The following is a 69,060-nucleotide window of genomic DNA, read 5'->3' as shown; positions in this document are numbered from 1 at the left end:
TGGGAGATCCTTTGAAACTGGAATTGGAAATGGACTGAAATGTACAGGAGCAGCATCATTCCATAAGAATGTTTGAGTTCAGAAGCAGGAACACTAACAACCGCCAAAACATAAGAAATCTCTATCGCCCACCAGTATCAACAAAACAGACAAATCTCATCAACCATATGGCAACAGGTAAAGGCCAATAGTAGGACTAAGTAGAGGTGAGTAATCAGTACTTGTCTGAAAAATATTAATTCAACTGACAACGGTCATGGCTTCAGCAAAATCAAATCAACACTCAAAAACAAAATGGACCTATGGACCATCCAACAATGTTTTTCCAGTTCCTACCTAGCAGGCCTCACTCTCACTCTACAGCTAACTTTGAAGTCCTAAAATCCCAAAACAAGTCAAAATCACACAACAATCAAGCTCACCAGAGAGAGAGAGAGAGACTGCAACCATTTATTATGAAATTTTATGGCTGTTGCACATGGTAAAATACCACAAGAAATTAACAAATACGCGAAGGAAGTAAAACGTTCCCGCATTCATGTCAGTGTATATACATAGGACATATCTAATTTTGAAGTAAAAGAACCCACAACAATCATATTCACAACACAGAGAGAGAGAGAGAGAGAGAGAGAGAGAGAGAGCAACTACAAGCCATTTATTATGATATTTTTATGTCTGTTGCAGATGTTTATAACAGCTAACAGAATTGACCATAAGTACTAACAGGTCAACCTTCTCGGGTAGAAATTAAGCTAATGTATTTACACATATAAGAGCAGCAACACTGAACAAACACATTGGCTTCAAAGTTTAAAACGGCAAATCATTTTACCAACAAATCAGCGCAAGGATCACAAAGACACCAATTAACAAAAAAAGATTCTTCAAAACATTGTCAACCTGCTGCCTTTGACTTGCCGGCTGAGGGAATCCGTGAGCATGGCCCCCGTGAAATGAACTGAACCCATAAGGGAAACCAGAAGTTGTTCCATACACAGTAGCATCCGGGAACCCATGATAATGAATGTTAAGCAATGACGGTATCAGACCACCAAATGCAGTGGCCAATGTGAAGTTACCAATCCTCGCAGTTGCCATTGGTACAAATCCCCCCATGAATCCAAAGCCATAATTGGTAAACTGATTGGTCTCCGGAGGAGGGGCAGTTTGAGGCCTCTGCCCAGCTGGGCGATTTGGAATATTGATGCCTGGATATGACTTTGATCTTGGATCAGTTTGCGTCTTGCCCCTACCATAAAGAGGAACCAACTTCTCCTCTTGTACGAGGGCCTTGCAAACCGGGCATTCTTGGGAATGCGAGTGATGGTGGAGCCATCTGTACAGGCAAGGCCAGCAGAAGAGGTGACCACAAAGGGTTATGATTGGGTCTTGGGCTAAGTCAAAGCAGATATTGCATTCAAAATCGCCCACTTCATTGGCATTATTGCCCGAGCAAGACGGGCTTTGGGGTGGCACGCTTGTTGATTCCCCAAAACCACTTGCCATCTCAGTACCCACAAAACTTCGAACAGCAAATACCTGTAGTTTATGGAAATATTACTTTTTTTTTTCATTAATCATAGAAATCGATTATTATTATTACAAGAAAACAGATTCAGATACAGATGGAGCACATAAAATACATACAGATACAGAGCATATTCAGATTGTTCAGAGAGATGCTCAAACTATCACAAACCAATAAATAAATTAAGCACAAACATATGAACTATTCAATTTCCAAGAAGAAAAAAAAAGGGAAAAACACAAAATATTTATCATTTAGAATGAAATCGATGAAAACCCTAAACTGAATCCCTGAGCAAGATTAGATCTCCCAGAAACAATTCACATAAAATAAACATACAAAATCTGGAGAAATATAAGATCATAAAAATATTCAGAACCCAAACAGACTCACTAAATTATAACCGGTCAGATCAGAGAAAAGAACAAAAACTTAAGCAAAAGGACCACACAGATCAGAAAAGTTGAGCAAATTTATTCAGTATATAAAATCCAACAAACAAAGAAACAAATAAAAACCCTAGAAATCATTCAAACCCAAACAAGAAAAGGGAAGAATAATAATCAAATAAAGGTAATAAAACAACTGGTCGAATATAAATTACAGAAAGAAAAAAAACTAAAATTTACCTTTTCGTGTGTAAAATTTGATTGGGTCTCGTTACGAGAGAGAGAGAGAGAGAGAGAGAGGCAAAAGATGAAGTGTTTACTGGAAAGGAAAAGTCTAGTTCTAATATTAGGAGGAGGCAACCGAGAAACTCTCTATTGTGGCAAGAAGAAGATTCCAGGTCTTTTTCCAATTTTGCCTTTATCTCGTCTTCCACGCTGGCGGGCTGCCCTGCCCCTATTAAACTTACGTGCGTCTATTCTATTTCCCACCAAACTGCGGATTTCATCCGACGGTTCTATTGCGTTTTCGGGCCGGAATCGGACGCTTTATGGTGTTTGATGGTGATTGGGTTTCCTATGATATTTTGTCCTCGACGGGGCTACCGGTATTTCTAAAGGGTTTTACAAGCCCGGCCCGTTAGCAGTTGAGACCAATGTCCAAATCAACAAAATAATAAATCTTGCAAGGGGTTTGTAGTTTACACCTTGTATCCGAGGTTCTGTGTTCGAATTTTCCTTTTTAATTTTGATTGTGAAAAAAATAAAAATAAAATAATATTTCTTACAGGAAAAAATAATAAATAAAAAAATTCTTGTGGAAAAATAGAAGGACAATTAAATATTGCTTCTTCTTTTTTTGTTCAGTTCATAAACATTAGTATTGGAAGTGTTTTTATTAGAAGCAGGTTGAACTTTTTAAATTGAAATTGAAATATTTTTTTTAGAAAATAAATACTTGGAAGTGGTTCCATTTAGACATTGAAAAAATGACTTCTCCAATTCCAAAAATTTGAAAACTCAACAAGACACCCGCCATGTTAAATTAAAATATTATACTATTATATTAGTGTTGATTTGTTTATTACTTTTTAGGCACAATAATTGAAAATGATAAAAAAAAAATCACAAATGGAGAATGTTATTCCACTTAGAATTTAACATTTCGACTGGAGCAAGTTTCAACTATATTTTCTACATGCTAAAAATGACAGGTTGAATTTAATATATCCATAAAAAATGCTCTTAATACCTCAAAAAGAAAAAAAGGCCTCTCTCTTCTTTTTTGGGCCGACACTAGACCAGTTTGGTTTGGGGCCAAATTTTGATCGTCAACATGCAACAGTGCTAACCCAATGAGTCCCCTCCTTCCACCTCTTTAACTGAGCAGGCCTAACCTTAGCACCTCTTGCAGCCGAAAGAACTTTGTCTCATTTTAACAGAAGCTGAAAGCCTGAAACTACTAAAGAAAACCGACTGACTGAATCAAAATCTGTCGTCCCAAATACCAACTATCAATTAGCAAGACGCAGCCATTATGGACGTTTGAAATTTGGTTAGTCCAAGACCCAAGACCTACCTTTTTCCTTACTTTTTGAATCCAACTTGACATCTTTATACAAACCAAATTTGTGGCTGTCACAATCTGATCAACTTTACCATTTTTTATTTACTGGCAGTTTTCATCAGGAATTTGAGTGGTACTTACTCAAAGTATATGGTTTGGCATGAAAGCAACATTTTGTTAGTATTGATCTTTTGCCTAACTTAGATTGAGGAGTGGTTCTTCTGTGCATTTGTCGTATACGACATCACACTGGTAAGAGTGGGACTATTAATGAAGTTGTGTATGATCAAAATATAAGGTCATCTCCAGCTATGGGCCATAGGCCATTTTTAGCTCTCAAAAACACGTAAATTGAGGGATCTCATTCTAGAAAAGATGCATTGCAAAGTTGCAATAGTTAAGTGTCATTTTACAGTTACTTTCAGACATCAAAAAGAAAATTGCATAGACAAACAAATGCAATATTAATATGGGTGGGTGGGTTGACCCAAATTTCCACATCAAGGAATCCACATCTTGTGCAATGTTAAACGTGATGGAACTTGCTACAATTTTGGCATCTCCTTTTCACCTTCATTGCCTCCACATGATGCCCCAGAATGATCAGTCACGGCTGCAGAGAGTATCCCTGAGCAGTGCATTCAAAGAATATTGGTTTTTTTTCTCTTTCTAGAATGTAACATTTTTGATATAATTGTATTTGATTAACGGTCTTGATCAATAGTATTAAATCATAGAATAAGTTACTATGATGCATATAAGAAGGGATGAGTAATAGCCGAACCAAACCACTCGGAGCGATTTGATTCAGTTTTACATGCAAACAGAAAAATCATTATGTTATCAGACTATAAATCACAACCTCAACCGAAATGTATGTAATTTACCAAATAATAATGCCTTTGAAGCACCTTCTTCTTCTTTTTACATTAGCCAGACTACAAAATATCAACGATCATATACATTTTCTTAATTCATGAAAGCATGGATATGGCCTTAGAGCCATTATCTGATTACGACCACGTCACTTATTACAAGAGAGTAGAGGACCCCATGCCATTCGTCACGTTCAAACTTTTGAGTGACAAACAAATTGATTGCAACTTAGGAAAGTAGGCAATATGCAATTTATTTATTTAAAGTATCTATCTACTGCTCTCCATGCGGGGTATCTTCAGCAAAGATGCTCTTCTTTCCAACTCCCCAAATCCATACATATCCTCCACTCCACCTGCCAATTTGTCATATAAATCCAACAAATTAAGAAACGGAAAAAAGGCACGCATTAACTTCTCCACCCACAAAATTGTGCAATCCAAGCAACGTAACATTGCTTCCACGAATTTTATCCGTTCCTGCATTGTAAGTATCGCATATAATGGATATAAGCGATTTTTGCGAATTCTATCTGTTGATGCATTGTAAGTACCGCATATAACAGACATAAGCGGCTGATATAGCACTTCTCGTATGACCTTGAGGATAAAAAAGTTAGTAACATCATATATAATATGTGCACATCTTTCAGTGTCTAATCGGATCATTTTTCCGAATGCTGCCACACCAACAAAATGTGGTGGATGACTTTTCTTCTGCTGGATGGGGTCTATGCAGTAGTGATGACCAAAACGTGTCCCATAAACTAGTATGCTTTTAATAGATGCTTTAGTTGCCCGAACTTTTGACATGTCCGTTGAACCAAGAAAGACAAAAGGAAAAAATCAAAAATCAAAATCACGGCGGTGATGAACATCAATCAATAAAATCACCCCTGACGACTACTCTCTCTCATAAATATATGAACCATAAAAGTAAAAATGGTCCCCATAACCCCCCCAACACCAATCTCAAAAATATCTTCCCAATTATAAATACATGTACACATACTCCTTATCATTTTTACTTGGGGGTTTAAAATTCGAGTCCCCCCTCATTTATTAATCAAAAGAAAAATATGTGTATCTATTTCCTCGTACATCACCGAAGAAATGTGCTATGCTAGGGTAAATTGTGCGTGAATGCATAACTGATTTGTAGTTGTTGATGTGTATCATGCTTACTATAGGACGCATAAACTTCTATGGAAAGAAATATGCTATGCTAGGGTAAGTTGTGCGTGAATGCATAACTGATTTGTAGGTGTTGATGTATATCATGCTTACTGTAAGACACATAAACCTCTATGGTTAGAAATTACTTGCGCGTGTGGACGACTGATTGAGTGTATCACCGAAATGAAGATTTAGTTTAGTCCTTCGCACACGTTGGAGCCCTGTACCCACCACAACACGTCTACACACGTCCAACCAAACCCGTCCACGTGTCTTCCAAAACTGCAATATTTCCAACACTACATCTTGGCTTCATGCCCGCCAGTCATTTGATTCATTTCCATCCCTTAATTTAATAACCCTACACTACTGCCTCTCGTTTCTCTCTCTCTCTCTCAAGAAACTAAAACAACCCCTAAAATTCCCCACCCAAAATTTCCAAAATAAAAAATAAATAAAAAACCAGAAAAATGTGAGTGAACGAATGAATGAATGACTCCATGTGAGACAGAGCCTCCAGACCCACCCGCCATAGCGTGAAGGGCCGTTTCCCGTCGTTTCCAGTCCCAAAAAACGACGTGACACGTCACCTCCACCGTCTGCTCCGTCCCCAACCCGGCAGAACCAATGTCGGGTCAACCCGTGATCCAGACACTAACATTCTGGCTCTCGGAGCACCCATCCATCGTCGGCTTCCGCTGGAGCCACGCCCACTCCTGGGGTTCTACGTGGTCCTTCCTCTTCACCGCCATCGCCGTCTACCTCACCCTCTCCCTCTTCCTCCACTTCTCCCTCCTCGTCGTAAACCGGTCGGGTCGACCCGTCCCCCTCGGGCCCATACCCGCCGTCCACAGCCTCGCCATGGCCCTAATCTCCTTCACCATCTTCGCCGGCATCACCCTTTCCTCCGCCGCCGAAATCCGGGAGACCCGGTGGTTCTGGCGCCGCTCCAAAACTCCTTTCCAGTGGCTCCTATGCTTCCCGCTGGGGACCCGCCCGTCGGGTCGGGTCTTCTTCTGGTCGTACATGTACTACCTCTCCAGATTCCCCCACATGCTCCGCACATTCTTCACGATCCTACGACGTCGTAAGCTCGTCCCTTTCCAGCTCTTCAACCACTCGATCTTGACCGTGATATCGTTCCTGTGGCTGGAGTTCTCTCAGTCGATCCAGGTTCTGGCGATACTGTTGACGACGCTCGTGTACTCGGTGGTGTACGGCTACAGGTTCTGGACGGCGGTGGGTCTGCCGAGCGCCTGCTTCCCGGTGGTCGTGAACTGCCAGATTGCGCTGCTGGGCTGCAACGTCGCGTGCCACGTCGGTGTTCTGATGCTACATTTCATGAGAGGCGGGTGCAATGGGATCGGGGTATGGGTGTTCAATTCGGTGTTGAATGGGGTGATTCTCTTGGCCTTTTTGAATTTTTACGTCAGAATTCATCTGGGTTTTGATAAAAAGGGAAGGACCCGCGGCGGCGAGATTAAATCTGTGGCTGGTGGCCGGTCTTGTTCTTCTGGGTTGGGAGGGAAGGACAAGGAGGGCAAGGAGCTTTGATAGTGTGGGTTAGAGTGTATGATAGTTTTGGTGGGGTGGGGTTGGGGCTTGCCTTTTTAGATTTTCTGTAAAAGGGTCTATAAAGTTGAGTTAATTATGTATACATTTCTTTTGATAAATCAAAAAAAATAAAAAATAATGTATACATTTACAATGGAGGTAAAAGTAAAAGATGAGAGTTCTCTCATTAGATTTTCCTTTTTCTTTTTTGATACCTGATATGATTATGTTTCTCATGATTGATCAGTAAAATCTTTTGATGGAAATTCATAAGAGTAGTGGCCTCTTAATATTACTTTTTGGTATTTTGATTGTTTGTGATATGCAAGTAGGATGTGTAACTAAATAGAATGCTGAGGTTATATATATGATCATATCATTTGCCAGGTTGTTAGATGAATCTTTGCTGCAATTGTGTCTAAAATGGTTCAGTTTATAAATGGTAAGAAAGGATTCTACTCTCGTATCGGAAAGCATCGATGCTAGAATAATGCGTCATGAAGTCTCAAATAACCATTTGATTTGATTTAGCGGCTCTCAGTTTTCACTTTGTTAAAGTCTTGCGAGCAGACGACAATTGTTTAGAAAAATAAATAAGGCCGGAGAGAGAAAATACTTTAGATTGGTGTTGTGTGATTATTTTGTTTTGTAAAGTAGTGAAAGGATCTTAATTTACCAGTCTCCAGTCCAAGACGGATGATGTCCTACGTCGTTCTATCAACTTATTACAATAATATTGGTTCAATGGTTTGGCTGCTTTGGCATCTACAAAGGAATATCTGAGTCAATCAAAAGCAAATGTAGTTGTAATTGAATGCATTTCTTTTTCGCCTTTTGTTTTGTTTTTGGTCCCATTAATACAATTGATAGCTTTGGTTTGGATTGATTATAGGATTAATAGACATGGGTTTAGTCAAGTTTGTTAGAATAGATGTGCTCCGCATTCTGCACCGAGTTCAAATTCCCCTATGCATAGTTTAAATTAGATTAAGTAGAATATTGCTTTTATACCATAAATTTCAATTGATTGCATTGTAGCACTACACAAGTTTAGGTTATTTTTTTGACGAGGACGTTGGGGATTTGGTACCTCATAAGAGGCAGCACTACACAAGTTTAAGTTATTTTTTTGACGAGGACGTTAGGGATTTGGTACCTCATAAGAGGCATGTCTTGAAATTCCATATGGACCCATCCAACAATTTGTCATCGATTTTGAGCAAGAGAAATTGCCCTAATTCTGTTTTTCCGTGGGCTTTGTGGTAAGTTGAGTCATATTTGTTGTATAAGCTTTTGTAAATGAATGATAATCATGAGAGCATATCGCGTTCATGTAGCAAACGTGTGGTTGGATCATAACAAATCGTCTCAAAGCTTACCATGCTATTCGGCCTTTAACGGGTATTAATGCAATACCCTAGCTACTTCTCTTTACGTGTGAATTATGCAAGCATTTGATCAAATTCTAAATCAATTTTTATTCAAGTTCAGTTTGGACTTCGGACTTGATCAGGACTTTTAAGGTTTATTTTTTCTTCTTCAACTAAAGTATTGTTAGTTAGAGCATTCACGGTAGGGAAATGTAAATTCAGGGATGTAAAATCATTTATATATATTTTTTACATATATGGGAGATGTAAATGCGATTTTTGCTTCAATGAGAAACATGTAAATCCAAAGACGTATATTGAGTTTTTTGTGCTTTTTTTTTCGTGTTAAAATTTTAAAATTAATTTTGTGTGTGTTAGGTTTATTTTATTTTTCCAAAGAAAAGATGTGAAAAAATGTAATTGTGCATATCCGGTGGAAAATTTAAATGTGCAGCCATATACATACCACCATTGCAGCACTTTCAGGACGTGATGGGTGTAAATCTGATATACACCCCTTTTTATATATGATCACTGTGGACAGTGGCGGAGCCAGAATCGAAACACAAGGGGTCTTAGTGTAAAAGTCCCAAAAAAAAATTTAGGATGGAATCAACATATATATTCTACATGTGCAAAAAAATGAAAATAAAAACTCACATTGTTACTGAAAATTAGTGCGATAAACATCTCTAAGAATCTCATACTTCACTTACGCACTAAACACATAAACTTGAGACATCATTTTATTCGAGATCACATAGAAAAGGGAGGGAGGAGAGAGGAGAGAGGAGAAAGGAGTGAGGAGATTATGTAGTTACCCTAAATTCCTTAATCAAACTGCTTTAATTTAAAAAAAAAATTAAAATATTAGAATGACATGCACAGGCTAAGGCGCAAGAGTGGCAGAAGTTACTTCGGATAGATATTAAAATGTAAACTTTGTTATTACTGGGGGCAATAATGCTTTGTGATGGTTCAGAGTCCAATAGATAGCAATTTGTCATTTTGCTTTGACTTCAATAGTGTCTCATAGACACTGGCGGACCCATAAATTTTTTAGCGGAGGTGCAATATTGACTAAGTATGAAAAGCGGTTTTTCAGAATAACCATTTTCTCAAGATAATTTGTGACGGCTTTTATTCCTTACACATCAAATAAAAAAACTTGATTTTATGGGATTTTAGTATGAAATATATATTGACTTAATGAGCTATTATTTTTAGACTAAATCGTATTTTGCACTAAAACCGAATTTTCATATTTTGATTTGGTGGGAATTTGATTTTCTAGTATTTTTATTTGAATCCAAATGGGGGGTACTTCCTTATTTACATTGTAAACTTAAATAAATGGAGTAATATAAAAAAAAAAAAAGTAAAAGGACAAAGACAAACTTAAATGTTGAAAATGGAAATAAGGACAGATTCCGCCAGTGCTCACAGGCTGAAGAGCAAAGTCTTTTGTGTGACCAAGAATATGTAAAATACATTTGAACTTTGGCTTAAGGACATATTCCGTCAAGTTGTGTTGTGGAAAAGCAGTGGCTGGAGAGGATACGCTGGTCTTTTTATTATTTTTTCAAACCTTGCTCAAAACGACGTCGTTTTGGCCAGTGTCGTTTAAAAACAAAACTGGCGTGCGCTAGCCTTCTTATTCAGCTCGCAACCCATCGTTCTTTCAGACATTTCGTCGACCACTTGTTGTGCAGCTCCAAGAGGTCGCATCAGCAGCTCCAATGGACTTCTAAGCCTATTTTCATGGCTTCCAAGAGGTCGTGCGACCCCAATGTGGCTCCGCCACTAATTGTGGATGCTCTTGCTATAATATACAGAAGAAGAGGATCAAAATCGGGTTGTAAAATAATGAACACTCGGCTAATTGGCTTAACCCACGTCAATATGTTAAGGGTTTGCTCTTAGACCTTCTACAAAACATCTTCGGTGAATGATGGGCCTAAATGTGACTAGGTTGGACTGGGCATCCATACAACTCTTGGTCATCTTGATTCTTGATGAGGTATTTCAATTTTTGGCACTTTGAAAGGTATCTTGTCTAAGAGTCAATTCACGCCCGCCAACAGGCCAAACCCACGAAAGGGGGCGAAAAACAAAGCCACAGTAATTATCAGAAGAGGAGTGTGGGCACGGAAGACCATTCTCGCACACACAAAACAAGCACCGAAAAGCAGTGCAGAGCTGGGCCGGCACAACCTCTCACAACTGCCAAACAAAGAATGATACAAAAGAGAGACCCCTACGAAAATTATTGTCAACTTGGTACGAAATTGACTCAATGATTTAAGGATACATCACCATTAATTGTGCATCGCGCGGAAACTTTGGTTGGCCCCAACAACAACCACAACCACAATTTCTTACTTCTCTCTTAGCCTCAGGGTTGGCTCAACATAATTTCAATGTGTATAATGTGAAGAAAAAGAATAATAAAAACAAAAGGATCACAATCGTATAGGAAATGACAGACAAATTGCTCTTTGGCTACATTATGCAAAATCGTAGTCTGACTTACATATACAAAAAACAACTCAACAAAAATACAAATATAAAAACTTAGGTACACGTATAAAATTGTGTCTTTAAAGAAGAATAAAACGTCACGTATAATGAACCAAATATTTTAAATCATTACCATCATAAACTAAGGGACTGATTGGAAAAAGAAGACCTAACATAACTTACACACCCAGCCCCTTGCCTATGTCACGACCACTGTGGATAGATCATGTAAAGATAACCACGATTCTATTCCATTATCCCAAAATCCCCATCCCATTTTAAAATCAAACAGAAGGGAATAAACTGAAGAATCATATTATTTCAAATGTTCATTTTCATTTTCATATGGCAGGCAGGCAAGGCAACATTAGGTCGGTGGCAGGCAATGCATCACGATATTAAAATTGGTACAAGGCCAAGAATTGGACAGGATTGAGGATTGAGGTGGTTTCGGATGCATGTTACATCAACAAAGTTAATGTGTCCAAAACTTTGTCACCTACCATACCGACCACTAACAGCATGATCAATAGAGCCCCAGCTTCTTGGAGGTTTCTTGGCGGTCTGCTCATTTCATTTTTCTTCTTCATGAACCTTGACCTGACACGTGTCCTGGGGACTGGATGGGCACGCCAGACAATGCATTCGCATGTGATGCCATCCCATATCAAAGACCTAATAACGAGGCCAAAGTGGGTGTGAAAAGAGATTGAAGACTTGGCCTGTCCAATTGAAACCTGCCATGGTCATGTATGAACCAAGTACCCAAATTTTGGGGGATTTCAAAACCAATTAACTTTTGTTGATGTGGTGCACAAACTGCCCTCCAACTCATTCGTTCATGTCATTAGGAGAAGAAAGATTATTCGAATGTCATTATCCCATCTAAAAGCAATTGGCATTGAGGGTAGAAAGTCTACGTTTTTTACGTCTAATACATGAACAATTCCTACTAGATGACATAGAAACATGTAACATCACTCGACATGACAATAAAAAATTCGCTCTGATATCATATTAGACGGTGAATATTCAATTTAGAATAAATTGAAAAGGGAACTATGTGATTGTGATACATTTAATGGTTTGAAGCCTTGAATTGGGGTGACAGATAATCTTTATTGGTGTGCTGAAATTGCGCAAAGTGAGACTCCAAAATTGGAATTTTGTTTCTGTTTTTTTGTTGAACCCATTTATTAGAAGCACATGCAGCCGATTCATTTGAATGACCTCTCACAATGACTCAGGTAATCTCAGAGGCCACTAACTTGGAAACTACATGATACATAGTTTATTCATATACATTGGATCTTTTTTCGGAAGCCTAATATATAAAGTAATTTTTTTTTTTACCAATAACATTTTTATTATAAAAATCCAAGTGCTTGCAAATTCACCACAGAAAAAGTGACACTTCGGCTTTTTTTTTTTTACACTTTTATTTATGTTAAGTTGTCAGGTGATTTCTAGCTCTTTATCTTTTCGTCTTCAACCTCGCAGGGAAAGACAAATGAAGTAAAAGTTTTTTACAACAATTTCATTGATGAACATAGACTAGTTGTGAATCAGAGTGATTTTTTTTTTGGGGGGTAAATTGATATCATAAAACTACAAACCTACACTCTCCACATGATTGTTTACAGAAAGCCGGAGACTAAATTCTAAAGTTAAATCTTGGGGGTGGGGGGAAGGGGGGGTTAAAACAAAATTGGGATTTCATTTTCAATCATATTGTTATTTTCGTTTTTGTTTGCTTCTTCTGTTGCCTCTGTAATTTTAACTATGTATTGAACCAAACTGCACAACACTCTTTGGCTCATCAAAAGCAGTTGATGCGGGCAGTTCCGAAGAAGACGATGACGAGTAAGGATAACAAGCTTTTCTGAGCTCATTGTACCTTCCCTCATCGAAGTTCTGAAGCTTCATGAGGCGCTTCTGCTTCGCGTGAAACCTGCTCTGGAAAAATCCCTCGAAAGAGGGCTCTTTCGAGGTCCTGAGGAAAAATGCATAGCCAGCCATGAAGTACATTGAAGTAACGTAGAAGCAAATAGGTTCCATGACGTCCCACGAGAGTTCCCAGAAGGTAAGCCTCATGAACCCGGCTGTTTGGACAACAAGATATGCAAGCCCACACCAGAGCTCCCTCCGAACCAGGGATTCGGCTTTCCTGTCGATTTCAAACTTCTGCCTCTCCATGTCCTCCAATTCCCTGATTCTTGGGTCGTTTGGGTTGACTGCTGCAGCTCCTGGAATTGGAATTAGTTCCTGGATGGCTTTAGCTACCTGCAGTAATCAAACAGTTTGAAACGTTTGGGTAAAGCATGCTCAGCCTAACAAGCTAACATCTTCCATCAATCTTTGGACTTCTATGCTCAAACTATACAAGGAAAAACAACTTGGACTGAAAAAATAGCTTAAAACTATAATCAAGAAGATAACACAAAAGCTTTTGCTCTGCTACCTGCCAATTCTTTTTAAAACAACAAAAGAAAAGACTTAATTTTTGTTGAAGAAACAGAGAAAATACAAGTAATGAGTTATGCAAGCTGAGCAAAAGATAGAGATGCCATAGAAGGTGCACGTTAGCAACTAAAACAAATCCAAGAACTATATCTCAGCAAAAACACTATACCACCACCCTAAAAGAGAAAAAGCAAATTTTTACTTCATTTGACTGAAAACATCCACCCCCTCTCTCCTCATTTCTTCCATTTCCTCATCTGGTATATTCATTACTCTTTACTTGGCAAGTAATTAATTATCCTAATCTTTAGGTATTAAATTTACTTCCTTTTTTTTGCCCTTCTAGTTCCTTCAAACACCAACGCCCACCACCCCCTAAAAAAAAGAAAAAAGAAAAGTAATTTTCTGTAAATAAAAATGTCTTCTGCTTTTTTTCTTTGTTTTTTAATTGACTGTAGTCTCCTCAAACAGTGTATGAAAAGGAATTTAAATCCCATGAACATTAAAATCTGCCACGGTAGAAACTGAAACGTGGAACCCTTTTCACGTTTTAGGTTTGGCCTGTTGAAGAAAACAAACAAAATAATCATAAAATAATATCAGTTTTCGGAATTTCCTAAATCACAGAAAAGGAAAAGAAAAGAATCAAACAATCACTAAAATGGGAAAATCTCGTAATTTTATTTCTACCCTCTCGGCCAACAGACCAAGACCATCAATAATTATCTGAAACACCAAAAAAATATAAAACCAACAAGAACAAGAAAATGGTAATTTGAAATTAAGCAAATAACGAAATCAAATTAAGATTAATGAATCAGAAATTAACCTGCTCAGGCCTCAAGCAAACGGCGTTTCCCAACACGATAACGGACCCGTTTTCGTCTAACGACTTGGCGAACCCGAGACCCAGATCCGGATCCGAACAACCCTCCTTGCATATCCGAACAAACTCCGGATACGATACCCAGCTTTTCTGGACTTCTCGAAGCTTCGATTTCACAGCCTCCAACTGGGCCACCCTCAGCAACTTCCTGGTTTCCTCCGCCGTCAATCCTGACCCCACCGCCGGCGACCTCTCCTGCTCGCGCTCCGGCGGAGCCAAACAGTCCAATCGGATTCGGTCAGAGCCAATGGCCATGACCCTGAGCTTCTGCATCAGGTTTTCTCCAGTCGACAAGGACCACATTTCCGGCCTCTGGGATGTCGCCGCCGACGACCTCTTGTGGAGGAAGCGGCGGAAAATGACATTGTCTCCCGGGTCGGGTGCTATGCTTGTTTCCCGTGGCTTGGGAGCCGGTCGGGTATGAACCGCCGACGAAGAAATCCGGCAGTTTCGGAGGGTTTGGGGCGAGATCTTGGAGATGTTGAACAGGCGCTGGGCTAGGGTTTTCTTGAACGCCATCATATAAATCAAAGAGCGAGAATCGCCGAGGCTTTCTGTTTGATTAGGAGAGAGAGAGAGAGAGAGAGAGCTTGAAAGCTTTGTACTGGTTTCGAGCGCATCAACAATGGAGGCCTCTGTTCCTTTATATAGGTGTCCCAATTAACAGGATGACCACGATATTTTGAAAACCCTCGCGATATTTACAAACAGAACGAGGGGAGAAATTCCGCGTTGCACGGTTCTCAACGATCTACAAATGAACGTATGCCTTACGTTCGGGGCATATTCGTTTTATTAGTTCTCGCATTTTCAATTTCTCGTACGCGGGGACGCGGGGCCGGTTTCACGAGAGAAAAGATCATTTAAGTTGGTGACCCCATCACCGTCCACGTGTGCGGTCAAGCTCACCACAACGTAACAATTTCAACTGCCTACTGTATGATTAGATGAAATTGAGTTAGCTGCTTGATGTTGACTTATGTTCAGGTGGACTTCGCGTGCTGGAGTAACGTGATCGACACGTGGCGAGTATAGACCTATCGTTATCCTTGAGCGGCATGAGCTAATAATAGGGTCGGCCGCATGCGATTGTGAACTACTCCTTTCCTCTGCCCGAGAAAGTTGGATGGCACAGCTCATATGTTCTGGAGATATTAGAACAGGTACAAAGAGTATTTACAAAACGTTCACGCTAACGTGGCGCCAAATAGGCGTTTAAGGACCAAGCCTTTTGTTCATATCTTTTTTTTTTTTTTTGGGGATGTCATAGCCTTCATTTAAAAAAAAAAAAAAACAAAAACGTGAGAGATAGAGACAGAGGTTTTTGGCAATGAATTTAAGTTGAGGAAGTTGAGGTGGTTGTTGTGGTCCAAAGGGATACTATGATTGATAAGGTTGGATTAGTTTAAAAGGTGTACTAGGATTAAATTGGTGATTAGTAATGCGATAAGTCGTATTATTTGGTTGATTAAAGATGCTGATTTTAAATCCCAACAACCTTACATTCATTTTTACTTTATTATTCTACTTTTTGGATGATCCTAAATCTTTTTTTTTTCCTCAAATGTAATTGTTATTGTTGGGCCATTCCTTTGCTTGGAGGTGAATGATGATGAAAAATATGTGGTAATATCGTCACACAAAATAATGCATTTCAAATTGTGGAATCTTACCCTTTATCGTTGGGTTCGGTAAATATAACTCAGTCAATTCAAATCCCTAAGTTAAGTTTGACCATATCGTTTTTTGCTCGCTTGGTTTTATCTACAAATGGTGTGGGAGCGAAAATTACTCCTCAAGTAGTAAGCCACTTATCCATGCATCCTAAACTGGGGAGAGTGGAGACAATCAAGCAACCTGTTATCCACTATCTTGGAACATGGAGATAAATGAGGAATATGAGACTCGGAGCCCAAGACTGCAAGGCCTATAAAAGGCCAATTAACCCAACATCTTGAGAGAGGAAAAAGAAAGGATGCATGGATAAGTGGCTTACTCATGCAATTTTTTGAACTTCTACTGACTTAGGCGTCAAAGTGTCTTCTTACAGGTACCTCCTCCTCCACCATTGGTGTCAATTGAAGATAGTGTCCGGCTTCTCAACATTTAATACAAAATTACTTATTGGAAGATCCGAAATTTTCTGCTCCAAACAAAGGTAGCATTCTCAAATTCCTTTCCTTTGGTTTGTTGTAAATTTTTTAACTTTTTTTTGTTTTTTTGTTTGCACATTAATCACATTATCAACATGCGCAAGGCTGCATCCAAATAAACCATTCCAATTTCCATGGTCAAAGCTCGAATGTTTGCATATTAAACTGCAATGCGTCCATCCAAATCCTCGTTAAAATGACTAGGCGTACGGTGCATTATATATTCTGCACGATTTATGAAATCATTTTAATTAATTTTGATAATTAATCTCAATTACACTACTAAATAATACATGTGCCTAATAATCCAAGAAAAACAATGACGTATTTGTATTTGGTCAATACAAATTAAATTACGCAATTGCGTATTATTTAACCACGAGTTGCATAAAAAAGCTGTTTATTTTAATCTTTACATCCTTATCATCATCACTCACTCAAACCATGCAATTGCGTGTGTGACCAAATAAAATGCTGCTAAAATATTTGGTTAGTTTATTCAAAAAAATAAATACTGCTAAAATATTTGGTTAGTTTATTCAAAAAAATAAATAAAGTTTGATTAGCTTCATCAAAGTTCGTAATCCTGTTTGCCCACTAGACCTAACAGCTGTTAATTATTGTCAATACCTAAATTAATGTCAGACCTAATTTTTTCCCAACAAAAAAATTTGTTTGTTATTTTCAGTACGAAATTAGGGTTTTGATTTATTTATAAATTTACGGTGACACAAAGCTATCCACCAATTCTGAGCTGCATATGAGTCATGAGCAGCATAGAACTCTCTCTTCAATCCGGTTTGATCTAGGACAATTCAAATAAGTTTGGATGGATAATGAGATTCTTGGCTTGATATGGACCCAAATGAAAGTCTGAGTACTAGAAGAAACATAGTTGTACATTTTTGCAGCTTTTATTCGATAATAATTTTAGAGGATTTGATGCTCTGTGCTTTAGTTTGTTATCCTTTCTCGAGCAAACCTCACATTGAATTGCCATTTTCTCCTCCACTTGGTACACCAATATCCCTCATTCTCATTGGTCAAAAAAATTTTTTACCCTAAAATGTACCATGTTTTGGTATGATAATGAGATTCCTCTTTAGTCAAATCGTTGGTGCTACGACTCGAATCGTTTGATGAACTAAACTGATTAAATTGAACAACTGTCCAACATATTCGGGACAAATATCCCCTTCCCAAGAGTGAGACACTATTGGACGAAACTGGAGTCGGTTCCAGTCACAGCCACCAAATGGGATGACTAACTAGGAGGATGCCCTTCATCTTGGTAATGGTCAAGCTCCATGTATATCCATGTCTATAAACCTTCCACGTAACTAGAGGATAGAAGAAACACTAGTACTTGGATTATAACAAAAAGGCTCCTCGAATGCTAAAACCAATAGGCTTTTACTGGTTATCACTCTTTTAATTATGCTTCGTTCGTAGTACTTGGATTATAACAAAAAATCTAAATTCCTTGTCATATATTTCATATGTGGATCTCAATCTGATATTTATGAAGAATATAACACGCACCCTTTTACCGAATGAATTGTAGTCATGAAATTGCAGTCATGAAATAGACTGGTGTGGTTGACAAATGCTAAAAAACTTGAGGCAAGGCAAACAACTACACCACATTATTTTAAAAGAATCCAATCTTTGAGTACACAAATGCTTTATTCTTTTCTCTCATTTGCACTTAACCATGTAAGTTGTACATAAAAGTATGCAAGGAACCTCATGAGCCTCCTAAGATTAGTAATAATTGAGCATTGCCTTATCAACTAGGAAAAGCAATGATTGAGAGACCATGCATTTTTCTAAATAGTCTAAGGATAGCATATATTCCCGACAATGCATGTTTATTCTCGCAGGTTTTGCCAAAGTTTAAGCAACCAAAGCCAGCAAGCAATGCTGGTTTTATGGGTCACTTGGCATGATTGACCTCTTGTTCTAAATCTCATTTCTGTCTTTTTCTTTTTTGGCTTTGCCTTCATTCCACCCTACTGATATTCTTTACACACCCATACCACACAGGGAGTGAGAGACAATGCAGCTTCTATCGTGTCTGTCTGTGTAAGCAGTAAACATATAGATCAATCTAGAAAACCTTTAAAGCATAGCATGGCAAAAATGTCGGATGCACAACTGAAAATATTACAGGACAGTGAATTGGGAGGAGTTTTTGTACAAAGGTCTTATAAGCTTGGTCCATTGTACATATCATTAATGGTGTCAGCAATGATAAATTATTTATTTGAGCATGTTTACAACGCCTTAACTCTTCACCTACCTATAAGTTAAGTACCCATCAAGGGAACTCAGAGTGTGTGAACCGCATCACGTCTAAATAACTATAAACCCTAGCCCACGTCAACATCAACAGCATAACCTTCAGCTTGGCATCTGAGCTAATCAGCAGAACTTCCACGCAAATGTATTGAACTTGGTTACAATAAACTGAATACTGAGTCTGCTCTTTCCGAAAATTTCCTTGCATCCTGTTGCAAAGCTTTCTTTCTAAGCATTCGGATAAATGAAGCCCATGTGGTGATGGCTCTTCCAGAGTCTGGATTTTCGATTTACGGCATCTTGCCACCATCATATACAGAGTCATCAGGTTGACAGGAGAAGTGCTTCCCTATCTAGAACATATTATCTTAAGCAGCAATGCATTGCATTTGCAGCACCATCAATGTGGGGAATCTCATGGGTGCCAAATAGCATCAAGATACCACATCCCCAGCAAATAGAAAGTCACAGATCTTCTGATCAATGGGGACAGCATTCTGAGACTGACCATCACTCTGCAGACTCTTCTTTTCCTTCCTATACATTTCACCTTCATGAACTCTACCAAGTTTTTGGAGACCGGCTAAGAGAACATTGTATGTTCCCAAGAAAGGAAGAAACCCTTCCCCTCGCATCATATCAAAAATTTTAAGTCCTCTATCAGCACTACCAGCAGAGAAGTAGACACCCATCAAGGCAGTGTAAGTTGTAGTGCACTTGTGATCATCAGGCAATAAATTAAAGACTTTTGCAGCACAATTGGTCCTTCTAGCACGCCCAAGCCTATATATTAGAAGTGCACTTAGGTATGTTCCAGGAGAATACCCAGCCCTAATCATCTCCACAACAATCTCTACCACCTTTGGAAATGAATTTGATCTGATCAAAGCTCCTATTAAAGAAAGATAGGCATTTCTCTCAACGATGATACCCATTTTCACACTATATTCAAAAGCCAGCAAAGCACCATCTGGTCTGCAAAGTCCACAATTTACCTCAATGATGGTTGAGATGATTGCAGAATTCAATTTTATATTCTTATCTTCATTTCCAGCGAGTAAGTGGTCTATGGCAACAAGATTTTCCTTTTTAAGAGAATCATTACAAGCCATTCATCCATTGTTGAAGGAGCATCAGCAGCAGTTGCCCTAAGCTCACCTGTCTCCTGATTCCCAGATTCAATGGAAAAGTGAGGATGAACTTGCCTGAGGAGGGAATCACTCACCCCAGCAATTTTAAAAGTTCTGAATGCCTCTAGAAATACAGGGTAACGAAGAGCAAGGCGATGTTCTTTCATAAACCAAAGGACTTGGTTCATTGTCCATGTCTCTCCCACTTTGCACAAATTCTCAATTAAAATATTGCAAGCCGCTTTATCAGGTTGTACTCCAGCATCTTGCATTTTGCCAAAAATCTCAAGTGCCTCTTTGCATTTGCCTGAAACCCAACACAAATAGAGTAATTTGATTATCTTAAGTTTTGGAGGCAGGAGAGGAACATGGTAAAAATGAATCAGTTTGCCCAAGATCCCACCAAAAGTGCATTATGCATAGAAATTATACAAGACGAGTCCATTTCAGAACCATTAATATTAATATGCAAGTTAATGAAACATGATATCTTTCCTTAATACGATTAAGCAAAGAAATATGTTTGCACGTTGCTTACACATCATCTGCAACACTGGGAGGGAAAAGGAAAGCAACCACAAAGATTACCGACAGTCAAATCAAAACAACTTCAAATTATAGCAAAAATCATTGAGAGGACACAACCAAAAACAAAAAGTCTTAGGTTCTGTTGATAAAGAACAGCCAGTGGGAAGAGAAATCAGTGCAACCCAATGAACAAAAGTGGTAACTTGCAGTGTATATTTGCTTCAACTAACATATAAAACATGCCCAACATCAAACAATTTAACAATGGCCCATTCAGACATTACAACAAACAAACGGATGGCACTGGGTATGCAAAGTTGAGTTGGGCTCACCTGAACCAATGAGGTATTCCATTAAGACAGTGTAGGTATGACAAGTTGGAGAGCACCCAGATTGAAGCATTTCCTTGTAAACATCAGTGGCCTCCTTCACTCTGTTATCATTAAACAGGACCTTCATATAAGCAGTGTAAGAAACAACAGTAGGAACACAGCCCTGAGCTCTCATCTCCTCCCAAACCTTCACAGCCCCATCAACATCCCCAGCACTAGAAAGCCAATGCATCAGCGAAGTGTAAGTAACAGCATCAATCCTTATGTCCTTCTCTTGCATTTGCTTGAAAACATGGGTCATGGACGAAACCCTCCCCGCCTCTCCAAAAATGTCCAGCATTGTTGTGTACGTGAAGTGGTCGTGCTTAAACCCTCGAATCCCAGCAACCCAGTTGAAAAAAAGCCAGGCTTTTTCCATTGGGGGATGGGTTTTGAGCACCTGGCTCACTGTGTAAGAGTCCCATCTTATGGGCAGCCTCTGTAATTGGTCCTGAGCAGAATCCCATGTTGAATATTTGAGAATTTTGTATATGTTTCCAATGGTTTCTCTCATGTAAATCTTTGGGTCTGCATCTTCTTGCTTTTTACTGGATTTGAAGTGCTTCTTGGTGCTCTTTCTGGTAATTGGCTTACTGGGTTCGTTTTGTTTGATTCGGTTGAGTGAATGGATGGATTTGATGGAACTCTTTGGACATTGATGATCATGGATGCCCGTGAAAGCTGCGAGGTGTTTGAGAAATCCATGGAGGTTATAGAAACCGCGCATAGAAGCTATGCGTTCAGTCCTCGCGCTTTTTTGTAAAGCTGTTAGTCAGATGAGAAGTGATTTCTATTGTAGCAAAATTGTGAAAATGGGTCAAGAATATACTAGTCATTTTCTCGACAACAAAAAAATGCGGAAATTTTTTCAGTAAACAATTCTCTCTCTCTCTCTCTCTCTCTCTCTCTCTCTCTCTCTCTCTTATTTTTTCCTTCTTTTTTTGCAAGTTTTTCAATAAAAACAATGTTACAATTTTTTGGGTAACTTAATCTTTCATACAGTACAAGACTTAATAATAATAAAGTTTGGATACAGGCAATCACTCTCAAACCACAAACCACCACGACACATAACAAATAAACTTAACAATGGAGAGAATTCTAACTCAAGACATTCGTAAGTTTACAGCTCGTTTCATACTCATGGTAAAGCTGATCCACTCAACTTAGTAAATCTTGCTCATGAGTGAGCAGTATCAATCACCGTTTTGATGAGAATCAAGTACCATCTTGACCTGGTACAATCATACAGCATGATGACATTGTGACTTTGGCCTTTGATCAGGATCAAGGCTCCAGTTTTAGGGCTCAAAAAATGTAACGTAGTAAAAGAAGAGTTCTTAATTTCAATATTGCTGCGATAGACTCATAAGCATATATCTAGTGCATGCCTACCAATCCCTCATTTTCTGCACACTCCCAACCCAACAAATCATCATCTCAAGATGTTTCCAAGATAGTAATTAAAGAAATACATTCACGTTTTCATGTTTTTACATCATTTCACCATGTAACAGTTGAGTATCCCCAAAAATTTCATACAACAAACCAGATAAAAAACAACCGAAGCTAAAATCATGAAACAATTTTCTTCCTATCAAGAATGCATGCCTTTCTCGGCCTCTTGACTGAGCCCTTTCATATTCCACACTTCATACTTTGTATGTCTTCAGCCGTTGGATCCATTAGGCCGATAAATATCAGACTGAAGATGAACAATCTCTATATCATAGAGAAGCAAGTAAAAGAAATATATCAAAATATGTAGACACCGATGTGGACAAATATTCTTAAACAGAGAGTGAAGAAAGAGAGCTTCAAAGTCCAAATAGTTCTAGTTCCGAAATGGAGAATGAGGAGGTCAGAAAACTCAAAAGATCTAACACTTGCTGAGATTCCATATAAATGAAAGGAAATTTTCGCGTGCCAGGCACATGCTACCACCCTCTCACAAAACAAGAATGTGGAGGGATCAACTACATAGTGAAGCCACCACTCTTGTGAGAGGGGAGCGCAATGCACTGACACACAAACTATATAATTAGTCTCAAAAGAGATCCTTTAGCAACAATCAAATAAAGAACAGCATAACTTCCACCATCAACAGCTAGCAAACAACATCAAATCATCAAAGAAACAGAATAGCATCAGCAAGAAAAGGTCTGCTATACCCATCCAACAGATTCAGGGGATGCAAAAACCACCTACAATGCATGACTATGGAAACAAAAGCGCCCTTTATTTTTTGCCACTGCATCAGCAAAAATGAAGAGGCCCTTGCCCATATAAAATGAAGAAGAAAAAATGACGTGCCCATTGTTTCCCACTACTTTCTGTTTCAACCCCCAAAAAAAAAAACATGAAAAAAACATTGATTTATCCTTCATTCATGTGCTGGGTACATGTCCATTTTTAGATTAATGGCATTAAATGGATATATGGTCGGAAAGACCAAATTTAAACCATTTCACAACTACAGGGTTAATTTTGTTCAAATTACAAACACAAAGATCAAAATGAAACATTTAGGTAAAAGGCGAACTTTACACCAAAATCTATATCTATTGCATCCTCCTCGCAATGACTATAGATCAGCAATTCACTATTGGAATAGGACACCTTCCTGACTAATTTCCATCCACTGGAATGCTCTTTCTTTTACAGAAATACACAACACTTTTCCTAGACTCGCCCTCCAATGTATGACCAACAACCTACTGGAATGCGGCAGTTCACTTCATTATCATACAATCATGTTTCTCTATAACAGCATTAAGCAGCAAAGAAAGCAAAAAATTCTAGAACATTTTGCAATAAGAAACAAGATGAAACAGTCAAAGTCAAAAGTAAGTAATCCTTTTGATTGAAGCATACTCTGAAAATGTAAACACATTTAGTATAATCCTGCTTAACAATGAACTCTTTCGACCAGTAGAAACAATTAAATCTATCTTTTTTTCCTTCTAACAAAGGCCAAATCAAAGACATTGATCCAAGGTGAAGAGTTGCTTTAGCTGGGTGCTTATGTTTCACTAATAGGCAACCAGCCAGAGAACACTGATCAGAAAAACATACCAAAAGGCTACTCATTTGTTGGGATGCCTAATTATTCTCTGCAAAATCACTGTCCTCGCCTTCCTTATATTCCGGCTACACTTATCAGCATGTTGGCTTAAATTATCAATGGTTTCCACAAACATTTCCAGCTTTTTCTTGATCTCATCTATCACTAGCTTCACAGTGTCCTCTTCTCTAAGAGCAAAACCAGCAGTCTGCAACAGTGACTCAATCTGAATTTCCCATTTGTCAACAAGCACCCGGATGTTGTCCAGGTCCTTCATTGTAACATAAGTCCCAATCTGCATTGAGCTGATTATTTCCCTCTGCCCTTTCAGTGTCCTCTCATAACGATTCCAGAGCAAATTACACCACTTTCCAATTGAACCTATTGGAACAGCCAATGCTCCTGCCAAGGCTGTTACAAGTGGTGGTGCAGCAATAGCAGCTGCCACCACAGAGAAAACCAATACAGAGACGAAACCGGCAACAAAAATAACATTTGACACTCTCCTCCAAGCTTTGACTGATTTCAACTTCTTATCAAGTTTTCTCTTATGAAGTTGCAGTTTCTCAAACATCGATGCCTGTTGCTTATAAACTGACTGAAACAGTATAAAGAATTCGTCTGTGAAAGGGTCCCCAGCTGCCTTAAATGCCCTCAATTCTTGTAAGGTCCTCTCACACCTCTTCCCTTCAGCTCCAGCTTCTACTTCTTCCTGAAACTGTCTAACTGCAGCTTGAATTATCAGCTGGTTATTCAGCGCGCGCTTGAGACATTGCTCAAGGGCAGTACAGAAGTCCATTGTTTGAAGACTGTTCTCAAAGTATTCCTCCACAAGAGAGAACATTTCTTTACTGTTCCATATATCCTTCTTGCATTCTAGAATGACTTTGACCACTTCCTGGTTCATTTCAAGCAAGCAATCAGTAACCTCTTTGAGTGAGTCAAGAGATAGGGACCGAACTTCGAGTCCAGTGGAAAGGGAGGTGATGACACGGCTAGTGCGCTGTCGGAGAGTGGCATCAAATGATTGTAAGGCCGGGTCATGTTTACAGGCTGCCTCGTACGAGCTCAAATCGGCTGTGTCCTGGGAATTGGTATTGATTTCAAGGGATTGTGGTGGTGGTGGTGGTGGTGGTGATGATGATTGTGCCTGGCCATCAACACCCTTGTTTTTACTGGATTTTGCTCCCATCATTTGCGTCCAGATATTTCCCGAAAAACAAACTATGGCTAACTAACAAAAAAAGATAATTCCTTTACCTCTTTCTTATCTTGAATGAATTTGGAAGAAACTCAAAAGATCTTAAATCTAGCAAAGCCTTGGAAATGCAGCTAACCAAGTCCTCTTAATGCAAAGAAATACTGGGAAAGTTACGAAATCCAGTCAAATCCAGTCGATGAGTAGGTTGAAGAACCAAAAATGACCCAAAGACTTGGACTTTGGTTAGATCCTAAGCACCCAAGAGCTATATTTCACTTGGTAATGTAAAACCCACATGAAATTTCTGTAATCAAAATGTGAAACTTTATGATTTTGCTAACTGTAGCACTTAGCTTAATAAGATCAGATTACCTGCAACTCAGCTTGAAGTCGAAGATAAGATGGAACTTTACTCTCACTACAATCGTCCACAAAGAGCAAGATTCCCAGAATCCAAGCAAAACCCAACACAACCAGCCAAAGGCCAAGTCTTGACACAACCCAGAAGTCAATGATCCTGAGCAATACAAAAGATATGATAAAGACGAACACTTACACAACCACCAATAAACTAAAGAAATGGAGATGAGAGACGATATTTGGTTTGGAAATGAAGGGTTTAAGGTGATTTAATGAGATAAATTACAGAGATGGAAAGGGAGAGGAAAGTGAGAGGAAATGGGAAAGCGGTGAGCGCACATGTCGTCAATAACGAAGAATACTAGCTTCCCAACCTACAGTACAAGATTCGACTCCGCTTATAGCTAATGTTGTCTTTAAGGAACAAAACATACACTAAGACTAATACCTGAAAACAAATAAAAGCAAAAGAGAGGAGCTTAAAAGCAAAGGCCGAAAAGTAAGACCGATATTTGTGTACACTTTTTTTATTATTTTTTTCCTTGGCTTGTCAATCAAGTAGCTCACTTGCGATGCAATGGTTACTGGAATTTAATTGAAAATTCCCATATTGAGAGGCTGAGAGGGTCAAATTATTTTCTAAAGTCTATATGTCTAACAAATGCCATTTCACCAAACAATCCTTCCTGACTTCTCTTTCAACACCAATGGGTTCTATTGATCCAGTAATACCATAAAAATAAATAAAGATTCAATTAAACTCGGGGCGTTTCCATCTCACTAATGAAATAGTACGTATAGAGAAAAGTTTTTTTTTTCCTTTTTTTGAGTTCTAGAAAAGAAAGAAAACTAGTTAAAATTTGTTGGATATTTGTTGAAACAAAGTTTGTGAGTTATGGCTTAATGGAAGTGTATATGTGGGAATGACAATGAGAGTGGCAGACATTAACGTTGTTGGAGGTAGCCTTAGGTAGTCTGTGTGATGGAATTTGTAGAAATTAGCATAGAAAAAAAGCTGAGTAGGAAGGAGGAGTTGAAGATTTTATGAATAAAGACGTGTCTTGGGATAAAATAAAAGTGAGAGATATATCAAATTAAATACATGTATGGGGACAAGGCATGTCGACTCTTGATGACTTTGACCATGACTTCTCTGGTCTGCAAGTTCATAAGTCATGAAGGTCGTATTACTTTCTGAAGAGACAACCAAAGCATGTCTTAATCTTAGGTATGTTAGGAACCAAAGTCAATATTATCCAGCATTATAGGCTGTGGAAATAGTTCCTCCCTCCCTCCCCATCAATTATTTCTAGAAAGTATTGTAGGTTATGTTATGTGTGGTATGGTGGCATATGTCATGTCATGTTTGGTGTGTTAGGTGTGTCTCATTATAGACATCGAACTGGATTGTCTAAAATTATTGAATCATTTCATTTAACCATAAATTCTTAAGCAAAAAATTAAACCATGTATCCTATAAAAATATGGCTGAATTATTAGAATTGAATTGGGCAATAATCCAATCACACACTGCATCAAAGGCAGGAAAATGCTTTACTAATCTAGTCTAATCAAAATGCCTTCTCCACACAAAATTATAGGTCATGGTTGGGGCCTAGGATTTGATTCTATAAGATAGCTTACTATATTCAAGGCACATTGAAGACGGAGTAGAGCTCAACTTCTAAATTTTGTCAAAGTTAAAGGTAAAAGATGAATTAGAAACTTATCCCTTTGAATTCTACCATTTTATGGGGATTTGAGGAAATAGTTTTCTTCATGACTAATCCATTTTTTTTAAAGGACCTTTCTTCTTGAGATGGACAATAATATACTAAATTCACACACACTACATGGATACTAGGACTCAAGCCTAAGACTTTTCATGGAAAGAACAATTGTTTCAAACCACTACACTAGTGAGTCATTTGCATGACTAATCCATTTTAATCCTTCAACTTGATCAAATTTGAAAGTTGACATTCGATTCTTATTTCAACAAACTGTGGATAGTGAGTTATGGGCACCAATTGTGATTCATTGCATGGCTTAGACTTAAAGTAAGTTGGCTAAAAAAAAAAAGAATAAAAAAAGAAAAGAAAGAAAGGATGGATGTTCTTATAGAATGTTGCTTCTCCAAAACAATGAATGATACCAATTACATACCATACCAAATTCAGATTCTTCCTATATCTAATCCTCTAATTCTTTCCATGTATTCCATTCTTATTTAGAATCCATTGTCCTCAAACATTCAGTGTACATTTGACCCAAAAAGAAAACATTCAGTGTACTCAATCAAGGTGATGAACCTGCTTAAGCACCTTGGGCAACTCCTGGTTGGACAAATAAAAAGACCCATAGAAAATAATGGAAATTTTATGGTTTATGGATACACCATCAGCGTGGACTGGCCCAAGAATCATAACAATGGAGCCCCAACGTTGAAATCTGCAAACTCTACCAAAAGCGGGTACAATTGAAATTGCAAAATTCAGAAACAGCAGAGTAGCAAGCAACCTTGTACTGAAAGACGGAAACACTACACCAGCGTCTGCAGCAATCATTGCAATTTAATTTGTTGAACCAAGATGATGCCGTCCATCGGCTTCTCATTGCAACTTACCTTGTACCAAGAAGATGCCCAAATATCAATTTCAGATTGAACACAGATAAAAAAAGTACACAGATTCATGCAAAAGAAGTATATAAAAAAAAGTATAATTTGACCCAACCCGGTGGAAGCATGATATGCTAACTGTAACAAATCTCACCTGCTACACTCATCCTTTTTCTCCAACACAACATGAATTAAATGCTAAGCTCTACTCTTTTTTTTTTATAAATTGACCAAATTTCAGAGATTTTAATTCTGAAAAACAAAGGACTCTAAAATTACAACAAAAGGGTTCTTTAGTTTCCCCTGTGAGCAATGTAATTAGCCAGAGCAATTAAAGGCGCAGCCTTTCAAGATCGAAACCAGAGAGCTGTTCCTTGGCGTCTTTAATGAGCTTCTCAGCAAACTCCCTAGATTTCTCAATCCCCAATAGCTTGGGGTACGTGACCTTATCAGCCAACAAGTCCTTCCCTGCCGTTTTGCCCAATTCCTGTGAAGACTTGGTCACATCAAGAATGTCGTCGACGACCTGAAACAGCAACCCAATGTACCTCGCAAAAGTCCGGAGCTTTTCGGTTTCTGAATCCGACCCGCCTCCCAAAATGGAGCCCAGAACCACCGAACACTCGAGCAAAGCTGCGGTTTTGTGGAGGTGGATATATTCGAGCTGCTCCAGCCCCACATCGGCCAAGCCCTCTGAGTTTAAATCCACCACTTGACCCGCCACGAGCCCTTCAGCCCCGATTGACTTCGCCAGTTCCTCAACTGCTCTGATGATTCTCTCAGGCGAGACGCCGACTGTGTTCACGGCGATGTGCTCGAAAGCGAAAGCCAAGAGGGCGTCGCCGGCCAAAACGGCGACGTCCTCCCCGAAAACCTTGTGGTTTGTGGGTTTTCCGCGGCGGAGGTCGTCGTTGTCCATACACGGCAAGTCGTCGTGGATCAACGACATGGTGTGGATCATCTCGACGGCGCACGCAGCGGGCATGGCCTGCGAATGGGACCCGCCGACGAGCTCGCAGGCGGCGAGGCAGAGGACCGGCCGGACCCGCTTGCCTCCGGCCAACAGAGAGTAGCGCATGGCCTCGTGGATCATGGCCGGGTCTCGGAGTGGAACGGCGGCGTCTAAGGCTTGGTTGACCAAGTCGGCAGTTTGGAGCATGTAGGACTTGAAATTAAAACTGGGTTTTGCTGATTCTTCATCTTTGAGGGTCTGTTGCTTGGTGAGAATTGCAGAGACGGAGAAAGGGGAGGTGGACCGACGTCGTTTTGGGGGTGCAAATGAAACGGGCATGTTGGTCTTGAGTGGGTGGACGAGGCTGAAAGTTTGGGATCTGGATCTGCCTGCTTGGTTGAACATTGAGCAGGTTTGGATTTGAACCCATGTGAGATTCAAGCAGCTCATATTTCTGGAATTTTTTTATTTTGGGTTCAATCCAATTTGCTCAAAGATGGTTGCTTTGCTCTGAAATTTCCGCAATGGTGGGGATGGGAGGATGGATTTACAGTGTTATATTGGTGTGGAGGGTGAAGACAGTTTTGAGAGTAATCATAGGTCCTTCCAATTATGCAAAGCTCACATTCCCGTTTTGGAATTGCAAAGAGAGAAAGAAAGAGTGGCAGTCTAGAGAGAAAAAGTGTAAGAAGGGTGGTAGGGGGGAAGTGGTAAGAGCAATACAGAGGCCAACCAATCAAGTTGGGGGAGGAGGCCTAGGTGGCAAGGATAGGGTTTTGGGTTGGGTGGAATTGCAAGGCTCTGTGACAATTGGCATTTTAATGATTCATATACAAACTTTCTATGTACATGTGGTTTTGTTTGTGCAATCCCACCACGTACCAAAACAACACAGATACCTTTTATTTATTTATTATAATTATTATCTGATTAATAAGAGACTCTTTGGAATCTTTTTTTTTTTTGGAAAAAATAATTGGCAAAAAAATTGAAAATGGTTTGCGGCTGAACGGCCAGGGCATCACGTGCATTTCGTTTTACAGGTTCAGTGTCTTTTGGGCCTTAATTCTTATTCAAATGTTTTTTCACTGATCAACCATGCATCAAATCAAATCAAAATATGAACGCGTCTTTTTTGTAGCACAAGAAACAAAATGTGTTTATGTTGTGACATGGATGCGTCAAAGAGCCAAGGTTTTCCAAGAGATGAGGAGACAACTCACTAACAAAATTGACTCTATTTGTTAAGAGACATGGAAATGCTCCAATTACCATTAACTAAATGATGTTCCAGTCTTCATCTTCAATTTGTGTAAGAAATATTATTGTGTTCCCTCAAGTCAAGCCGAAAATGTTTACAAGTGTGAATCTCGATCTCCAAGAAGACTCAAATTTGGTCCCATGTTACAGTGAGTGAGAGGTCACTTTCCCATTTCTTTCCTGCATGCATGCATCCGACCCCATGATTGATAATTCATTCACATAATGAAATTAAAATACCAAGATTTTTTCCTTTTTTAACAGGGACATTTAAAATGAATTTGGGAAAAAGGAAAAAATCTGTGGTTATTAAAATACCAAGATTTTTTCCTTTTTTAACAGGGGCATTTTTCATAATGAAATTAAAATACCAAGATAATTCATTTATAAATTTGGAAAAATGTCCACGTTCAAATCCCCCTCCCCCCTCTCTCATACCATCCCACAAACAACACGAGCAAGCAACCACTTCCTTTAGAATGACCTTTCGAAGTGCAGGATAATGGTTATCAAGAAAAACAAAGGACTAAAAAGTCAGATTTGAGTCGGCACCTGCTAAATTTGTGGATGCTTGTCTATTTTTGGCTTTTGCACCGAACGACCAAGTGGCCGGCCAACACCACCTCTGTGGGCAGGCCAGGCAGCAACTGCAATGCAAACAACATTTTTGGGATAACGCCAATTTGTAGTTACAAGGTCAGTATTATGCCATTAGCTATCAGAAGTCTCTCAAAACAATGTTAACAAGAAAACTAAGGCAAGTGATTTAGAGGCATGGCCAATGCAAAGTTTTCTCGTGCATCGGCATTTTACTTCTTGTACATGAAGACAATGCTGAAGATAAAAAACCCAGCCATCTGCAAAAAGTGAAACCAAACAAACATTTATCGAGAGGTAAGTGCAGATTTATCGACAGATAAGATCACAAGAGGAGAGAGAGAGAGAGAGAGAGAGTACTGTAGTAAACGAAGCTCCATAATACGGGAAAGCTGTGGTTATAAATCGTTCATATTCATTATGCCGGAAAGGCCGTACAGGGATCTGAAATTTGAATTTTCCATAGAAGTAACATGAGAAGAACAATCTTGTTATAACAAGAATAGACTAGTTTTAAAATCTTATAAGGTTTCGCTAATTAGCAGTTGAGCACCATAACTACCCCCACAACAAACAATGGACAGTTTCGAACTGTCATGTTTTTTACATCATATTATCTTATTATATCAGACAATTGCCATTTAACTGCCCAACTATTTGATCCTTCTTTCATGGGAGCTCATAAATTTAGAGTCAATGATTTACTCTTTTTTTTTTTTGGGGTAAACAATTAGTAATGGAAACTAGAGCTCTCATACTACAATATGATCAAGCTAGTAGTGGAAAAACAGATCATAAAATTTATAAAGCCATAACAACAATCAAACTGCTTTGTTAATGAAAGGTGTCTAAACCAAAAGCTGACCTGTTTGGAAAGGGATAAGCTAGTGTACCCAAGCCTGTTATACTCAACCTTAAACTGGAAAACCCCATAAACATCAGGGACCTTGAATGACGTACGGTACAGTCCCTGAAAAATCAAATATGCACGTGAACAAAGATGTTCTAGATTTGGTAAATCAAGTCAAAACATGGTCTTGGGATAAGAATACCATCTGATCAGTTGCCAGAGTTTTTAGCACATAAGGGCTCATCATGAAGAACTGCACTTGAACATCACCAGCCACATATGGTTCCCAGCTCTTTCCAGACCACTCGTATATCTCAATGGAATAAACCTGCAAATACAAAAGACTAAATGATTCCAGTGCATTCCCTCTGTTTAGAAATTCAGCAAATATACATACATATATGTATATAGATGATAGCTGTGTTGAGGCATTACCAGATCATCATTAATTCTATAGACTGCAGGTTCATCAGTTTCTCCAACTTTGTGGTGTCTAACATTGACAGCCTGAAAATAAAGGTCATGAATTAACACAGCAAAGACAATGCACAAGGATAAATGATAAACAAATACCTAAACATATCAAGTATAAATTGGAAGTAAATGCATTGATAACTGTAATATCACAAATTCAAAGCCTCATTTAACTTGTATATCTCAATGTAACAGTTCACGATATATAATGAACCTCACCTTTAGATGTCCCCTTTCATGGAAGATCCATTTGCTAAGTTCAGTCACAAACTGTTCATTACCAGACTTTTCATATCTGTCATCAAAAGTTTCAGGATAATGTGAATTTTTTTGCCTTGATCAAGCCACTTTGGAATTAGTATCAAACCATTTTCAGCACAAACAAAAGGACAGGTTACATATGAGTCCATGAGAATGAAAGAGAGATAACAAAAGTATTCAATGGAAGCTTCCCGGAGTCTTCAGCACTTAAGATTACATAGATTCTGTCTTTCTTGAAAAAAGAATATAAATGCAAGTAGGTTTGCTGTGTGTTCAACTATATGTAGGTAATAAGTATGAAAGCAGCATATAACCAAAAGATAATGGGATAAGTAATGAAAAGCAGCAATTTAAAGATTTTACTCACTTCTTTGAGCTCCCAGCCTTCTGCACAGCTGATTTGAACAATCTGAATCACAAGCAGAAATCAGAAGTAAATCCTATAAATGAAAAACAATTAAAGGACAGAGAAACCACAGTGATAAATGAATTCAGATAAACAATTAGATACATACTGGTTGCTAAACATATCTACAGAGCCTGAGATCAAAATCCGAGCATTGTTTCTAGCCTGCAATTCAAGATTTCAAAATGACTCCATCAAGTTCAACCAATGTGGCAGGTGACGGTGTGAAAAGGAACATGAAGAAAATGTCCCAATTGCTCACAAAAGACTTTCACATTGTGTTTCAGAGATGGAAGCAAGCTTAGGTGGAGGTTCATATAATAGACAAACATTGTTTCCCGAACACAGAAAGAACTTACTTGCAGAACAGAAACTAATGAAATAGCAGATCCAGTGAGTGATGGAGGATAGGACAATTTGGCATTTGGGCTGGCAGAATATGCTGAAGGAGATGCTGAAAGAACTTTTAAAACCTATGATTATACCATAGACCACAGAAAGAAATAATCCGTTATCTCAACGCCATTTAAAACCCACTGAAGAGGTCATAAGCAAAAGAGTTCAGAACTTCAAATGCAGATTGGAGCTTACCAAGCTATTAGAAGCACTTAACGAATGTGCAATCCCTTTGAAAAGTACAGGGGCCTGTCGCATAGAATGATAATATATAAGACATTTTAAAATATGACCATTGAAGTGATCGATACCATTTTTGCGTAATGATATTGAATAATAATCTAAAACACAATGCAAAGTACTGAAATCAGAGAGCAAGGAGTTTATAACCAGCAACACATTTACCACGTTAGATTTAAGCAATGTGGGCATATGTAGCAACAAATTATCTAGTAAGAAAATATGTTCATGAAACTAAACTGACCTCGATCTTATTCTTTCCCAGAATCACATCAGATTGAATAAAGTCATCGCTGGCAATCAATGTATGGTCCCCTTGGGTCCCCAACACGGCGTAATTGGTGTGGTCGATAACCACAGCTGATGGATCCTGCACCAAATCAAAACCATATTCATCAATGACATTACTTTCTACTTTCCATTCTTCTAAATTGACCAAATTATGAACAATACAGCAAACCTCATCGAAATCGACCCCGCATTGCCTTGCAATACTGCGAACCAAATCAGATGCAGAGGCACCAGCTGCCAAGATCAAGTCGTGCCCAGAGTCAACGAAATCAAGCACAGCCTGAAAATCCACAGCTCCTCCAAACTCTTAAAACCCAAACAAAGAAAATCAGATTTCATTGCATATAAAGGAATTAACCAAAATGTGTCATTCTTAGGAGTTTCTGATTGATGAACTTACGGTGGGCGGTAGGAGAGAAGAGAACGAGGCCGTCGTACAAGTACTGGCTATAGCGCTGGAGCGAGAGGGTGGGGTCGTCGGCGAGCTTGAAGTCGAGATCGAAGCCGCGGGAGATGAGAGAGTGGAAGAAGATGGAGTGAGAGGATTGGAGAGAGAGGTCGTCGAGAAGGACTAGGAGGCGCCTATTGGTTGGGGCTTCGGGAGAGAATGAGTGGCAGAGAAAGGGGAGGAGTGAGATTAGGGTGACGAAGACGGAGAGGCTCGGCATTGTTGGTCTCTGTTCTCTGAGCTCTGTGGTGGTTAGGGTTTTGCAGAGTGGGCACTGACCGTTGAAGACGGGTTTTGGCGCAAGGACTTCGTTCGTTGATCTGCGCGTGTTGGGTTCATTTCCAGTGTGGAATGCACACACGTGCGAATTTTACTTCACTACCTACAAAATAATATTTTTGAATATTTTGGAAACCATTTATATATACAAGTACAGGTTTGAAGGAAACGGGATTGATTATATCATAAACAATGGTGATTAGATATAAAAGAAAAGTGTATTAGTATAGTGAAAACTAGTACGTAAAAGGCGGATAGCTCAAATGGTTACGAATAATTACTTTGCATTCGATGTATTGTGAAAACTAATACGAAAGAACTTAATAAAGAGAGATAATTCATCATTCTACCACGAAAGTAACTTCCCTGGTAAGAAAATGTCAATATCTTCACCTAGTGTAAAAGTTACATTTTATCATTGAAGCTACAAACCCAGAACGTTCATACATTTTTTTAATTATGTAATTTTGAGTAGTTTATTTCAAGCATGATTTTTGGAAGACTAATTTTACCAATTGGGCCTTCATCCCTAGCTTCAACAAGTTTGGGCCAACAATTTTCCTTTAAAAAAAACTAAAAACAACAACAAAAAAGAAGTCTAATTCTAAACACGACAAGTAAGCATTGCCGAGTTTGAAACTTGCTTCCTTATCTCTCAGAGAAAATAAATGGGAGTTTCACTAAAACACCCAAAATGAGGGTTGAAATTATAAAAAAACTCAAGCACTATTTAAACATATAAACACACCCAAAACTCATCATTACACACACTCAAAACCCATTTATAAAGACACCCAAAAAGTTGATTTTGGGGTTGATTTTAGGGTGCTTATGTTTAAATAGTGCTTGGGTTTTATAAATACATATCTAGTATTGGGTTTATTTATAAATTTGTAAAAATAAATAGCGTACAAATAAAGCAGCACGACTGAACAGTTTGTCCCCACACCGACGCATCTCTATCCCAATAAATCAAGGCATAAACCCCAGAGACGCTTAATTGGCTAAGTTCTCCAAAACCCCGAAACGACAGGTCGTTCTATTTCCAAATCCGTCTCTCTTTCCTCACTTTCCTACTCATCCACCACACCCTCTCCTTTGCAAGCTTCTTCTCAACCAGGTCAGCATCTACACATCGTAATAATAATATATACATATAAATGTATACGTATCTGTCTCCAAGTCTATTTCTTTCCTTTGCCTTGTTAGATTTTCCAGGAATTCCATTCAGGTGCTTAAAGGACTGAACTTTTTTCTGCCCTAACCCGTATTTTGTTTTTTGTTACTTTTGTATGATTTATTATTGTACCACTTGGGTTTTGGCATCTGATTGGATAATTGTGTTTGTAAACTTGGAGGGTTTATTGGGTTTTAGCTTTTTGAGCAAGATTTGATTTTTTTTGTCTCCCTGTAACTGTTTATGAAATTTGTTATTGGCTTCACTTCTCCTTTTCTTGTTAATATGACTTCATACTTTATTTCTTCTTTTTATGTGATGGACTTGTCTTAATTTGAAAAGGCATTACTATTGTGAGGATTTTGTTACTGTTTGAGATCATTGTTATGGTGATTAGAGATGAGATTGTAATTTGTTGGAGAATATCATCTTTAATTTCATGATTTTGAGTATAAAGCTGTCAGTGAATGGACAATTGTATTGCCATTTAGCCTGATAGGGCCTCAAAAGAAAAAAGAAACGAAAAACAAAAAGAAAAGCAAAGAAGATGAATTAAAGGACCGTTCACCAGTGAATATTGAGGTTTCTTGACTTCTTGTTTTTTGGTTGGTGTGTACTAAATTTTGATTTTCATTTGGTTATTTTTTACTTCATGTTCCACAAGAAAAAATTGGCCTGCTTGGCATATCTTCTATAGTTCTGTTTAGATTGATTCACCCCTTACTTTAGTCTACTTGTGTGTGGAGATTCTATGTCATTGTTTTTCGATGTCACAGATTCTTTGTCTCACGATCTTTTTTTGTTTTCAAGCTACCAGTGTGATTGTTGTTATTAGCACAAAACTATAACACCCCTTTAGGCCATTTAGGATAATTGTTTATTTTTTTATTTTCAGGAGATATGATTAGGCTATTCAAAGTAAAGGAGAAGCAGAGAGAACTTGCTGAAAATGCCAATGGAGCATCGCATGTTAAGAAGCAATCTGCTGGGGAATTACGTCTTCATAAAGGTTTTCCTTCTCTCTAATGATCATATCCTTTGATTTATTTGAAGCTCTTACTTTTCAATATTCTTCTAGCTTTTGCATGCCCTTCATTTCTGATTCCAGAAAGAGTTTGTTGATTGTTTAAAGCAATATGGATCAGTCCAGTTAGATGGTTTCCATAATATTGACAGTTGTATTGCTTTTTGGGTTGAGTGGTTTTTGAATGATGATATAGAACATCCTTCTTGGTCCTCGGTTACGCAATAAGAATTATATAAAGGGTTCTCAGGTTGGTGGTGCTTTGAAGAAAATTTAGAAAATAACAGTTTTTAGAAAATGGATTAACCCCCTGGACTGCTTAATGTGTATCTTTTTGTACATCAAGTTGATATATCAAGTTGAGATAAGTTTATGCTGAGTACAGAGTCATTATCCAATTGAAATTTTTAGCATTCTTGATTGCATATTTAAATGTTGGTGCTACAATAAGTCATTATCCAAAAATGCTATAATTTGGTTAAGGAGGCAGGTTTTATACTGCTTCTCTTGCTGAATTATTTTTACTGGTTTTTTTGGACTATGCGTGCAGTTTTATTGTTTCACTAAATTTGACCATCCATTCATTTTTTAAAAATTACTTCTTGTGGCATCTGATGCAGATATATCTGAGCTGAATCTACCAAAATCTTGTAACATTTCTTTTCCTAATGGCAAGGATGAGCTGATGAACTTTGAGGTTACAATTCGTCCAGATGAAGGCTTTTACTCGTAAGGATTTTTTCTACTCTTTGTGTGCAGAAGTTTCTTCAAACAAAGCTTTTGTCACAACTGCACATACTAATTTTAGACACGTATCCTTTGTCTGAGAAGCTGGGTTAACTTTTTGTTTTCCAAACACACATACACCGCATATCACTCACACAAATATGTCTACAAATATACTTGTGTGCGAGGATTTTCAATTGCAAGACACTGCAGCCATTGTTTTCTATGTAATGAAGTCAACACGAACACAAGCAATGGTGTTGAGGGTTATCATATTGTTGTTTCTTAGCAGAATTTTTTTTTTTTAAACCTCATGTAAAATTAGCATAATGATTAGTTTTCTAAGTTCTCTTCCATTTGTTGTTACAGAGGTGGTACATTTTCGTTTACTTTCCAAGTTGCCCCTATCTATCCACACGAGGCACCAAAAGTCAAGTGTAAGACCAAGGTAGACTTGTGCATCATATATGTTTCACCGTTTCTTGTTTAACTTAAATCATGTCTTCTCTTTTATTTTATCGCTTATATGATCCATTGCCTCTACATCGTACAACCCACTGACAGGTCTACCATCCTAATATTGACTTGGAAGGGAATGTCTGCCTCAACATCCTACGAGAAGATTGGAAACCTGTCCTTAATATAAACACTGTCATCTATGGATTGTATCATCTTTTCACGGTACTATCTTGATAGTCCTCTGTGATTTGTTACTATTTGGTATCTGAATGTTGCTTATTTTTCTCTTTAATTTTGTTTGCAGGAACCAAATTATGAAGATCCCCTAAATCACGATGCAGCTGCAGTGTTGAGAGATAATCCCAAGATGTTCGAGTCTAATGTAAGAAGGGCTATGGCTGGTGGGTATGTGGGGCAAACCCTCTTCCCAAGGTGCATATAGCTATTGTTTGGTAGCACCAAAGTGTCAATTGACATATTATCAATGCTTGAAATGCAAGTGGGGTTGTAATATTTGTTCGCAGATTGCATTTTCTTTGTTCTTTTTTCCCCCTTTTTTTTTCCTTTTAATTAAATCAATGGAGTTGGGCGCTTTAAAATGTATGTCACTGTAACTTTTGGGATGCTTTGTATCTTGATGTGTAATAAGGATAGGTTGGACACAATGCCTCTCTCTCTCTCTCTCTCTCTCTCTCTCTCTCTCTCTTACAAAAGTACGTTTGATTCTTTCCTGATGAGCCTTTCAGATGTGTCATGAACTATTCATGGCATGCTAAACCATTCCAAATATGTAAGACATTGGTTCCATTGAACATAATCACTCCCGAAAGTGGCCTAACCATTAAAGAATCACAAAATCTAGCGTGCAAACAAAATTAGCTTTGGTATCAGATATCTTTTAGTATCGAAATTAAAGCGTGGCTTCTCTAACTAGTCACCGTATTGCAGCTGAAGGCAAGACTAGGAGAAGACTTGGAAGACCAGAATCTCCAGAAATGCCGTAGGCTTGGAGAAGCCACATAATACTTCTCACTTTTCATATCATTGATTGCTCCTTCAAACTAAGAATGACTTCTCACCTCATCTCTTCCTCTTTCACACTGGCCATTCTAGCATTTTCACGGTCCTTCCTGAAAAACAAATACAACGGCGTATAAAACAAGCAACACAAGCCAAATGGAACAGCCATCATTGTAAGAAGCCCTTGAGATAATGCAAAGGCCTCCCGGGTAGACCCGTTAATCGGATCCACTGATTTTGCATCGTAACCAAACATCTTCTCTGAAAGAATTCCGACCAAGGGAGCTGCAAAAGAAGAGAACGATCCTTCGAAAGCACGATCAAAGGCATAAATCATGGTTCGGTGTTTGATGGGGACAACCTCAGCAAACATAGGACCATTTGCAGCAGTAGCATTCCAGCTGATAGTGAGACCCATCAGCAAGAGGGTGACAGCAAAGGTGTAATAGCTGCTTACTGACTGTGGGATGACTTTAAGTAAGAACCATGAAAAGGGGATGCCCATGAAGGCGCTGAACTGAGCACACATGATGCGGCCTGAATGAGGGTAGATTCGTGACATTCGATCTGCTATTAGTCCTCCAAGAAGAGAACCCATAGCACAGCCAACCGCAAAAAGACTAAGGAGGGCTGCTGTGCTGTTGTGATCAAAACCTGCAAAATTGAATTAGAAGACATCATATGTCATGAAAGTAGAAGTTTGAAAATTCGAAGCTCAGAAAACAAAAAGGAGGGCAGAAAGGATAATCAGCAATTGTTTCATTGAAGTATGGAATTTGCGGTAGTGCTTACCGATCAATTCAAACCACATAGTGAAGAACACCATGGCAGTCCATGGTAGCGAACCAACAATACCCTGCAAAACAATTATTTGGAACGTTTGCACTTTAACAACTGCCTTCATGGCCGTCCAAGACTCGAGCCAAACTGATGCTGCACTTGTAGGGCCCTTAATTATCAAATCTTCCCTGCAGCATAAGGTAACCAAATCACCATATATTGATGAACTCTTTCTCCAATCACAAACCAAAGTCACCACATCTATAACTTGTTAAAGAATTTGAAAGCTGATATAATAGACAACAAATTTAAAATGTATGATGAAATAATTGCCCGTACCTATCAGAACTATGGTCGGTACCATGAGTGAAATTAACTGTTTTTCTTGGGTCAACCACAAACAAGAGAACAAGGAACCCAATTAGTGAACTTAGTGATGCCATCAGAATGAAAGCACAGCGCCATCCTGGTACATTCCAGTATTGTTCACCAGCCATAAGTGTGGCCAGAACACCACCTCCAATGCCACCCAAGGAACCAACAAGGCTCACCATCCCAAATCCAGCCCCTCTCACTCCATCCTTATAGCTATCAGCAATAAAAGACTGAAGTGCTGGTATAACAATTGCCAATCCAAAACCATTCACTGCTCTCCAGAACGCCACTTGAGCGAAAAGCCGGCTTGCACCAACTGCAGCGGTTGACAAGGCCCAGCAAAAAGTCCCCATTGCCAGAACTGTAGGGCGATCATAATTAATAACTAGTACACCTGCAAGGGGTGATGCCATTCCCTGCACAAAGTTCCTAATGAAAGTGAGATAGCCCAGGTCAGATGGTCCAGCATTGAAAGCCTCACTCACTTCTTTGTAAACTGAGGGGAGGAGATTTTCATCGGCACGCTCCATTATAGCAGCAAAGTTGATAAGAATGAGGGACAGAGAAATCCCAAATATCTTTCTCGTTCTGTGAAAGAAAGGGATACATATGAAGAAAGGATATAGAAAGCAGCTACATGGAAAGCATAATTCTTGAGTAAACCTTCATCAGCCATACAAGCACATACATCAGAAATTCTATTCAATCCAAATTTCAAAGTGGATCAGAAATATGCAGGATGGTTTTCCGAAACAATCATATTAAGTAATCATCCATATAGAGTATCATGTGTTGACAATCCCTTCAATGGTTTATATTTGGACATGTAACTTTGAAACAATGTACAGTTTGAGAAATTAGTAACACCACAGATAGGACCTTAGCCACATTGTGAGGAAAAACATTATTGCTAGAGATATTTTGATTGCTTTGAAGGTTTTCCTAAAAGGGTACACCAAGTCAGCTGCTTTGAATAGGGAGAGGGACCAATCAATTAATGAACTCTCAATCTGAAAACTCAGCAAAACACATTCCACAACCAATCAATTCAAAGCAACATAGCCATGAGAATGAATCAATTATAGTAAAAAGAAGATAGAAAAAGATGCCAAGTCATATACACGAGAAAATTTCAAACTTTTTAAAACTATCAATAAAAATTGACACTTAAAAGTAAAAAGGGAAAGGCAATTGCTTCAGACATCAAGAACTCAATAGCACAAGCAAATTTTCTACCAAAATAATTTTTTATACAAACAAACACATTGAGCCACTGACAAAACAGACACATATGCATGACCCATGAATCCCAGAAAAGGGAAAAAAAACACTTCCAGAAACTAAGGAACGACAACATGGGAAGAATCAAAGAAACGATGGTGACTGTAACTCACCTCATGGCTTGCAAACTTGTGAAAAAACCAGGTTTCGATCGAGAAGAAGTAGATGGGTATGTGAAGCCCCGTTTAAGGCCCATAAACCAGAACCAAAGAAAGAGTTAAGAACCCACCAGCCCAAAGAAACCGGGAAGGACAAGTCCTCTGCATCTATGGCGGATCTGAGACACAACACAATCTGACTTCCCACGGTCTCGTCACCAAATTGCCAAACGAATATTCAAAGATTGTCGTCATGGTATCGAGTTATTTACAATCGGATTTATCGGATTTGATTTGATTATATCTTTACTTATGGTCGTTTTCAAAACATGCGCGTCTCCAATTGTTATTGTTTATTGACTTTCATGCACAAGGCGGGGTTCGATTTCGTCCGTTGGATACGATGATCCAAGACTGACGTGGAACCTGCACAAACGGCTGCGTCTCTTTTTTTGTCTTTTATTTTGGGTAAACTTCTGACCCTTTTTTTGGGAAAGGAATGCTGCTACGTGTAACCATGATTTCGGGCCTGTTTAGATGGATATCTATTGCCCCATTAAAGATGGGCCGTCCTCTAAAATTTCAGACTGTTATATCACATTTGGGCCAAAATCGAATTGAAACTTAATCAAGATTTTCTTCTGTCTTTTTGACACAAGCGCTAGACTCACGGAGATTTGAACACATGAACTCGGGTGCCGGGTAACTAATCTTGCCCAGACTTTCTTCTGTTTCCCTTTTTTATTTAATTGTAACAAAAAAAAAATAATGAAGGCAATATTCTATTAATAATAGGGACTCTATCACATTATGCTGCACGTAATTGTTATTTTAGAAAAATAAAAACATTGGGTGGTTTGCAATAATACTAAAGGCAAAGAGCACGTGGGGCTCTTGTCCGAAGTCATTGTCGGATTAGCAAAGACCACATCAAAATGATTAAGCTTTGCACTGTATATAGGCAATGCATGAACAATGTTCTTGGAACAATAATTTAAAGAAATTATTATTTTGTTAAAGAAAAAAAAAAGCAAAACTGTCAATAAAAATAATTGATTAATTGAGATTTTTGTTTCAATGTGTGATTAATTTGAAACCATTACAAATTTTTTATTTTTTTTTATTTTAAAAGTTATATGCATACGAACGTATGAATCATGATGACAGAGTACACGTCACCTTGTGCATTGAAGTTAGGGAAAAATTATGGTTATAATTATGAAAGCAGAATTGCACTTTGGAATAATTAAGACTGGATTATAAAAGTGTTTAATTATAATTAATTGGGAAATGGTTGGGCTTAATGGACCCCCACGTGGTCTCTTGGACCAATGAAGAAGACCAATAAGATTACTCACTTTCTAGGAAAACGAAGATACACGGGCATTGGTCCCCGCCAAAACGGCACCGCACGGCTCTCTGTCCCCCGCACGTGTGCCAAGTCCCGTTGCCTTCACGCCTCACGACCTGACTTGGCCAGCTTAGCTTGGCGGTCGGTCGGTCCCTTTCCCTCGCAGAAACCTTAGCTGGATCCGCACGTGCTCCTTGTAATTAATTGAGATTTAAGAGTTAAATGCATATTAAAAGCTTAGTTGTTGTTCTTAATGCATTTCGTGACATCTTCAATTGTTGCACGTATTTCCAAATAGTTGAGCAACAACAATTGGCCATTCGTTGAATGGCCATTCAGTGCTGCTGTCTATTTTGCTTCTTTTAGTTTATGATTCTTCTAATTTGTAGACAATCAAAAATATATATTCAACATTTTCTCCTGTGAAAAGTATAATTGTTGATTGTCTGAAATTGATTCTCAAGTAAATGTTTCTAACTTAGTTAGCATGATCAAACGAGTAGAAATGCTTCAATGACAAATCAATGGAATACACGAAGGTCAAAGAGTGTAGGAGAATGAGAATTCTAATTTGTGAATCATATGTATAGTAGGTGGACGTTAAACCTAAGATTGATATATGACTATAATTTTTTTTAATGGTTACCATGTTGAGTTAATTTGTATCATTCTCTAAGATTACAATTCTACATCATCCTTAAATTCTCTCTTTTTTATATGTCAAACTTTTAGTTAAACATCGATCGAAAATGGTTCACACACATGTACGTGCACCCCTTTATTTCAAATTAGTGGTCAATTCAATCCACTTAAATTCAAACAATCAACACTAAGTCCATACTTGAGATCTTTGTTCTAATTTCACATCTTCCTTAAAGCGGTTGTCAAAATGGACTTAACCCCATACTTATATGAAGCTTGACTCTAGGGCATTTACCCCAACACCACCTAAATTCTTATATAAATTTATAATTAGATTAGGAAAGCCTTGAGAATTTTTGCTAAGCTTTACTTATTACATCCATCCATATATATATATATATACACACACATGTGTTGGACAAAAAATATATATACACATGTGTAACTTAAAAATATGTAGTACCATAAATTTATTAAAGGTTTATTTATGGATATGCCCATTGTACTTTCAAAATAGTCTCCGATGACCACATATTCTTTGAAATGTCTTAATATACCATCTATACTTTCATTAAGTGTCTCACGTAAGCGATTCCGTCATATGTAAAAGAAGCTCCATTAGCTGATGTGGCCCCCCTTCTTTTCAATCCCTTAACAAGAGGAAGGAATTGTTAGTCAGGTTGATAAAAAAAGGGAATCTGGGAGAAGAATATTAGGTTGAGAGAATTTCATATTTGGGAATCTCTAAAAGAAGGGCTCGAATATTTGAATGGGGAGGAATGCTGATTTTTCTTTGTGTGAATATTGATTGAGTGTGTGTGTTGGGTTATCTGGGAAGGGGGTGGGTTGTGTTGTGTTTGCCATATTAATTTCAGGTCTAAAATCTTCACATTTTGGCATTCTATTTGAATCTTGGGTTTGCCATATCAAATTCCTCATTTTCTCAACCTGACTAACCCTTCCTCTTCGTTGTTAAAAGGTTGAAAAGAAGTGGGGGCCACATCAACTAACTGAACTTCTCTCAAATATGACAAAATTACTTACATGAGATACTTAATGATAATATAGATGGTATATTGAGACATTTTAAAGAACATGTAGTAATTTGAGAATATTTTGAACATAGCAATTATTAAAAGATTCACGTCAATCAAATATTGGAGGAAAAATTACCAAAAAAATAAAAATAAAGAAAAATAGGTGGTGGGAGCCACATTCACGTGTAGAGCCAATGGTGGACACGTTAAAGGTCGTAGTGGTCCCTGTAGACGGATGGGGTGGTAGTGGGGTTTTGTGTCGCACGTGTGGAGCCGACTGACACTGCAAAAGTACCATCCAGTCCAACATGATTTGGAGGCTATTAAGAGGCGTGGGCCCTACACTTTTTTTGTTCTGAATTCTGAGCTCTTTGTTTGTCCGTATCTGTACCGTTCAAACTGAACATCACGTCAGAGCAACCCCAAATACCGGAGCGAGAGAGAGAGAGAGAGAGCATCTTCTAATCAATCAATTAGTGAAAAATATAATCCTGTGCGCGCAGTAGCACATATCCATTCTAATTGGTATTGTTGTAATTTTTAGGCCTTGGTTTGATTTTATAGCGATGTACTGTTTGAGGGTTGTAATCATTAGTTTGTTTGGTAATGGAAGGAGTGCTCTATTAGGAGTTATAATTTCTTCTTATCGCTTCATGCAAGGAGAGTCGACTACTTGGTTAAATTAATTAACCCTTGAAAGAGTAAAAATGTTTTTCCATGGATGGAGCTAAAATTATAAAATTATTAGGAAAATAGAGGGGCGAAGGCCACCCTTGTGTGTTCACCTAATCCCCTTAACGTGTGTCTACTTTATGTATTTGGTCCTCCATTCTAATAATATAATATCACTTTTTTCCTATCCAAATTTGAGAAAATTGAGAATTAGCAAAGAGAGGTGATGATAATATTTGAGGAGTGAATTTGAAAGGTGTCGATAATATACTTAATATGGCATTTTCAGTTAGTATTAGTAGACGCTTTTTATTATGCATAAGATCTCAAGGAATTAAATAAAAGAAAAAGAAAAAATAGAGGTGCACAAAACAGTTGGAGAATAGAAACCCTAGTAGTACCTAACTAATCTACCTCAGTTTGCTAATATCATTAAAACCAATGGAGTCGGGCATGATCACTTGCCCGGTTTTAGAAATGGACCTACAGTGTTTTCTGATACAGTAGGAAGGAATACAGTGTTTTTCTAGCCCCGAACGAACACAAACATTTTGACTGGTCTTATTTTTGTGTGGCTGTGATTTGCTGGATCTTAACATGACTCCCCCTTTTTTATGATTTTATAGGAAAATATTTACTTCATTCATGAACTCATACTTTCTTGCAAATCGGAGTTTAACATATGTGTATAAACTCTCCTTTTTGTGTTTTTGAGAAATTATTTTTGTATATGATATATGTCAATTCATATTTTGCACAAGGAGACAAATAGTATCCAGAAAAACTTAAAAATTCACATAATCAAATATTTAGATTAGTTTTGAATACTTGTAGTCATCCACAAATCGAATGTCTTAAGTAAATTTGAATACACCAATTAGCTCTTAGTTTAGTGATACTTCTCTCCCCAATGTTGAAAGATGTCCTAAGTCAAAACCCCCAACACTCATTGATATTTATTAAAAAAAAAAAAAAATTATAGGTCACTCGTGAAAATCTACAAACTTACGGCATTTGAGTTTATCACTTACATTCTTACCCCTTTTTTTTTTCCTGCTTACGTTTGGGCTTATTTCAATCGAGCTCAAAGATTTTCATCTCTTCCATTGACACACCATGTATTTTGAGTGAACATAAATACCAATGTTCGAGCTTAAATTGTTAAGCCTCACAAGTAGTTTTATATTATAGGAGAAATTAATCCCCATTTTCATGTCTAAACTCTAAGAAAGGTGGTAAAACCTAATTGCCCTTATTTGTGTCTCAGAAATCTCATGGGCAGATAGATTGCAACTTGCATGATATGTGTGAATAGGGAGGGAAGAGAACAGATCGCGCAAAGAAAAAAAGAAAAAAAAGAAAAAAAGAAAAAAAGAAGGGGAGTTGCATTTCTCCTCTTCATACAATAATACTCCCTTCGAATAAAGAAAGCACTTTCCTCGTGAGAGAGGCAGAAAAATAGTGCCCTTCTCTTCTCTTCTCTTCTCTTCCCACTGCAACACAACACAACACACCACACCATCTCTCTCTCTCTCTCTCTCTCTCTCACAAGAAAACTGAGAGTCCAGAGAGAGAAAGCTCAAAGGGTAAGCAGGTGGGTGACCTGACCCGGAAAAGCTAAAATGACAGGGGGTGGGTCGTCGGGGAGGTTACCAACATGGAAAGAGAGGGAGAACAACAAGAGGAGGGAGAGGAGGAGAAGAGCCATTGCTGCAAAGATATACTCTGGTCTCAGAGCTCAGGGCAGCTACAAGCTTCCTAAGCACTGCGACAACAACGAGGTCTTGAAAGCTCTCTGTGCTGAAGCTGGCTGGGTCGTTGAAGAAGATGGCACCACATACCGCAAGGTTTGGATTCTTGTCCTTGTTATTCCGATTCAGCTGAATCAGCTCTTTTTTAGATTGGGTTTTGCTTTTCGTGTTCATAGATCTGCATGCACATCATGTTGAATCTGTAAATCCTCGCCTTCTTGCTAATCTCCCTGTTGGGTTTTGATCTTGGATCATCATTGGAGAAGAAGTTGAGCAATTTTTAATTGTTTGAAAGATTTTATATTTTTTCGCAAATTAATCTGTTCCACTAAATGCAAAACCCCCCCTTTGATTTTTGTTTTCTCTGTAATTGAATAATAGCACAGGCATGTTGCATATCTGTTTCTCTGTTCTGGTATTGCTTTGAGCTAGGATCTGGACTATAATGAAACGGTCTTTTCCCCTTTCGTCTCTCACTAGATTTTGTTACTTAAAAAAAAGGGATATGCATTTGTTCTGATTTGTTGATAGTTAAGGATGAAAAGGTTGTGATTTGGTCATGTAATTTTGTTTTTGAATTGTGGGTGAGATCTGTATCCAGCAGGTCATCAATTTGCCCTGATTCATATGCTAATATGTTGAAATCCAATTTTTATTTGAACAAAAGACCCTGATTTTCAAAGCAGACTTTTTGTTATTATTTAGCTTTCTGTTAATCCATTTCTTCATTCATATTGTACTTGTTTAATTATTGAATGTCTATTTTGGATACAGGGATGCAAGCCATCTCCAATGGAAATTGCAGGCACTCCAACAAATATGAGTGCATGTTCCTCTATTCAACAAAGCCCACAATCCTCAGCTTTCCCAAGTCCTGTACCATCCTACCATGCCAGTCCATCCTCCTCTTCCTTCCCAAGCCCAACTCGTTTCGATGGAAACCCCTCCTCTTACCTTCTTCCGTTCCTGCGTAACATAGCTTCCATTCCTGCAAATCTTCCTCCTCTTAGAATATCCAATAGTGCGCCTGTAACTCCACCTCTTTCTTCTCCAACCTCTAGAGGTTCAAAGCGAAAACCTGACTGGGACTCCCTTACTAATGGCTGTCTAAACTCCTTGCGCCACCCTCTTTTCGCAGCTTCTGCCCCTTCAAGCCCTACACGTCGCCACCATCTTACACCTGCCACAATACCAGAATGTGATGAGTCTGATGCTTCCACTGTGGACTCCGGTCGTTGGGTCAGTTTCCAGACAGGGGCACCATCAGTAGCTCCACCTTCACCCACATTTAATCTTATGAAACCAGTGGCTGAGCAGAGTGTTCTTCAGAACACTATTAATGGGCATGGGGGAATGGCGTGGGGGAACACTACAGAGAGGGGACGAGGTTCAGAATTTGAGTTTGAGAGCGGCACACTGAAAGCTTGGGAGGGTGAGAGAATACATGAGGTAGGGGTGGATGATCTGGAGCTTACACTTGGAAATGGGAAGAACCATGTTTAAGCTTCCACAGGAAGGTTTAGCTTGAGAATGTGTATAACCAGGAGGGAAGATCTTAAGATGTTATCTGGATTTCACTGTGCATTTCTCAGTGGTAATTGGTTATCTTTGCAGCTGAGTAGCATTGCTTGGTGTCTACTTTGATTTCTGCTACAATTGGGAGACTTCAAAATCTTATTTGGTGCATCATGTATTTCGTTAAATGTACAGTTTACTCTCTCCTGGGGTTGTTACAGAATCAAATCCTATCGAATTTGTTGGTTAAAGAGCAATGTTTTGGGCACACTTCACAGAAGGCCTTAAATTCTGAAATCTTTCATGTGGAGAGGAAAGACCAAAGCAAGTTAAAATTTCGGGGTGCCATCTTCACTCAGTTATGTGTGAAATATCTTCTTCAGTTCTTCATTGGTCATAGGCCCCTAATTAAGTTGTCATCAGTGGGATAGTCTCTCCAGCTTGAAGCACATAGAATGCATCTTCTCTGGAGCACATACTCATTTGTAGACACTATTGGAGAATCACATTCTCAAATTTGTTGAAGGTAGTTATTTTTAGATCTATCTTGTCAGAAAATAGTCTCTTTCTTTTTACCTTTAAGTACTGTATTAGCAATTCATGACATCGATCTTTCATTCCATGTCTAAAGTTCTTATTAGATCTTCATAACTCGAACCGGGAGTTCGGTGTTTTTAATTAAGCTCGTTTCAGATATTTTTAACCAGGGCTTTTAAAAGCTAGGTGTTTCTAATTAAGCTTCTTTTGGATATTTCTAACTGAGGGTTTTAAAAGCTAGGTGTTTCTTTCAGTCTTTCAGAGAAACAATGAACCATAAATTGGGAGGACAGTGGGGGCTGGTGAGATCTGCAATAAGTTTGAATGTGATTTTCTTCTGTAGGGCCATGTCCTTGTGCCTGAAGGTTTTGATTTCTTATCTATTCAGATGCAAGTCATACTGAGCTTCCCCGTAGCTTGTTGCCTTGTTGTGAGTTGTGTCTGTGTGGGTCAAAAAAGCATCTTAGAACGAAACCTCCTAGCGGGCCCTTTGCCATGTGATATGTGTATCTTATGAATCCCATGTGACCTAAGCCACGCTTGATGTCTCAGTGTACCAACCAATTCAATAACTTTGCTTCCCAATTATTGGTGGATCTGCTTTTGACTGCATTGCTCCCTCAAGCAGCCCTGCAGTTCAATAATCGATATGAATCTGTTCTTTTCCATCTTTTGCACCCAGCGAGTTTTATTCATATAAATATTGACAAAAATAAAAAAAAATTATTCATATAAAGAAAACCCAGTTAGAGGAATAGCAGGACAACACTTTTTGGGTTGGTCACTGACATTGTAGATAAGATAATTGGCATGATAAAGAGGAGAGTTTCTAATTTCTTGCGGGTCAGTTTATGCCAGCCTTTATCAAATAGCCGTGTTCGGGTCAGTCGCTCATGTGGGAGTGAGCGGTTTCCAACCATTTATGCATCTGCGACCCATAATGAGAGCCGGCTATTTACATGTGGGTGACTCTCTAGCAAAATCCTTAAAGTGAATGTATACTATAATGCTAATCCAAGCTGAGCACAAGTCTGCTATAAATGATCCAGCCCTGTGATGTGAGTAAATACTTTGAACCACGCAAAAGCAACTCAAAAGTGTTTCACTCTGCGAATTTGATCGTCCCAAAAGGAGCCTAGAGAATCTTTTACATATTACATGGCTGATGATTTTTTGGATGATATGTGAACCCAAAAGAGAGCCTAGAGAATCTTTTAAATATTTTCACCTGAAGTATCTTCAATGAGCTTGGACCTTTCAGACCAAAAAAAAAAGCTTGGATCTTCTTCCCAATTTAGAATTACTGTCACTTTTAAAAAAAGTTGTTTATGTTGTGCTTTGAAAATAATTAGTTATAAAGTAAAGCAGCTCCTTATTTAGTAAACAATATTTTTAAAGTGCTGTTAGTACAAAAAACAGTGTCAAAACCTTTTGATAAATTTTAATATAAAATTGTTGTAACTGTGAATAATGACTAAAATAGACATGATATTAAAAGTGTTATGTACTAATCATGTGGTGGTAGTGGTAGTGATAGAGTGGAGGTAGTGGCGGTGATGAAGGTGGAGTTGGTGGTTGTGGTAGTGGTGGTGGTGGCGGTGGTGGGGATGGCGATTGTGGAGGTGGTGGTAGTGGCAGTATGGTGGTGGTTGTAGAGGTGGTAGTGGATGTGGAGATTTTGGAGGAGGAGGTGGTTGTGGTGGTGGAGGTGGTGGTGGAGGTGGAGGTGGTGGTTGTGGTGGTGGTGGCGGAGGATGAGGAGGAGAAGGATGTGGTGGTGGTGGTGGAGGTAGTGAATGTGTTGGTACAAGTGGTGGAGTTGGATGTGAAAGTGAATGTTGTGTCATTTTTAAAAATGAATGATGGTATTTGGGAATTAAAAAAATTCATTAAAAGTTCATCTCTACTTCTTTTGAAAGCAACTTTGAAAACAACTTAGAGCGCTTTTAAAAGTCAAAATTGCTTTTAAAATAATCGAGATATTTTATTTTTACCAAACACCTTAAATTCTTAACTTTAAAGTGAAGCAGATTGACCAAAAAAAGCAATTCCAAAATTCCAAATGGCCTTAGGAAGCTGAATAGGCATTCTGCTCCTATGACCAAAGTCGCACTGACCAGTGGATCTCTGTAGCTATTGGAGGCCTTGAAATCATGAAGTCTAGAGCCCATACTGAAGCACTCTTTTGCCAAGCCCAATAAAAACTCATGTGGTCTTATTGGTGCGCACACCACACAATATATATCTATATGGTTAATGCTAACATATTTTTTTTCTAACCTTATGAAATTATTTGTATGATGACTAAAAATGCCTAGAGGGGGGTGAATAGACAAATTTAAAATTATAATCAATGAACAAAAAATAAACTTCGATAGTAGGATTGATATGACTTATCAATCCTAAAATGTGTTAAACATAAAATAAAGGAACACACAGAGAATTATTTTACTTAGTAAAAACCCACCTATGAGGAAAATCCACGAGACTCCTCAATCCAACACAAATCCACTATAAAACAATAATTACAAGAAGTACTCATACACTTATCCTAGACACACTTTCTAAATAATGTTTATCAACTTCTTTGTAACCCAACTTCTGTCACTGAATGATCTTTCGACACTCCTTATGTTGAACGCAATATAAGTCACGATTGCTTCAAGCTCGTTGGAGAAAAATTGCCACTACGGTCTTGGTGCCCTCAACAGTATGAGTCATCAAACATGCAAATAAATGCAATATGCATGATTAAAGTGTTTAATAGATTACAAAGTAAATATGAAACATTTGATGATTTATCTCAAATATATGCACAATAGTATTTGAAACAAGAAAGCACACCATCTTTTTATACGTAACTCATTCTCCTTTTTGCAAGTGAAGTCCACCACGCCACCTGAACAATCTCTTGCAATTGATGAGATTTGATTCTTAGAATCATATTTAATTTTGTCAGCTTATGCATTGTCACAGATGGCTTTGACTCCAAACGATTGTTAAACAAGAAAACAATTTACACATAAATTTATAAAGTGATAGGTATATGTTTAGAAAATAAAAAATATAAAAATTTATATTAGACAAGCCCGTAATAATATAATAGAGGAGAGATAAAAGCCACTCCTCCAGAGCCTAGGAGTGGCTCTGCCTCTGATGCTAGTGTAGATGGTGATGTACTATTGACATAATTTCATTCTAAAAGCTACCATTCAAACCCATTGACCTAACATCACTTACTGTTGTATTGTTGACGTGTGTGGTTTTCTTCGGAATGATTACTTTTTCATAATTTCCATAAAAAGAGCACTGCCATATTCTCTAGAGACTAGTCGCTTTCCTTGCCGTCACCAAATTTGACTCAGAACGTCCTGCAGAAAAATTCTCGCCATCTGCCGAGTTCCAAGTTTTGCAATTTATTTGACACTTTGCTCCCTTTTAATAATTCACATGAATATTATATCAAGATTGCGATCAATTATCCTTTTTAATTAGATTATCATCTAATTCCCCCTACCCAAATAAATAAATAAATAAATAAATTTAGTTCTATTGATTCATCATCTTCATTATTCCATTTTGGCACAGCTAATTCAAATCAGCATGACAATAACTCAAAGTAAGCAACGTACTTCACACGTTTATTAGTTTAATTTAATTACAATATCTGATACTGATATATTGTGGATTTATAAAATAAATTTAAATAAATTGATACCCGAAATTGTAAGTCCCTTCCACTACTTAAAGCCCAGCTACGCACTTTCCCTCAGGAAGCAAAAGTCCAGAACTAAGCCATTGCTCTATTGGTTTGTGGACACATATCTGCCACCTCTTTCAGTGACATATACGATCACCATGATCTCAAAGCCACATGCTGCCATCCTCTGCAGCCCTGGCATGGGCCACCTTATCCCTGTCATTGAGCTCGCAAAACGACTTGTCAACCACCACAACGTCACCGTCACCATCTTCGCCGTCCAGTCCAATACTTCCAAGGCTGAATCCGAGCTCCTCAAGGCAGCCACGAGCCCGAAATTCTGTGACATCATTGAACTCCCACTGCCGGACATTTCCGGCCTCCTTGACCCCGACGCCGGTATCGTCATGAAACTCTCAGTCATGATGCGAGAAATACGACCTGCTTTTCGGTCGGCAATTCTGGCCGAGGACTCTCCTCGTCCCACCATCCTTATCGTGGACCTCTTTGGCACTGAATCTCTCCCCATTGGCGACGAGCTTGGGGTTCCCAAGTACGTTTACATTGCTTGCAATGCATGGTTCTTAGCGTTGACTGTCTACGTGCCAATTCTCGATAAGGAAGTGGAAGGAGAGTACGTGGATCAGACTGAACCGCTGAGGATCCCGGGTTGCAGTCTGGTTCAGCCTGAAGAAGTGTGTGACCCGATGCTGAACCGGGCCGACCAACAGTATTTGGAATACGTACGGATGGGGGTTGAAATACCAAGGAGTGATGGAATTTTGCTCAATATCTGGAAGGATTTGCAGCCCAAAACATTGGATGCATTCAAAGATGAGAGCCTCTTGGGTGGAGTGGTTAAGGTGCCGGTTTATCCTATTGGACCTTTGACGAGATCGGCCAAATCAGCCGGTCCAACAGGTTTAAGGGACGGCGACTTGTTTAACTGGCTGGACAAGCAACCCAGTGAGTCTGTGATATTTGTGTCATTAGGCAGCGGGGGAACTTTGACCTACGAGCAAATGACAGAGATGGCGTGGGGTTTGGAACTGAGCCAGCAAAGATTCATTTGGGTTGTTCGACCACCCACCTCAAAAGGCGCAGATGCTGCTTTTTTCACTTCAGGTCATCTCTAATTTTGTAAATATATCATCAACTATTTTAGATGCTCATATTTTCATGAACATTGACACTCAATACCTTACTTCATCAGGAAAAGGAGATGATGACCCGTCGAGCTATTTGCCCGAAGGGTTCTTGACCCGAACCCGAGAGATTGGGCTGGTTGTGCCTATTTGGGCTCCCCAAGTGGACATCTTAAGCCATCCATCAATAGGAGGGTTTTTCTCACACTGCGGCTGGAATTCAACCCTAGAGAGCATCATCAATGGAGTGCCAATGATCGTGTGGCCTCTCTACGCAGAGCAGAGGATGAACGCCACGTTGTTGAGTGATGAGCTTGGCGTGGCCGTGAGATCTAAAGTTCCTCCATGGAAGGGAGTGGTTGAAAGGGAGGAGATAAAGAGAATGGTGAGAAAGATAATGGTGGAGGAAGATGGGATTGCAATAAGGGGTAAGGTCAACGAGCTAAAACGGAGTGCAGTCAAAGCTTTGAGCCAAGGTGGTTCTTCGTATAATGCACTGTCTCAAGTGGCAAGTACAACTAAATGAGCATTAATTCTGCTTTTGATGTAGGACAAGATATGGGTTAATTCTGATGGGAAATATTAAATAAATAAAGTGGTTTAGAAATGGGAAAGAAATTGTGTTAGAGCGGAAAATTTCGATTAAGTATCAATTATGGTGCTAGGAAAAGAAGGAAGGCATATCGTTGGGATTTTCGGATTGCTTGAGCAAGTTTGTAGCACTATGGATTGTTGTAAGATTTATATTTTATTTTATTTTATATTTCAAGAATAAGTAGTCTATTAGGATTTCAATTTTTTTTTTAATAGTTAAGTTTAAGGAATATTATGGAACTTAGGGTTTCCTATGATTTTAGTGTTTTTTTTTGGTTTTCTATTGAAGCCAACTCTTGTATTTATGAATTTATTCATATTATTAATAAAATTCAAAGACTTTTCTCTATTTGCCGATGGATTCTATATCGTTGATGAATTTCAGCCTTATTGTTTTAGAATTATTGTTCAATTTCCCTTTACACGTCCTTCAGTGATGCGTCACGCTTGTTGTTTTTATTATCTACAGTAATATTAATTTTGATGGGTGTAATGATGTGTCTCTCTTGATTCTACGCAAATTAAGTGAAAAAAACAATTCGTATTGCACAAGTTGATGACTGGTTTGGTTAGCGTAAAGATATTTTCTTTTGTCCCGTGGTCCGAGACAGACAACTGAATAAGTGATGAAGCCTGCAGGCTGGAGCCCTCCACAATTGAACGAGGGATTGAAAACTTTTCACCATATTCGATAAGTCTCTACTTTTCCTGTTAAGCTGCTTTTCTTTGTATCACTGATGCATCATTTTACTGATATTTTCTTTCTCCAGAAAAAAAATAAAATAATAATTACGAAAGTGGATTTGTAGGAAAGGAAGAAGGCAATTTGATCTTCGCAATTTGTCTTGAGTATACCAAGTCAAGTCAAGTGGGATTTGATCATTTGGATAAACGTAAACACATTCAAATTAAGTAAGTTGCTTTTTTTTTTTTTTTACAACCAGTTCATAATAATAGTCATTAATCAGACAAATTAGGTGGTGTAGAAAAGAAGAAAATATGTTCAATTTAATATGGAAAAAGTCAACAAGAGTCAACGGTCCACTTTGATGCCTTTCGTTTCGTTTTACGTTTCTCCAAATTACTTTTAATTAATTAACTAACCTTGCATCACTTATGCTTTTGGTCTCATAATGCATCGAGAAGACATGGGATCTGACGTGATTATTATGCCTCCTCCTCACTTAGGCTCAGAATGGGATTACTTACTATTACTTCTTTTAAAAGTTGATTATACTGTGCTTTGAAAATAATCCACTATAAAGTAAATCATGTCCATATTTGATAAATAATATTTTTAAAGTGTTGATAGTATAAAAAACAATATCAAAATCGTTCGGTAGATTTTAATATAAAACTATTGTAACAGTGAATAATTATTAAAATGGACATGATGTTGAAAGTGTTATAAAGTAACTATGTGTTGATGGTGATGGTGATGGTGAGGTGCCGGGGGAAGGGGGGAAGGTATTGGTGGTGATGGTGATGATACTGATGGATGTTGATGTGGATGTGGATGTTGTGGTGGAGATGGAAGGGGTGGTGGTGATTGTAGATAGTGATAGAGGTGGATGCGATTCTGTGCGAATGTGGTTGGATCCAATAGGGTCAAAAGCCAAGGCGAGCTTTACACAAACCCTAGAATATCCCTGCGAATGTGGTTCGATTCTGTCCTTAGCTTTTTGTTTCTTATATTTATCTTTATTTCTGTTTTCCTATAATATTACCCTTTACAAATTACATCTCCGTGCCGATTTGCTGTCTCTAATTTGATGTCCTCTTGGTGGTTGTCCCTGTCTTTTATATGGCAAAAAAAATTTAAACTAAAAAAAAATCCCCAAACACCAAGGGATCGTACGCATCTCAAGTAACCCTATCTACTGGACAAGATCAATTCATGCATTAAAGATATAAAAAAAAAACATGTATCATTGATCAACAACACATATATAAGTATTTAAATAAATAAAATAATAAAAACAAGCTCCCAACCCTTTTGGGTTGGTGGCCTCCCTTCCTTCCCTTCCTCTCTCCTCTCATCTCCTCTGCCCCTCGTCCCTCCCCTCCTTCAATCCCCTCCCTTGGGCTTTTACCAGATTTTAGCCGACTTGTGATGCCTGGTCATTTTGTGTGGTAGCTTTTGTTTTCTCTGTGTGTCTTCATTTGGAAGAGATTTGAAGTTCCTGCTTTAGATTTACTTATGACGACGAAGGTGACAAAGCAGCTTTCATTTTCTGTTGTGTAATGTAGCCTATATCTCCCTATGAGAGTTTAAACATGCGACAGATGTAAGCTATTAATTTGTTCCCTATTACACAGACCAATGGTTTATGAGGAATTGGAGATTTTGACTACGCAAAGCACCATGCGAAAGATGCCAAGTTGAAGTCATAAAATTATATATCATGTCCTCATAATAATTTTATTTTTATTTTTTAAAAGGCCATTTAATTATTGGTAGTGAAATGGATCTATGTCTAGATGAGGATGACTGACTAAATTTTTTACTGATTTTTGTTATTTGATTATAGCACATGATTTTGACCATGACTTGATTATGACCTTTTTTTTGTTTGACCATGGATTAGTTTGCAAAGATGAAAGAAATAAACGAAAATAATGGGCATGGTCAGCCACATGGCACATGGGGGAGGTCTGCATTATGAGCATCCGGTTAGCACACATACCCAAACCAAGATTACATATATATAATATAATGGAAATGATGCTAGCTAGGTTTTTTTATAAAAATTATTTGAGATTTAACCACCCAATATTATGCATATTTTTTTTCTTAAAAAACTTATCTTACTCCATACAGATCAATCAATATTTCCAATCCGAAAGCAACACCATCATCTTCAAGCCGACACAATGAATGATATGTTTTTAAAAGCTAGTCATACTTAAAGGTCTTTATCTTTTTGTTTTAATTTAGTCTCAAAATATAACCATTAGCTCCAACTTCTCTATAAGAACATATTTATATATTCACTAAAAAAATAATAATTAAACATAATTACTAATTAAAATAATTCAAAAAAGTAAAGATATTACTTAATTACATATATATTAAATTAACGAAGTTGGCCAAAAAACAAAAGTAAAGAAACTAATTTTATATTTTAAAATTAAAGACAAAAACACATTTTCCAACTAAATTTCGTTGGCACAAATCTATGCCGGCAAATATTTACTGGAATATTGAGCCGCACCAGATGGCAAAAACCAGAAAAAAAACAGTGTTGACTAAAAAGTGTAACAAACCGGCACCGAACTTGACCGGATTGAACTAAATTGGAGCGGATCGACTGCGTATATCCATATATATATATTAAATTATTTAAGTCCAATGTAAATTTCTAATCCCATAACTAATATTTCTCCAAGCCCAACTTCAAAGCACCTTTCTTTTCTTGACAGAATCATATCTTTTTGCATGAAATTAGATTATTTGTGAATTTTTAAGCCCAAAAAATAAAATTTTAGTTGGAATTTGTTTTAAAAAAATAATATCCGATCCGAAAATCTGAAAAACTGCACCATAACCAATTTAAATTGGACTAGCCTGTTTCATAATTTTTTCACATGATTATTATGCCTCCTCACTTTAGGCTTAGAATGGGGTTTACTTACTATTACCTTTTTAAAAAGTTGATTATGTTGTGCTTTGAAAATAACTCACTGTAAAGTAAAACAATTCCATGTTTGGTAAACAATATTCTTAAAGTGTTGATAGTATAAAAAATATGTCAAAATCGTTTGGTAAATTTTAATATAAAACTATTATAATTGTGAATAATAACTAAAATTGACATGATGTTGAAAGTGTTATGCGCTAACCATGTAGTGATAGTCATGGTGGTGGTAGAGTTCAGGGGGAGGAGGGAGGGTATTGTTGGTGATGGAAGTGGAGGTGGTCGTGATGATAGTGATTGATAGAACCTGCCTTCTACCTTAACTCAATATCTCAAGAACAATAATATTATTTCTTTCACAAAGAACAAGATACAATTTCTCAAACTAACTCCCTCAAATACAAACTCACTTAGTTAATATAGAGTTAACCTAACCAACTGTCAACTAACCATAGCCTAACTGATGGTTAACAACTTATATAGAGATTCCTATAAGTGATGGTGGTAGAGGTGGTGGTGGTGGTGGTGGTGATGTGAATGTGGAAGTGGAAGTGGTGATAGTAATTGTAGCGGTAGTGGTAGAGGTGGATGTGGATGTAGATGTGGTTGGATTCAATAGGGTCAAAAGCCAAGGCAGCTATACACAGACCCTAAAATATCCCCTTGATAAAAAACAAAAAAAAGAAAAAAAGAAAAAAACCCTAAAATGTCCTTATCTTTTTGTAGGAAACCAAATAGCAATCTTCCTTTTTCTTAATTATCTTTATTTCCGTTTTCCTATAATATTACCTTTTACATCTCCGTACCGATTTGCTGTCTCTAGTTTGATGTCCTCTTGGTGGGTGTCCCTGTCTTTTATTTGGCTGAAAAATTTAAACTAAAAAAAAATCCCCAAACACCAAGGCATCGTACGCATCCCAAGTAACCCTATCTAGTGGACAAGATCAATTCATGCACTAAAGATTAAAAAAAAAAACATGTATCATTGATCAACAACACATATATAAGTATTGAAATAAATATTTATATATAAAAATATATAAAATAATAAAAACAACCTGTTCACCCGTTTGATATTTGTTCCTGTGATGGTAGGTTAATGTTCTCCATTGTCTTGAGAATCATTGACCGGTCAACAAGTCAACTTTCTTTAGTGTGCAAGCGTGCCATTGCTAGCAATGAAAAAATCATAGCAGACTTTAAAATAGATAACTTGCGCCTCAAGTTACTGATTTATAATCAAGCGGTTGCTAATTTGGGTGAGGAATATCTTACAAGTAAGTTCTTTTCTTGCCTCAGACTGGTGAGGACTTCACAATTTTTCACAGTACAAGACTGGTAGTTCGGCTAGAATAAATAATCATAAAGTGAACTATTTTCAGGCGGAACTGTCTTTTACAAGACTCAAAAGAGAAAAACCAACTCTAGAAAGACAAAAAGAATGATGGACTTCCATTTCGCTTGGATAGAAGCTTACGATCGGATATGTTTGTCTTTGGATCACAACTTCTCGCTAAGCTTTATAAATCGATACCAACGTTGAATTTGACAAAGCTTTAATTTATTTCAAGCCGGAAGGCTTTTTGAGCAGACGACATCTTGATCTGAAAGGGCGAAGTGGTGGATTTGAGATTCTTGAGCTGTGATACTTGTTACCTTGGTCGGGCTCTCCATAAATTTGTTGAGGTTTTCATTTTTGTAAAAACCGGCTTTGTTTTTGTTGGCTTTTGCTGAACCAAATTTGTAACGAGAGAAAATCTCGTTTTGAATGACTTTTTCTAATTCTGAAACTGGAAGTTTCGATTTGTAGTTGTCTTCTTTCTTGTGGCTCAATGAGCTTTTGGTTGCTTCAGTTTGTTTGAAAGTTCTTTGAGATCAAGTGATCATTTTGAGTTTTTGTCTTTGATTGATTTTTTGAGTTGTCTGATTGTCCTTTGCTCTGTTCACCCTCTCCTATATTTATAATAAATATTTTTTGGAGTGGGGTTTCTAATTCTTTAATAATGGGTGGCAAAAATTCTCAAAAGATATTTTCTTCTTTTCAAATGCAAAGAAAAATGGTTTTATCAATTCTGGCAGATGAGCCCTCAATAGTCAGTTTTTAAGGCAATCACTTCCTTGTATTTCTTGAAAGGTAACCTAACCCTTCTTCCAATTTAACTGCTTTTGTAAGAGTTTCAAACTGTGATGCTTAGTTTGATTTTCCATTTTGAACAACTCCCTGCTTCCTACTTATCTCCTTTAGAAAACATAGCATGCATATCCCTTGAAAGTGGTGCCTTCTTTGGAGCAGAAAATATTTCTGAATATATAAAAGGGATTTGATCTTCTTTTGACTGAAAAAGGCTGGAGATTTGTCTGTTTTAAGTCCTGCCATTAACTTCCATCGACTCAGTTGAGATTGCTGACTTTTCAAAGTTTCTGGTGGCCACGTGGGTTTTGCTTCTAACTTTGGGCTTTTCTTTTCTTTTAATCATGCCATGCCCAGGTCCAGTTACTCGGAGTTGTGGGCTGATTTCTTTTCTTTTCTTTTTTGAAGCCCACGCTTATTGTCGTGGTTTTGACAGATCTTGGGCTGGGTTTTCTCGAATTTTGGGCCCTCAATTCCCGTTTATTTGCGAAGTCCAAACTGCTTGGGGCTTGTGGCTTGTTTTGTCATTCTGGACTCTTCAGTGTTGGGCTGGGTGCACATGATTTTGGCCCAAACAAAACCTCCACCCCCTTTCGGGTTGATGGCCTCCCTTCCTCCCTTTTCCCTCTCCCTAATCCTCTCCTCTCATCTCCTCTGCCCCTCGTCCCTCCCATCCTTCAATCCCCTCCCTTGGGCTTTTACTAGCTTTTGGCCGGCTTGTGATGTCTGGTCATTTTGTGTGGTAGCTTTTGTTTTCTTTGTGTGTCTTCATTTGGAAGATTTGAAGTTCCTGCTTTCAATTTACTTAGTGACGATGAAGGTGACAAAGCAGCTTTTATTTTCTGTTGTGTAATGTAGCTTTTGTGTTGTAATAAGTGCACCAATTTATTTTTGAGTTTGGTGCGTGTTTATAGTTTGTACTTATAGTATCTACCTGTGAGATTTTAAACATGCGACAGATGTAAGCTATTAATTTGTTCCCTATTACACAGACCAATGGTTTATGAGGAATTGGAGATTTTGACTACGCAAAGCACCATGTGATCAAGAAGAAGGCGGCCAAGTTAAAGTCATAAAATTATATGGGACATTTTGGATCTATGTCTAGATGAGGATGACTGATTTTTGTTATTTGATTGTAGCACATGATTTTGACCATGACTTGATTAATGACCTTTTTTTTTGTTTGTTTGTAGCACATGAATTCAAATTAACATCTAAATATTTTATTTGTTTGACCATGGATTAGTTTGCAAAGATGAAATAAATAAACGAAAATAACGGGCAAGGTCAGCCACATGGAAAGATGAGTATCCAGTTAGCACACGTACCCAAACCAAGATTACATATATAATAAAATGGAAATGATGCTAGCTAGGTTTTTTTATATAAATTATCTGAGATTTAACCACTGTTACCAGTTTACCACCCAATATTATATATATATTTTTTCTTAAAATACTTATCTTACTCCATACACATCAATCAATATTTCCAATCTGAAAGCAACACCATCATCTTCGAGCCGACCAAATGAATGATATGTTTTTAAAAGCTAGTCATACTTAAAGATCTTTATCTTTTTTTTTTTTTTTTAGTCTTCAAAATATAACCATTGGCTCGAACTTCTCCATAAGTAACATATTTAAATATTCACTAAAAAAAATAAAAATTAACATAAATACTAATTAAAATAATTCAAAAAAGCTAAGATATTATTTAATTACATATATTAAATTAACGAAGTTGGCCAAAAAAAAATAAAATAAAGAAACTAATTTTATATTTTTAAAATTAAAAACAAAAACACCTCTTCCAATGAAATTTCGTCGGCACAGATCTATGCCGGCAAATATTTACTAGAACACTGAGTTGCACCGGATTGAAAAAAAAGGAAAAAAATCGTGTTGACTAATTGCCGGTTTGACATTGCTTATTTGGAGTGACAAGTGATTTTTAAACAAATTTAGGAACCCCCAGCCTGTTTGGTAAACTATGAGAAATCATTTATTGTTAAAAATTGTTATGAGATAAAGTTATAAGGGAAATCAGCTAATGAGGTGCTTTAATTTTCTGATTATACAGGAATCAGTTTTGAAGAGGTGCTAGGTTTAATGATTATGTGAGAATTATTTTCTGATTATGCAGGAATCAGTACCAACAACACTTTTGACAAAAAGTTTACCAAACACCAAACTACTTCTCTCACAGCTGATTTCTTTCACAACAAATTTGACAACGATTATTTTCACAACACAGTAATGCCAAACTGGCCCTAAAAAGTGTAATAGACTGGCACCGAACTTGATTGGATTGGACCAAATTAGACCGAATCGGCTGCGTATATACATATATATATATATATTTTTAAATGATTTAAGTCCAATTTTAAATTTCAAATCCCATAACTAATATTTCCCCATGCTCAACTTCAAAGCACCTTTCTTTTCTTGACACAATCATCTCTTTTTGCATAAAATTTGATCATTTGTGAAATTTTAAGCTCAAAAAATAAAACTTTAGTTGGAATTTGTTTTAAAAAATAAAAAAAATAAAATCCGATCCGAAATATGAAAAACTGCACCAGAACCAGTTTAAACCAAACTAGCCTGTTTCAAAATAAAATTTCACCTAAACCGAACAACACTAGTTAAGTAGTTCCAGTTCCGATTCCAGTGTAAGGTGGAAACTGGACCGGACCAGACCGTGCCCACCCTTAGCAGTGGCCCAATGTGCTAGAGCGCCTTTTTCTTCTCTCTCTCCCTCGCATTCTCTTCTCTCTTTTCTCTCTGACACAACACATTAAACCGCCACTTCCTCTGGCAGTTTCACCAAACCCTAAGGTTATTTTGGAATTAAGGTAAGAAGGGTATTTCAGAAAATTGGGCTCGACACCTGCATCAGATACATGGTTCGTAATAGATTCCAAGGGAAAATCCAAGGTGGGTCTTGTCAAAACAAGAGGACAAAAATTTAGCATTCTTTTTGTCCACTTTCACCGACACACACATACACACACTGGTCTCACACGTGGCGTTGAAATATTCCAGCGTGTAAGACACTTCCCATATGTGGTGTTGCAAATTTTTCGGCGTATGGGAAGAATATATGATTATCTGGTCTCATATGTAACGTTGGAATATTCCGGCGTGTGAGACACTTCCCATAAGTGGCGTTGGAAATTTTCCGGCGTATGGGAAGAATATGTGATTATTTGGTCTCACACATGGCGTTGGAATAATCCAACGTGTGAGACACTTCCCATACTTGGCGTTGGAAATTTTTTGGCATATGGGAAGAATATGTGATTATTTGGTCTCACACTTGGCATTGGAATATTCCGGCGTGTGAGACATTTCCCATATGTGGCATTGGAAATTTTCCGACGTATGAGAAGAATATGTGATTATCTGGTCTCACACGTGGCGTTGGAATATTCAGGCTTGTGAGACACTTCCCATATGTGGCGTTATAAATTTTTCAGCATATGGGAAGAATATATGATTATATGGTCTCACATGTGGCGTTGGAATATTCCGGCATTTGAGACCTTGTAATTTGTTATGGATTACCCACACGTGGCGTTGGAAATTTCCGTCGTGTGGGAAAATATATAATTATTGGACCCATATGTGGCGTTGGATGATTCCGACGTGTGGGCATATATGGTTACCTTACCACACGTGGCATTGAATCTTCCGGCGTGTAGGGGAGTATTTTACTATGTCGGGGATAGATTAATGTTTAAAAAGAATTATGTTTGGTGTGTTGTGATTTAAAGTAAAAGGGGAAAAATAATTCTAGAAATAACTTATTTGTAATATTGGAAATGGTTGTATATCATCTGGTTCGTGATTATGGATGAAAGAACCACGTGTGGCTTGATCCCTCACAAGGGGTACGTAGGTAGCCTAGGGTAGTACCTAGGTGCAGCCGCGGACTAAATCTTACTGATGATTGTTTTTATTGAGTGTGGTTCTGACCTTGTTATTGGTCCTAAAACTCGGCTGAAATGGAGGTGCAATTAAATAATTTTTCATATTCTAGTTTGGCTAAGGAGGTTGTTTAAATGTGTTCTGGTCAAAACAGATATGAAACCCGTTTTGGATTGTCGTACGATTGGGGTTGAGGCCTTAAACTACTTGCATTTGTGTTAGGATGTTAAACCTCGCATGATTGAAATTCGGGAAGTTAAATTATGTTAATTGCAGTGGGCATTCATAAATAAGTATGAGTTTATCATTTGCATTGTTTAATGCATTATTTGATTTAAGAACGTTGCTGGCGTTCTGTTTCCAATTATTTGAAGGCTAGAGGCTGATTATGTGAATTGCATGAAATTATCTTCTGCATGCTACTGGTTGGTGATATTAAATGTGTTTTAACAGGTTGAGAAGTTTTGGGAAATGTCCATTTTGCAGGGGAGACTTTGCCAAAATTTCGGCAGAAAGTCTCATGCCCTTTTTCCTTAATTTTGGAAAAGAAGATATAGTAATTGAAGTGGGCCCGACATCGGTGTGATGTCAGAATTTCCACAGGATTCTGGTTCCGAGGAATTCGGGCGGGTTCTGTCATGGCTAGTATAGTCCACTTGCTACTAAAGTTGTTTGCAAATTGACACATTATCTACCACATGATGTGGTATAGTCTTCTAGTCTTTCTCCAATGAGTTTTAACACCCACACACACGTTCCCCCAACCAAAATAGGAGTCATTTAACTTCCTCTAGTCTTCATTGATTAATTGGTAAAAGCCTTCCTCAAAGTCTTATAAACACTCACTTTTGTCCCACTCCCCAGAACAAAGGAGGAGGACATATATTTCACTTTTTCATTTATGAGTACATGTATATTCTTTTTTGATAAGTCTACCTTTAGAATATTCTTCGTCATTTAATATGAAAATTACATAAAAAAAAGAGCGGAAATTTTATACATTATTTCATTGACTAATCTGTCTTCCTCTAGAATTTTCTGAGTAATTTAATATGAAAATTGCAAAAAGAAATAGCAGAAATTCCATACATTATTTCATTGACTAATCTGTCTTCCTTTTTATTTGTTCCCCCAATTCACGATAGGAACTCATACACATCAATAAGTTTAGACATAATAGAAAATTGACAGACCAGTTAAGGAAAGGCAATGTGCATGTGAAGAAGTGAGAAATGTAAAAATTTTCAGATGAGAAAGAACTAACTGTTAGCGTTTGTTTCATTGAATGATGGAGAATGCTAATAACCTTCTCTCCAATATTCTTTTTTGGACATTCTCTCATTTTTCCTCATAACATGTATCACTTCGCATACACTTAAAATAATGACATTAATACATCAAACAAACCACCTTTTGTTTTCCAAGTTTACCCTTATTAAATGTATTGTCCTTCAATTTATCCTCTTTTTTTTTACAACTCTCTTACCATATGTAAAAAATTAAAAAAATTAAAAATTTCTGTTTTTAAAAAGGAAAATGTCTATTTTCTATAGAGAAAAAACGTTTTTTTTTTTGTTAGAAAAAACGTTTTTTTTTTTGGTTAAAAAAAACACAATAAGGACCTTAAAATAATCCACAAAAGATGTCCTTCTAAGGAAGTCTGTTTTAAATGGAAGTTCTTTGATTACATTTTCAAACCATTAATTTGGTTTGATGATTTTTTTAAAAAACCATTAATTAGGTAAGTCTTATTTGTTGGAGTCTTTCATTGCCCTTATTTTTTTGCATTGATTTTAATGTTTCCTTAAATTTATTATCCAAATTTGTTACAACTTTCTTACCACCTTGTTAAAAATAAGGAGGGGGACTAATAAACTCATGTGAAAGGGAATGATTAACTAGTCCTATGCTCACCAATGTATAACATCCATATATTGTATTGTAATAATAACTAGCCACTTGCCACATGCAATTGTCGTGTGCTCCCAAATTTTCCATGTCTTTTTCAGTCACTTGGTTTAGTTTTTAGTTTTTTGTTTGCAAGGTGACGAGATGAACCTAGGAAACATAAAGAATTAACAAACAACAGTTCAGGCAAAAGTGTCCGGACTAAAACAAGAACACATTATTTTGAGAACAACAAACACAGCTAACTAATCCCGACTATTACGCTAACAAACACAACTGACACGGCTCAGTCTGGGATTTTGATACGGTGTTTAAGAAGATAGGGCATGTTCCACACAAATAACAGTCAACAGTGTAGATTGAATTTGTGCATGTTGCACTCTACTGCCCAGTCATCCCGTGCACAAAACGCAATCAAATCATCAAACATGTGGTATGTGTCCAATACATTATTTTGAGAATAGTCGTATGCCGTATTATTTTTTGCCAAATTAATGAACATATATCTTATTATAATACTAAAAATCCCAATTTTAATTTAAATGTTGCTTTTGGTACCTCTTCACTTGGCAATCATTTTCTTTATTCTATAAATACAACTTTAAAGTGGCTGTCTTGCTCTATTTTACAAACACTTGCCTCAGTCAACCAAATAACTATAACGAAGCTCTCTCAAGTATTCGGTTCATTAATTATATATGATTAATCACCGTTTAAGTTTTAATTTAATAAAATTTTTGGCATAAATTCAATTCTGATGAGAGATATTGGGTGCAATGCAGAAGTTGTTGTTGATCAAAGTACTTTGACTTTTAAGCTACATAAATTACATGTTTTTATTTATTTATTGTTCTAATTATGCCCATAAAACCTAATTAAGGTACATTATGAATTTGTAAAATCGGTAAGTTATTGATTTGAGGGGAAACTCATACCTTAATTTAAATTATCAAGTTAGCCATATCTATATATATAGGGTAGTGTGTGACACCCAAAAACCCAAGCCCCTACCTCTCATATCACATGCATGTTGAGCCAAGCAAGCCTTGTTGCTAAATCTATGCAATTTCTTTCTTTGCCCAATACCAGATATTCTTCATAAACTCCAACTGCTAGCTACACTTACTTATTGTCCCTTTCAATTTGATTCCTCTCTCTAAATCCATGGAGACCATGAACAACTCAAAGCAACATGCAGCGCTTCTCTGCAGCCCAGGCATGGGCCATCTCATCCCCATCCTCGAGCTCGCAAAACAACTTGTCGCACACCAAAACTTCACCGTCACAATCTTCGTCGTCTCTTCCCAAACTTCCCATGCAGAATCTCAACTCCTCAACAGTACACCTACAAACCCACAACTCTGGCACGTCGTCCAGCTCCCGCCACCTGACATTTCCGGCCTTGTGGATCCCGACGATGCTGTCGTTACCATCCTTGCCATGATGATGCGAGAAGTACGACATGCGTTTCGGTCAGCCTTGCTTGGCATGGAGGTTTGTCCCACCATGCTTATCGTGGACCTCTTCGGCACTGAATCTCTGCCCGTTGCCGAAGAGTTGGGGATTTCCAAGTTCGTTTATGTGCCTTCTAATGCATGGTTTCTTTCTCTCATGGTGTATTGTCCGGTTCTGGATGTTGAAGTCAAAGGAGACTTTGTCCACCAAAACGAGCCAATCCAAATCCCGGGTTGTAGGTCAATACTTCCACACCTCGATCTCGTTGACACTTTGTCGGTCCGGGCCCACAAGGAGTACTTGGATTTTGTAGAAATTATTTCAAGTGGGGTTTCTAAAGGGGATGCGATTTTGGTGAACATATGGGAGGATTTGGAGCCCAAGACTCTTGCAGCCCTAAGGGATGAGAAATTATTAGGGCGGTACACAAAGGTTCCGGTCTATCCTATTGGGCCGCTGATTAGGCCCACTGAATCATCTGGTTCGAGGGGTAAGGTGTTTGATTGGTTAGACAAGCAGCCCAATGAGTCTGTGATTTATCTGTCGCTTGGTAGCGGCGGGACTTTGCCGTACGAGCAAATGACCGAAATGGCTTGGGGTTTAGAGCTTAGCAAACAGAGGTTTGTCTGGGTGATACGTAAGCCCACCCAAACGGCAGATGGGGCCTTTTTCACAGGTGGAAGTGGCAATGGTGGTGACGAGGACAGCCCATCAAAGTACTTGCCCAAGGGGTTCTTGGAGCGGACCAAGGACGTTGGGCTCGTAATCCCTTTGTGGGCTCCACAAGTGGACATCTTGGCCCATCCATCGGTTGGAGGGTTTTTGTCCCATTGTGGGTGGAATTCGACCCTAGAGAGCATCAGCAATGGGGTGCCGATGATTGCTTGGCCGCTCTATGCGGAGCAGAGGATGAACTCCACGCTGCTGACAGAGGAGTTTGGCGTGGCAGTTCGGTCAAAAATACCACCATGGAAGAAAGTTGTGGAGAGGGAGGAGATAGAAGAAATGGTGAGAAAGATCATGGGGAGAAGGAAGGTTTTGCAATGAGAGATAGAGTGAGGAAGCTAAAAACAAGAGGTGCCAAAGCTTTGGAGAAAGGGGGTTCATCTTATAATGCTCTTTCTCAATTCGCAAAGCACGGTGAGTTAAGGTGCATGAAATTTGCCGACGGGAGGAAGTGATGGATCCATGAAAACATGCGTGCACGGTTCCGCAACCGCTTGATCAAGAAGATATTTTATGTGTTGTGATTTGTTTATGGAGTTGTTTTAGCATTATATAATTTATCAAGATCAACATGTGCTGCAACTAGTGTTAACTTAATGTTTAATAATGAAGAAGTTGTGTACGTGTATTATATATTATTATCAATATTTACTTGCATGGATTGATACTCATGTTTCTTGTTTCTCAATTCATTGTTTTAACGATCTTTTTGAATTTGTTGCTTATCATATTTTTTTTTTCTAACACAATATGCAGCATATTACATCAATTATTATAAATAATTATTAATAGATACATCATGCATTGTATAAATGTAGTTAGTCCGAAAATGCGATTCCTATAGTGTTCTCTATTAAACTAAAATTAATGAGT

The 69,060-nt window shown here is 38.0% G+C and overlaps 11 protein-coding genes and 1 pseudogene across 12 annotated transcripts; 5 read left to right on the top strand and 7 right to left on the bottom strand.

The window, feature by feature from the left end:
* Positions 1–639: 639 nt before the first annotated feature.
* LOC103340032 (uncharacterized) lies at positions 640–2,302 on the bottom strand. Its single transcript, XM_008243396.3, has 2 exons — positions 2,161–2,302; positions 640–1,542 (listed from the first exon to the last, which is right to left on the bottom strand). The coding sequence occupies exon 2, from the start codon at positions 1,507–1,509 to the stop codon at positions 832–834; it is 678 nt and encodes a 225-aa protein (XP_008241618.2). The 5' UTR covers positions 1,510–1,542; positions 2,161–2,302; the 3' UTR covers positions 640–831.
* Positions 2,303–5,840: 3,538 nt separating this feature from the next.
* On the top strand, positions 5,841–7,260 carry LOC103340033 (fatty acid elongase 3-like). Its single transcript, XM_008243397.3, has one exon. It carries the CDS (start codon positions 6,163–6,165, stop codon positions 7,087–7,089), a length of 927 nt encoding a protein of 308 aa, XP_008241619.2. The 5' UTR covers positions 5,841–6,162; the 3' UTR covers positions 7,090–7,260.
* Positions 7,261–12,490: 5,230 nt separating this feature from the next.
* On the bottom strand, positions 12,491–15,002 carry LOC103340034 (calcium uniporter protein 3, mitochondrial). The gene is made up of 2 exons (XM_008243398.3): positions 14,272–15,002; positions 12,491–13,262 (listed from the first exon to the last, which is right to left on the bottom strand). Exons 1-2 carry the CDS (start codon positions 14,848–14,850, stop codon positions 12,756–12,758), a joined length of 1,086 nt encoding a protein of 361 aa, XP_008241620.2. The 5' UTR covers positions 14,851–15,002; the 3' UTR covers positions 12,491–12,755.
* A 3,686-nt stretch (positions 15,003–18,688) lies between these two features.
* LOC103340035 (pentatricopeptide repeat-containing protein At2g01390) lies at positions 18,689–22,119 on the bottom strand. Its single transcript, XM_008243399.2, is given in 3 exon segments — positions 18,689–19,878; positions 19,881–20,219; positions 20,773–22,119. Coding segments are annotated over 3 exon segments (1,767 nt in total). The 5' UTR covers positions 21,539–22,119; the 3' UTR covers positions 18,689–19,216.
* A 140-nt stretch (positions 22,120–22,259) lies between these two features.
* LOC103340037 (transmembrane protein, putative (DUF677)) lies at positions 22,260–25,452 on the bottom strand. The gene is made up of 2 exons (XM_008243400.3): positions 23,887–25,452; positions 22,260–22,533 (listed from the first exon to the last, which is right to left on the bottom strand). Exon 1 carries the CDS (start codon positions 25,068–25,070, stop codon positions 23,898–23,900), a length of 1,173 nt encoding a protein of 390 aa, XP_008241622.2. The 5' UTR covers positions 25,071–25,452; the 3' UTR covers positions 22,260–22,533; positions 23,887–23,897.
* A 2,674-nt stretch (positions 25,453–28,126) lies between these two features.
* On the bottom strand, positions 28,127–29,610 carry GGPS1 (geranylgeranyl pyrophosphate synthase 1). The gene is given in 2 exon segments (XM_008243401.3): positions 28,127–28,396; positions 28,399–29,610. Coding segments are annotated over 2 exon segments (1,107 nt in total). The 5' UTR covers positions 29,459–29,610; the 3' UTR covers positions 28,127–28,349.
* A 1,311-nt stretch (positions 29,611–30,921) lies between these two features.
* On the bottom strand, positions 30,922–34,599 carry LOC103340039 (dolichyl-diphosphooligosaccharide--protein glycosyltransferase 48 kDa subunit-like). Its single transcript, XM_008243404.2, has 13 exons — positions 34,184–34,599; positions 33,953–34,089; positions 33,737–33,862; positions 33,448–33,501; positions 33,216–33,329; positions 32,966–33,021; positions 32,818–32,859; positions 32,409–32,484; positions 32,151–32,222; positions 31,918–32,043; positions 31,731–31,835; positions 31,226–31,309; positions 30,922–31,125 (listed from the first exon to the last, which is right to left on the bottom strand). Exons 1-13 carry the CDS (start codon positions 34,449–34,451, stop codon positions 31,078–31,080), a joined length of 1,308 nt encoding a protein of 435 aa, XP_008241626.2. The 5' UTR covers positions 34,452–34,599; the 3' UTR covers positions 30,922–31,077.
* An 890-nt stretch (positions 34,600–35,489) lies between these two features.
* RCE1 (RUB1 conjugating enzyme 1) lies at positions 35,490–38,561 on the top strand. 2 transcript variants are annotated; one of them, XM_008243405.3, is made up of 6 exons: positions 35,490–35,630; positions 36,583–36,696; positions 37,332–37,440; positions 37,807–37,885; positions 38,002–38,118; positions 38,201–38,561. In XM_008243405.3, exons 2-6 carry the CDS (start codon positions 36,588–36,590, stop codon positions 38,336–38,338), a joined length of 552 nt encoding a protein of 183 aa, XP_008241627.1. In that variant the 5' UTR covers positions 35,490–35,630; positions 36,583–36,587; the 3' UTR covers positions 38,339–38,561. The 2 variants fall into 2 exon arrangements, with proteins under 2 accessions (XP_008241627.1, XP_008241628.1); XM_008243406.3 differs by having other exon boundaries at positions 35,625–35,741.
* A 122-nt stretch (positions 38,562–38,683) lies between these two features.
* Positions 38,684–41,724, bottom strand: LOC103340041 (Major facilitator superfamily protein). The gene is made up of 4 exons (XM_008243407.3): positions 41,466–41,724; positions 40,036–40,659; positions 39,709–39,884; positions 38,684–39,570 (listed from the first exon to the last, which is right to left on the bottom strand). Exons 1-4 carry the CDS (start codon positions 41,546–41,548, stop codon positions 38,972–38,974), a joined length of 1,482 nt encoding a protein of 493 aa, XP_008241629.2. The 5' UTR covers positions 41,549–41,724; the 3' UTR covers positions 38,684–38,971.
* Positions 41,725–46,436: 4,712 nt separating this feature from the next.
* Positions 46,437–49,121, top strand: LOC103340042 (protein BZR1 homolog 1). The gene is made up of 2 exons (XM_008243408.3): positions 46,437–46,999; positions 47,678–49,121. Exons 1-2 carry the CDS (start codon positions 46,775–46,777, stop codon positions 48,404–48,406), a joined length of 954 nt encoding a protein of 317 aa, XP_008241630.2. The 5' UTR covers positions 46,437–46,774; the 3' UTR covers positions 48,407–49,121.
* A 3,540-nt stretch (positions 49,122–52,661) lies between these two features.
* Positions 52,662–54,743, top strand: LOC103340043 (anthocyanidin 3-O-glucosyltransferase 5). The gene is made up of 2 exons (XM_008243409.2): positions 52,662–53,780; positions 53,869–54,743. The coding sequence occupies exons 1-2, from the start codon at positions 52,814–52,816 to the stop codon at positions 54,324–54,326; spliced, it is 1,425 nt and encodes a 474-aa protein (XP_008241631.2). The 5' UTR covers positions 52,662–52,813; the 3' UTR covers positions 54,327–54,743.
* A 12,377-nt stretch (positions 54,744–67,120) lies between these two features.
* On the top strand, positions 67,121–68,858 carry LOC103340044 (anthocyanidin 3-O-glucosyltransferase 5-like; annotated as a pseudogene).
* Positions 68,859–69,060: the final 202 nt, after the last annotated feature.

This window comes from Prunus mume, linkage group LG8 (genome assembly GCF_029339155.1).
Source record: "Prunus mume cultivar Tortuosa linkage group LG8, ASM2933915v1, whole genome shotgun sequence".
Lineage (NCBI taxonomy): Eukaryota > Viridiplantae > Streptophyta > Magnoliopsida > Rosales > Rosaceae > Prunus > Prunus mume.
This window is presented reverse-complemented; position numbering and strand designations above follow the sequence as displayed.

What these genes read in the sequence shown, in the direction of transcription:
- LOC103340032 (XM_008243396.3), bottom strand. Translation starts at nt 1,509, where the DNA reads ATGGCAAGTGGTTTTGGGGAATCAACAAGCGTGCCACCCCAAAGCCCG.
- LOC103340033 (XM_008243397.3), top strand. Translation starts at nt 6,163, where the DNA reads ATGTCGGGTCAACCCGTGATCCAGACACTAACATTCTGGCTCTCGGAG.
- LOC103340034 (XM_008243398.3), bottom strand. Translation starts at nt 14,850, where the DNA reads ATGATGGCGTTCAAGAAAACCCTAGCCCAGCGCCTGTTCAACATCTCC. An exon ending in TTTGCTTGAGGCCTGAGCAG is followed by an intron (nt 13,263 to 14,271) that starts GTTAATTTCTGA and finishes TGATTACTGCAG; the next exon opens with GTAGCTAAAGCCATCCAGGA.
- LOC103340037 (XM_008243400.3), bottom strand. Translation starts at nt 25,070, where the DNA reads ATGATGGGAGCAAAATCCAGTAAAAACAAGGGTGTTGATGGCCAGGCA.
- LOC103340039 (XM_008243404.2), bottom strand. Translation starts at nt 34,451, where the DNA reads ATGCCGAGCCTCTCCGTCTTCGTCACCCTAATCTCACTCCTCCCCTTT. An exon ending in AAGGCTGGGAGCTCAAAGAA is followed by an intron (nt 32,485 to 32,817) that starts GTGAGTAAAATC and finishes TTTTGATGACAG; the next exon opens with ATATGAAAAGTCTGGTAATG. An exon ending in ATGGAGCTTCGTTTACTACA is followed by an intron (nt 31,126 to 31,225) that starts GTACTCTCTCTC and finishes CACTTTTTGCAG; the next exon opens with ATGGCTGGGTTTTTTATCTT.
- RCE1 (XM_008243405.3), top strand. Translation starts at nt 36,588, where the DNA reads ATGATTAGGCTATTCAAAGTAAAGGAGAAGCAGAGAGAACTTGCTGAA. An exon ending in AAGTCAAGTGTAAGACCAAG is followed by an intron (nt 37,886 to 38,001) that starts GTAGACTTGTGC and finishes ACCCACTGACAG; the next exon opens with GTCTACCATCCTAATATTGA. An exon ending in GATTGTATCATCTTTTCACG is followed by an intron (nt 38,119 to 38,200) that starts GTACTATCTTGA and finishes TTTTGTTTGCAG; the next exon opens with GAACCAAATTATGAAGATCC.
- LOC103340041 (XM_008243407.3), bottom strand. Translation starts at nt 41,548, where the DNA reads ATGGGCCTTAAACGGGGCTTCACATACCCATCTACTTCTTCTCGATCG. An exon ending in ACAAGTTTGCAAGCCATGAG is followed by an intron (nt 40,660 to 41,465) that starts GTGAGTTACAGT and finishes TTTCTTTCACAG; the next exon opens with AACGAGAAAGATATTTGGGA. An exon ending in ACCGACCATAGTTCTGATAG is followed by an intron (nt 39,885 to 40,035) that starts GTACGGGCAATT and finishes CTTATGCTGCAG; the next exon opens with GGAAGATTTGATAATTAAGG.
- LOC103340042 (XM_008243408.3), top strand. Translation starts at nt 46,775, where the DNA reads ATGACAGGGGGTGGGTCGTCGGGGAGGTTACCAACATGGAAAGAGAGG. An exon ending in ATGGCACCACATACCGCAAG is followed by an intron (nt 47,000 to 47,677) that starts GTTTGGATTCTT and finishes TTTTGGATACAG; the next exon opens with GGATGCAAGCCATCTCCAAT.
- LOC103340043 (XM_008243409.2), top strand. Translation starts at nt 52,814, where the DNA reads ATGATCTCAAAGCCACATGCTGCCATCCTCTGCAGCCCTGGCATGGGC. An exon ending in TGCTGCTTTTTTCACTTCAG is followed by an intron (nt 53,781 to 53,868) that starts GTCATCTCTAAT and finishes TTACTTCATCAG; the next exon opens with GAAAAGGAGATGATGACCCG.